Raw genomic sequence first — 63,388 nt, forward strand, 5'->3', positions numbered from 1 at the left:
AGGGAAATGGGAAGAGAAGACAAGTGTGCACAGAGTTGTGGTCAGTGAGTAATGTAAGCTACTGATAGAAACGGCAGGAACATGAAAAAATAAAATGTATAATGATTACAGTTTATTGGGTACTTGTCATGGTCCACGCACTAAGCAAAATACTTGATCTGTGCAACCTCATTTAATCCACACAACCGTTCTAAAAAAGCAGGGATGACTGTCCCCCAGCTTATAGGCTCAGAAAATTTTTTTCCAAGATCAAGCGCAACTAGAATGGAATCCAGGTCTAACAGCAAAGCCCAAAATGAACTTAATATTACCTTCTTTTCTTTGGTGATATATTGTGACCAAATATTTTTTAGGGGCGCCTGGGTGGCTTATTCAGTTGAGCGTCTGCCTTTGGCTCAGCTCATGATCCCGGGGTCCTGGGATCAAGGCTGACCCCCTCCCCCCGCCTGGGGTCAGGCTCCCTGCTCAGCGGGGAGTCTGCTTCTCCCTCTCCCTCCCCCCACTCCTGCTCACACACTCACACATTCTCTAATAAGATCTTTAAAAATAAATATTTTTTAATTGCAGTTAAATATAATTGAACTCTTGACTTAGTACACAGGGTACGCAGAACATTCTAGATCTGAAGGCTCCAGACCTCCCAGGCCTCAGGGCCAGCTTGGAGCAGCACACACACAGACAGCGCCCAGGCCCATCCGAAATGGTCTTTGTGTTGTTTTTAACAAACCTAAACCATCAGCTTCCTCTCTCATGATTTAGCTCTCTTCCTGCTCAGAGGCATGGTGAAGCTCAAAGGGCTAATTCCCTTAATCCGGTCATTTTCTAAAAACCACTAACAGACTAGTCATTTACTTTTTAAACGAGCCAAGGGTATTAATAGGTGGCTCACAGAAGAGGAAATATAAATGGCCCAAATCATTTTTTATGCATATTCACTCATTGGAGAAATGCAAATTAAAGCTAGGGAGACCTGTCTCACCGGTAAAAATCGGAAAGCCCCGCAACACATGGAAAGCTCTCCCGTGCTGGTGTCTGTGGCCGCCGAGCCACCCCCTCCCACCCCCCGCCCCCAGTGGACAGCCGTTCAGCAAGGCCCATCGTGAGAGCACATACTCTTTGACTGTGGAGCTCCACTCCTGGGAACACAGCCTTCAGACTGACTTGCAAGTGAAAAATAGTCCACATGCGCCATTTATTGCAAGAATGGTTGTAATTGTAAAGGACTGGAAACAACCCAAAGACCCTCCAATCAAAAGGGGCCTGGTTAAATAGAACCAGGAACCCCAAACAAGAATGGCTAGGAACTCTTCAAAATACTGTAAGCAAAAAAAAAGACTGATGCTGAAGGCAGCCTCTGGGCAGCTGCCCCCTCCCCTGCCCAGAGACTTCACAATACACGCCTCGATACCTTCTGAGTTTTGTACCACATGAAATATTCAGAAAAACAAAATTATACATTGAAGCTTTCCTTGTTACAGAAGTTTCTGGCTTAGCTCCAGCTCTCTCCTGCAGCACACCCTGCCTCCTGGGAACTCGAGAGCAAGAACATGGGCACTGTGAGTCCGAGACTCAGCCCCTCTACCAGCCCTGAAGGGCGGGGGGAGCCCTGAGGGTCACCCCGGCCGCACTTCCGCCCTCTGCCCACAGGTGGCGCCCCAAGGCCTGCTGCCTGGACAGATGGTGGCCTGGGAAGCCCTGGGGCCTCGGGCTGCTGACCAAGAGGCAAAGAAACAGGCAGGCACAAGTAAGTAACATAAAATAGAAACGAGCTTTATTTCTCTGGAAGAAGCAGGGAGCCACAGCTGGGGCAGCAACTTTGGCGGCAGGGGCTGGCAGGAAAACACGGAACAGCACAGGGGAGGGGCTGGGTCAGAGAGGAAGCTCTGGTGTCCCTCCAGGGCAGCTGCCCCCCTTGGTCTCCTGCCAACCCTGGGGCCTTGGGCCCTGGTCCCTGCCACAGAACAATCTGGCACCCTTGCTCTGCTTCCTGAGCCACTTAGGGCTATTTCCAGGCACAAGATCCTAAGACCAGCCAAGTCCCAGAACGAACGTATCCACAGCGAGGTCACAAATCACATTCTCTCCGACACCCCAACGGCCCACCAGGGGATCCCTGGAGAAGGGCCCTCCCCTGGGGAGGGCCTGCTGGGTGCTGGTCCACCTTTCTGTGCGGCCAACACAACCTCCCTGCACGGGTCAAGCCTGGCTTCCCTGCGGGCAAGAGCCTGGGGACACGCTCCGGCCACAGGCCCCACACCAGGGGCTGGAGCCCGAGGCAGGCCGGCTACAGGGCCTGCTGGGGCCACCACCAAGCCTGCCTTCACAGGGCTTCTTCCCGTCCCTTGGCTGAGGGCACCAAGGGCTGATCCAAAGCTGCAGGGACAGCACTGGGTGAGGGAGGGACGGCAAGGCGGGGCTCCCGGTCTCCTGCTGCCTTGGCCTTGCTCAGCCACTAGGCACAGCGAGTGGCAGCAGGTCCTCCAGGCCCAGGTGGGGTGTCTCCCCGCCCTTGTCAGATGGACAGGCTCAAGTGATTCCTTCAAGGCAGACCCTCTGGCTCTCCGGACATCTCAGCGCCTAAAGATGGGAAACAACCAGAGAGCCCCTCTATCAACAGAGTAGGGAGCGTCTAAGGTGGGTGGGCACAAGAGGGCCTCTTGATGCTAGGCTAATCAGTTGAAAAGTCAGCAATAATTTTGGAATTTATCCTGGGATGCCTTTTATCTTTAATAATAATAATAAAGAGAACAGTATTGCTTGTTAGACTATCAGAGGGTGACAGGCACGGTAAACAACCCCACCACTCATTAGTTCGTTTGAACCAAGGGGCTAAAAAGTCTGAATGCACTTAGGAGAAACAGTGTCCCCCCAGAGCTGTCTGCATCCCGGCACCGGGGCTGGGGAGCCCCATGTTCCCTGGCCGCGCATGGCCCGCGAGGTGCCGGGCTACCCCCTAGTGCAGTGTACTCCGGGACATGGCTCCTCAGGCACGGGGCTCACTCACTTGTGGTGGGCGGGGCCGCAGGAGCCCAGGAGGTGGCAGCCGGCTTGCTCCAGGTTCCAGTCACACATCTCCAGCACTTTGTGGCACTCACTTCGCGGCCGCAGACCCAACCCGAAGAGCTGCTCCACCTGAGGAGCAGAGGGGGGCGCCATGGGACACACTGGGGCCAAAGGGCACCGGCCGGGGGTGGGGGCAGAGGAGAGCCAGAGGCAGGCTGGCGGGGAGGGGCAAGGGGAGGTGAGAGCAGCGGAACCAGTCCTCAGGGCCCCTGAGAGCCAGAGCGGGCAGGAGGTGGCGGTACCTTCAGATACTGGGCAGCCCGCTGCACGCTCCAGCTGTGGCTCTGCAGGGCCGCCTGGCACTCCTCTGTGGTCACCCCATGCACCATGGCCTGCAGCTGGGCACACCCGCCCACCTACCCGTCAGCACCACTTGGGCCCGCTCCTCTGGGGCCCTGGGGGCCCTGCCCCTCCGTCCGGCAGCCAGGCCCGGTACTCACCATCTGGATCTTGTCTGCCGGCCGTCCAGCCTCTGGCCCGTCCCCAGGGCAGCCCCTCTGTGGCAGCCGCGCCGTGGCCCTCGGGGCTGGTGGCCGGGCCCCTGCGTTGCTGTTGTTGGCGGAGAAGTTGGCCTTGGGGTCTGGGGCGGCCTGGGGCATCGGTCGGACAGTGGCCGTGGGGGCGGCAGGGGCTGGGGTGCTGGGCGGGGGCAGCAGCAGGGGCACAGGCAGGGGGGCCGGCTCTTCAGGGCTCTGGGCCTCACGCAGGAAGCGCTGATAGCGGTCCAGGTAGGGCGGGCGCTCGGGCAGCAGGTAGTAGTGGGTGTTGCTGACCTTCTTGCCGTCGCGGACAATGGGTAGGATGCAGGGACCAGCCCGAGGGCCAGGTGCCTGGATCACTTGGGGCGTGGCGTACTTAGGGTCGGAGGCAAAGCTCTGGGTGGTGGGCATGGTCTTCCCCGGTGAGCTGGAGAGCCGGGGTGGCAGCGGGGAGCTTCCGGGTGGTACCAGGGGGCTAGGGGTCCTCGAGCCTTGAGGGGACAGGGGCTCTCGGGGAGGCACCCGGGGAGGAGAGGCAGGTCCAGGCCACCGCCCTACCTCCTCCTCGCCTGAGGGGGCCGGAGACAGCTCGCCACGTGGGCGAGTGGGCCTCGGGGGGATGGGCACGCGGGGGGGCACCTGGGGCTTGTCCTCACCCGCTGGGGCCGGGCCAGGAGAAGGGCCCAGGGAGCCCGCCGGGACCTGCAGCTGCCGCATGCACTCCTGCTGCAGCGCCTGGAAGATCTCTGCAGTCTGGGCCGAGCTGGGCGGCTTGCCCCCACCCTGGGGTGGGAGGAACAGATTGTCCTCCAGGGGAGGGAGCAGCTGCGCCTGCTCAGGCACAAAGGCGTAATTGGTTTCACCCTGGCTGGGCCCAGCACAGACCCCTGCACCCACCAGGGTGCTGTTGATGGAGCAGACCTCAAAGTCCTCCTCATCCTGGGCCACATCGTCGTAGGCAGGAGGCGGGGGCAGCGGGCGCGCGTCCCAGTCCACCACAGGCGTGGGGTGCAGGGGCCGGGGCAGGGCCCGCGTGGGGCTCTGCGGCGGGGTCTTGTCCAGTAAGGAGCAGGCGTCCATGGCCAGCTGCGCCAGCGAGGGTGCGCAGGGCCGTGGGGTGGGCACGACGGGCTCCTCGCCAAAGTCAATGAGCGTGACCTCGCCCCCGCCGCCACGACCCGCCTTGGTGCCCGGCACCCGAGCGGAGGGCTTCGCTAGCCACAGCCCACGGGTCAGGGCTGGTTTCCGGAGGCCCAGCCTCTTGAAGTCGCTGGACAAGGGGTCCTGGTCCTCACTCACGGGGTCGTAGGTTGGCTCTAGGATAGAAAGGAAGACCCCGACAGGAAGGCAGTGTCAGGCAGGGGGACAGGGGAAGAGGGGCAAGTATCTTCCACCAACTCCCCACTCCCACTGCCCCCAGAGGTTAGCCCCCGGCTGCCAAAATTCTCAATGCACACCAACCCTATTCAAACAGGAGGACAGAACCTGCTCCGGACACTGTCAGCTCTCCACGGGGGCTGATGAGCCCCTGCCTCCATCTCAGCTAGAGCAAGCAACACCCCACAGCTGCCCGACACCCCGACACACAAGACCCCAAAAAGCCCGGGCTCCTGGGTCCCGGTTAGTCATCGCTTCTCCCCACCCCATTAAAGCACACCATGAGCGCAGGCTGGGGGCCATGGGCAATCGCCCACCGTCCAGGGCAGCAGGCGCTGTCCTTGCAGAGCACAGAGCTCCTGACCAAGCACCACGAAGGCCCAGCCACAGCCTCTGCGGGTCCCAAAGGGAGTGGGGCAGGGCCAGGTGATGGCGGAGAGGTGGACGCCTGGACCACACCCTTGGTCCAGAAGCCCAGGCTTTTGGGGGCCAGGGGGAGAGGCAGGCATGCTGGGCCAGGTCAGCGGCAAAAGCTCACAGCAACACACCCCACGTCCCCTCCCACCCAGCCAGCCCACCAGGGCTCTGTACCTTCCAGAAGGAGAGGAGGAATGAGAGGAGAGAGGGGACGGGGGCAGGGGCCAAGGCATCGCGAGCAGCCCCACTTACTCTGAGCGAAGATGGCAGGCTGAGGTGGGCGAGGTGGAGGCTCCCCTGCAAGAAAGGCCATGCGGAGAGTAGAAGGGGCAGAGCGGGAGAGACAGAGAACAGGGGAGGGAAGACAGCCAGACGAGAGGGCAGAGTGTGGAGAGAGACAGAGAGAGGGCAGTGAATAGGGGTGCGTGAACGTACAAACCCAACAGCAAGGGGAAGCAGTAGGGCGGCAGGATGGGGGGAACCGTGTTCCGGAACGACAGGCACAGGATCCGGGAGATGGATGATGCCCCTGGCCAGCGTGCAGCCCGTGGGGTGGTTTTGGCTCGGGAGAGGACAGCAGGATTAGGGGGAGTGAGGAAAGCCAGGATCTGAGCACGGCGGGGAGGAGGGAGGAGGGAAGCTGAGGTGGGCAGGCCAACACAGGACCGGCCGAGGATGCCCACCTCGGCGGATACAGCTGCCTCTCATCTTCCACCCCACAGCCAGCCGGAGCCAGGGCACAGCTGTCCCCCTGCGGCCCTGACCCAACTGTCCCTGAGCCAGAGCAGCCGGCTCGGCGCGCCCAGAGGGGACAGTGCCTCTTCCTGGGCAGCTGACAAACTCGGGGGGAGGTGGGCTCTTACTTTTCACCCTTCCTAGATGCTGGGTGGGTCGGGAGGTGCTCAGTTCCACGCTCAGCAGGTCAGGGGGGTCCATGGGGTTTCCCAGGTACAGTCTGTGGGGGAGACAACCGGGTCAGGGGGGGAGGCTGGGGGAAGGGTGTGCAGTGATGACAGCTGGGAAACCTCAGGAGGAGAGGCCCGGGGCCAGGCAGAGAATAAAAACCCGAGTGCGTGCAGGGAATCATCTTGTCCAAGCCCCGCACAGAGCTGGGTCGGGAGCATAGGCCTTCCAACTCCCCACAGCTCCCCGAAGACCATATGCAGGGGAGGTGTCATGGAGAGACGGCAGGGCAGAAGTCCTTACTGCAGGCTGAAAGGCCCGGGCCGAAGGGGCTCCAAGAATACCCCCCAGGAGCAGCGCTGGCCGTCTGCAACTGCCAGGGCGCCCGCCCCCCCGCACCTGCAGCACCTGCCGGCACTCTCCTCGGCCACACCGGGCCGCACTACCCTGTCACGGTGGGCAGGAGGCACGCTCTAGCCCCACTGCCAGGTGGGAAGGGGCTGGGCCACCTGGCCTGCTCCCAATTCACCCTCTCCAGCCCTGTGCTGATTGTCAGGCCCCGGGACTTAGTCACTGGGCTGATTAAAGCCTGGAGGAATGGGGCTGGGCTGGCCACAGCACGCCAGGAGCAGGGCAGAGGGCGCCGGGCCTCCTTCTGGAGGGCGTCTACACACCTCGCCCCAATTCCCTCAGGCCCGTGCCTGGCTCTTGGGAGGTGAGAGCCACCAGCTGCTCTCCCAAGGCTTTGCGTTCTGGTGTGTGAGGGCAAGGGGGAAGGCCTGCTTCACGGCGCCTCTCAGGGCAGAACCGAACGTCCGAAGTCAGAGGAGAAAGGGCTGCCTGCAAGCCCCCTGGGGCCAGCAGAAAGGGGAGCTGCCAGGTGGCTCGCCGGGGCAGGGCGCTCAGGAAGTGACTAATTCTTCGCCATGTCCTCCCCAGATGCCCCCCAGTGACCTCATCCTTTTGCTTAAAGGGGACTGAACCCCCCTGCCAGGTACAGAGTGAGCAGGCAGGTGGGCGTGCTGCCTAGCCTCCCTTCTGGAGTCTCCCCGCAGGGAGCTCTTTCTCTGCGCCCCCGGCTCTGAGAACACCAGCTCCCATGGCCGCTGGGCCAGCAGGCTCAGTCTCCAGGATTCCAGCAGCAGAGCGGAGAAGCTACTACACAAACACCAGGGAGCATGACCGCTCTCCTGCTGAACTCCTTCCAGAAGCTGTTCCCAAGTCCGTTTTCCTAAGGCTGCTGCGCCAGGGGGGGCATTCCACCAAACAGAAGTGCGTCTCCATCCTCCGAAGCTCCTAACCCCGGTTCTGCCTGCAGGGAGCTTCTGGGCAGTAAAAGACCCTCTGCCCCACTGTTGTGACAAGGACGTTGGAAGCCAGCGAGAGCCTGTGTGCCCAGGGAGGGGCTGCTGACTCTGGAGCCACAGGTGACCGTCTCACCCCCAATCGCACTCACTCGTCAATCTTGTCGGGGAAACCCCAGCAGTGGCGGGGGTCACTGTCGCCATGTCCCGTGTGGATGAAGCTATTCTGCAGGGGTTGACTGATGTCCTGGGCCGACAGGCCAGCCACGGAGGTCACCACATTGCGCGGGAAAGGCCCCACACACAGCGTCCGCGTGTTCTGCCCACGCCACCAGTAATTCTCGGCCCTGCTCAAGAGAGATGACATGGTGAATGCTAGGGCATGGTGGGGGAGCCCCAGGGAGCAGGACCCTTTCCATACCAAGCTCTCTAGCCACGATATCTGACCACCTTGGCAGAAGGGGGCCCAAGGGCTACGGCCCTGAGACCAAGGGGGTGTGCCATGAGCCCTCCTGTCCCGTGACCGGTCACTCCCCGGGTACAGGACCCAGCTGTTTGCACACACCTTACCCCAAGATACCTAGGTGGGTCAGACAGCTTTTCCTGCAGTTTACAAATAAGGAAACAGGTTCAAACAAGTGACAGGACTTGCCTACAGTTCCCAGACAGATCATAGCAGACCCAGGATTTAAACTCAGTTGTTACTCTGCAAGCCAGCACCCTTCCTATAAAGCTGCCTCACCTCCTTCCTCCTGGCAAGGCCTGGACCCCCACCCTCTGGCCACCGGACCTTGCTCTTCAGCCCAGTCTCCTGGCATCCTGAGCTGCAGGGTCCAAAGGAGCACCACGGCCTGAGCACTGGACTTGGAGCCAAGCCCTCCAACCACACTGCATCTCCTGCACGCAGCCCCTCGTGCATCTGGAAGCACTCAAAGCAATCCACGCCATCCCATCACCCCTTCTCTATCTCCAGTGCCTTCCACAACCTCTAGGCAGGTCTGTGGGACCACCAGCCCCTCACTCTGATCTCAGACAAGAAACCTCTGCTGGTGCAGCCTAAGCCCGAGCCTGGGCTGGGGGTCAGGGCAGGAGGGGACCCTCCTGGACACTTCGAATGGCAAGCTGCGGCTTCTGCATCTGCCACTGGGGTCACTCACACCTGACAATGTGGGCAGAATCTGAGCCAAGGCAGACGGAATGACAGCCTCATGCCGCTGTGGCAGACATGCGTGCGTACCCAGTCAACCCCCATCTGTGCAGCCAGGAGCGTAAAGGTCTCCTCCAAACTGGAGTCAGACCACAGGGGCCAAGGCGGGATGGAGGCTGAGCTCCTGGACCCTCCTCCGAAAGGTGACGTGGCCCACTGGGAGCAGCATGACCTCAAACCGCCTGCTCTGGAGATCACAAGTCGAACCCCACGAGTACAGCAGCGCTTGGGAAGCCGAGAGGTGGGGCAGGGAAGGGCTGGGAGCCCAGCCTCCCTATAAACAGGGCCGCTGACCAGCCCACCACCAGACACAGCAACCCTGTGATTACACCCTGCCCTGGGGTGGGAAGGGCAGGAGAGGAAGGAAGAAGAGAGGACAACACCCAAGAAAGGACAAAGCCCATCGGAAAACAGCAGGGCCATTCCGAGGAGAGAAACGCCCCCCAGCACCGCATGCCCTGGGGGCTGGTTGCGGTGGATGTCCTCCCATGAAGCAGGGGACCTCGCTGCTGCTCTCCCCCTCCCCCCTGTACCCACTGGCTCCCTGGGGTCCGCGTGCCTCTCCACGGACTTTCTCAGACACCCACCCCAGGCTGGACGTTGGACTCTGCTCTCCACCCATGTTCAGAGGCGCTCATTAACCTGGGTGAGAGAGGCGGCCAAGGTAGAGAGCTAGTTCAGCGGAGAACGGACTCATGTCCAAGGCCAGGTCCGCCCTGTGACCATGTCCTCCCTGTGGACCCTGAGCAAGGCCAGACTGCCAGGAGGTCACTCCCTCCCTCCACCCCTTTCCTTTTGCCAGCACAGCCCAAGTCCTCACATAGTGGCTCCCTTGGACTGGCTTCGGAGAGCGAGAGACGCCAATCCCCCCTCCCTTTATTACAGGGACGCCGAGGCAAGAGCCCCCATGCCTGCTGGGAGTCCTGACATCATTTCCCACAAACACTGTGCTCCTGGGGGAGGTGAGCTGGGAATGCAGGGCACGTGTAAGAGAGAGAGACACCCTCGGGAGTCACATCCCAAGCACACTCAGAAGCAGCATCCTCCCGACGAGGCTCAAATGTAACTCCTGAGATGGCCGATGCCCTACTGCGCTGCCCGCCTATCCCCTCTGAGGTTTGGTGGGACCTAGGTGTCAACGGCTCAGAAAGGGAGGCCACCCTTCTCCCCCGGCCTGCCCTGGCCACACCCGCTCCCCCCACAAACAGACCAGAGTCCACAGCAACGGGAGGCTCAGGCCCACCATGGGCAGACACTGCGGCGCAGGCAGAAGTCCCTGCGGGAAGAGAAAAGGGCCAAGCACCTCCAGCGTGAACTTCCTATTTCCTGCTGCCTGTCAGCATCCTGGGACAGGCAAGGAGTGGAGTGGCACCTGGGAAACCAAGGCCTGAGCTGAGAACTGCCTAAGGCTGCCCCTGCTCTATTTGGGACCAGCTTCTGGAAATCGCAGCCCCCCTGTCCCAGTCCTGGCCCAAGGTAGTCCAGTCCAGAAACGGCTGATAAATGTTGCTTAAACATTCTGCTCAAAACATGGCCCCACTCACTTCTCTCTGAGCGACCCAGGCAGCCCTGGTTTCGAGGGACAACCCGGGCCCCTGCTTCCCCCTCCCCTACCTGCCACTGGAAGCAGAGGCTCCGGGGACCAGGCCAGGCCAAGGCCCCAAGATGGATTTCAAAACCTGTCTCCCTTCTCTGGTTCTATAAAATCGGAACATGAAAGTGCTGCCGGCCATCCCAGCTTCCAAGCAAGGCCCCCCCAGAAAAGACCCATTCGTCATTTGTCCCTCCATCTCGACAGCACCTCACAAGCTCAACAGAACATCTGGGTGTCCTCTCTGCCCAATGCCTGGCGCCCCGAGAAGCACGGAGCTAGGGATGAGGGGATCCCAGACTCCACCTGGAAACGAACACCAGCACCGCTTCCACAAGGGGAATCCACGGTTGACGGAGGAGCAGACATAGAGCAGAGAGCCAGGCTAAGAGATGGGGAAGCAGAGACCCACACGTACAAGCCCAGAACCCAGAAGACACAGGTGAACAGAGAGCCCCTCCACCCGGAGACATGGAGACAGTCAGCCAAACAAACACAGAGACATTTGGGCACCAAGAAAACCAAGGGGGCAGAGCGAAAGCACACAGGCCCACCCCCAAAGCCTCACCAGCCGTTGTGGCCTCCTGTCCCTCACCTCCCACCTCCTGAGCAGCTCCAGGAACCACCAGCAGGCACCGTGGTCCAAGTCAGCCGTGGCCCTGGAGGAGGAGCCCAGCGAGCCCACACTGGCAGGCAGCAGCGGGGCCTGGGACACAAGGGTGGGGCAGGGCACAGCCACGGTGCCTCCCAAGAGGAGTGGCTCCCCCAGGGCCCCACCTGCTGCCCGCCTAGCTCTGGTGGTAACCCAGGGCACCAGCTCCAGAGACACACAGCCCAGAACACAAGGAGCAACTGAGTCACCCCCTGGGGAACACTGGGCCCCCACTGACAGCAAGGGATGGGGGGAAATAAAGACCCGAGGGCTATGGTGCACAAGAAGGGTCAGGTCCAAGGTCCTCGGGCTCCTGGAGGTGGGAATAGGTATAGGTCCAGACTTTTGACTTAAAGCCCTGCCATGCCCCCCCAGATAGGCCCTCACCCTAATCTTCCTATTTCCAAGAATGTTCCCCAGAGAGCCATGCCTATAGTCCCGTCTGGCCCCCAGCCCCAAACTCAGACTATCTTCCTTCCTGACCCCTGTGCCTCTCTCCTCCTAGAAGCTTTCTGCTTTTCTGCACTAACTCCCCAAACCTCCACCCCCACAACTCATTGCTATGTCCTTTGTATTCCCAGATACTGGGCCCAAAGGCTAGGGGAGCCCTGGTCTGGGGAAGAGGTGCTGGGGCCACAATGAGGGCAGGTCATGTTCCTCCAGAACCACCCTGGGCTCCAAGGCCTACTCCATCACTCTGACTCAACCTAGAGCTCTCCTCTCTTACCAACCCCCATGAGGCACAGGATTTAACTAAAAGCCCCAGACCCCCAAACCTGAGGCCCGGGTAGAAAGGGCTCTGTGGGAAGCGACCCCTGCCCCTATCCCTGCCTGGCTCTGAGTCACAGAAGCTGGGCGCACAGGGGATTTCCTCTGCCTTGCTCCTCTTCCTGGTCCTCCATGCTCACCCCCTACCCCAAAGGCACCTCAAGCCTGCCCTGCCCCAACCAGTTTCTCAGCCACCCTGGGGATCAGATAACAGAGGGTGGGGTGAGTGGTGGGTAGGGCCTCCTGGGCAGAAGGACTTCAACAGGGGCTGCAGGAAGGAGACATGACTCAGGGCCTGGAGGCAGAGACAAGCATCCGAGGTGTCTGGCAGGGGGAGGGGTCAGGAACAGAGGGCCCTGGGAGGGGGACTGGGGGCGAAGGAGCCCAGGTGGGCAGCCCAGCAGAGAACAGAGGGGAGCCCCCGAGGGGGCAGTGGGGCTCAGTGGGAGGACAGAGGCTGCCAGGAAGATGGTGGGTTGCTTTGGGGTACTGATAGGCACCCAGGTGGGTAGTCAAGAGTCCCTGGAGGAGGAGGCAGGAAGGGAAGGGGGAGAAGATGAGAGGAATGTTCAGGAGCTCCAGAGTCCCTAGTCGTGGCCCTGAGGCCAAGCTGAGCCACTTCCTATGCCTCACCATATGGCAGCTTGGCTCTGACCCACACAGCCAGGGCCGGAGCCGAGTGGGAAAAGGGTAAAGGAGGTGGTGCTGGGCAGGGAAATTCCCTTGGAGCAGCGGCATCTGGTACTTAACCCCAGGCGCTCCAGAGTGAAGCCAGGCCCGTCCTCCCCTTACTGCATGGCCTGCGACGTCATGGGAACCCTGGAGGCAGAAGAGCGCTCAGCCAGCAGGCCCCTCCATCCCCACCCTGCACCCTTCAAGGCAGTGCAGGCGTGGCCCCGCGCTCCCTACCTTCCCTCGATGACGGTGATGACGTCGTTCATCTGGATGTGCAGCTTGTCTGGTTCCTCAAAGTCCTGAAGGGCCCGCATGTCCGTGGGCTGGGCCTGGGGGCAGAGACAGGTCACTGCCCAGCCTGGGACTGACCCCTGCCGAGATACCCCAGCCCCGGGGCGCAGATGGGCCCTCACCTCCAGCAGGAAGTCCCGCAGGGCCACAAAGGTGGGCCTGTCCTCTGGCTTGTGGGCCCAGCACTGCACCATGACGTTGTAGACATCCTGGGGGCAGTCCTCCGGCCTCGGCAGACGCTCTCCCTCCTTGTCAATCTTATGCAGAATCTGGCGGTGGGGTGGTGCAGTTTGAGCACGAGCAGAGCACCCAGCTCTTCACTTCCCACCTTCCCTCCAGCCCATGGAACCACTGGAGCTGTGGGCCACCATGCCTGCACCCCAAAGAAAAGGTCTGTCTCCAGGAGCCTATCCCCGGGCCTCTGACCCTTACCCCCTGGTTGGGGCCTCCGGGTAGGTGGCCATGGCAAGGAAAAGAATGAGAGCAAGCCCCAATCTGTCCCTCTCCTCACCACTGGGGGCCCCTCTCTCTGCTCAGCTATCTGAGAGGTCATGTGCGGACACAGGGCAAGGGGGATGGGGATCCTAGCAAGTAAGAGCCAGTCCTGACAGGGGCAGGTTGGGAGCCAGGAATCCAATCAACCCCCACCCATCCTGTAGGGAGCGCATCTCCAGCCCCTCACCTGACTGCCATTGAGGCCAATCCAGGGCTCCTGGCCATAGGTGAACATCTCCCACAGTGTGACCCCAAACATCCAGGTGTCACTGGCATGGGAGAAGGTGCGTGTCTTCAGGCTCTCAGGAGCACACCTGGCAGAGGCAGGGGTCAAACGGAAGGCCTCTCAGAGCATGCCCACCCACATCAGCCCAACGGACAGAAAACACTCACTCAACAACATATTGTGAGCCTGTGGGCCAGGCTCAACAGTAGGCCTTGGTGGCACGTGTGAAGTGAACAGGGACAGGACTTACTGTGCGATGCACAGACTTGGAGAAAATCATCTATGCTCATGTCTTTATTCCCATGGAGGCTGGGTGGGACGAGGGTGAAGTCTGGTAGGTCAGGGAAGCAGTGGGGGCAGAGGTCAGAGGCTCCAGGATTTGGTGAGGGAGAGGACAGGGGATAAAATCTCGGGCTGTTTTCTAATCGTGGTGGGAGGATGACAATTTCCGGGTTTGGGGCAGGATCCTGGGACTTGGGTCATTTCAGCAGGAAGGCGTGGGTGGGAAATTTGGATAGGGCCTGGGGAAGAACCGAAATAGCTGGAAACAGTTATACCGGCTTCACCCAAATACCCCACACTCCCTCTGGGACTCCCTTTTGGGTGAGACAGAGAACTGCCACTGCAGTGAAGCCAGCAGAGGGGTATTCCTGGGGGTCTAAGGTGTGGAGTGACGGGGAAGCCGACCAAACGGAGAACCAGAGACTCTCTCCTGGGACTGGAAACCTGGCCCTGCCACTCAAAGGGGATGGGACCCAGGGACAGTCACTCAAGATCCCTAAGCCTCATGTTCTCATCTGTGAAACTCGAGTAACAATAATCTGCTCATCACACAGTGCTGTTGTAAGGGAACTTTATCATTTACCACCCAAACCAGGATGCTTGGGTATGAAGGGGGTGCTATTAATTGCTCCAGAATAACAGGCATAATCCGGAATGTGTGGTCACCCGACATATAAAATCAGTTATTAACTGGGGGGGGGGGGGGTGCATCCTGGGTTAGAAGGATTCTCTGGCAAGAACTAGACCTATTCCTCGCACCCCAAAGCAAGGGACCACGCTCCTTCCGGTACGTCCAGAACCAATGGACCACAATGGTCTCAGCACAGGAGAAACTCACACGGGCCAGGGTGGGGCCAGGTACCCCCTTAGCACTCAGGTGAATGTCCCTGGTCAGCCTGCCAGGCCCGGCACGGTCCGGCCCTGCCTGTGGCTAGCTCTACACGGAACACACTTGCCAACCAGCCTGCCTGGCTAACTGCTGACATTTCAGGAGCTTCCCACGGAGTCCTCTAGGAAGCCTTTCCAAGCCCCCACAGCACGCAGCCCTGTGCACTGCAGTATCCGGCACGTGGGCCCCGAGAATTCCTAGATGGATGAGTGCATGAACTGCACACAGGGCACCCCAGGCCCAGAAAAGACAAAGGCTATGTGGTGAGACTCTGAGGCCTGGGGCGTGCAGGGACTGGGATGGGGCAGGATGGGGTCCAGGCCCCGTGAGGCGGCAGCACCTGTCCCTCACCAGGCAAAGGGCACCTTGCGATGCTCTTGCATGACGTAGTGGTCGTCATTCTGGGGCAGCGCACGCATCAACCCGAAGTCCCCAATCTTGACCAGGTCGCGGGTGGCCAGCAGCAGATTTCGGGCAGCCAGGTCACGGTGAATAAAGCGCTTGGACTCCAGGTAGCCCATGCCCTCAGCCACCTGCACAGCGTAGCGGCTCAGAGTACCCAGGAGGAAGTGGCCCTGGTGCTTTCGCAGCCGGTCCAACAGCGATCCAAGCGGTGCCAGCTCTGTCACCTGAGGCCACGGGGGAGGCAGGAGGAGTACATGTGGCTGAGCCCTGCCCCTCCCTCAGGACCCCATGCTGGGCTCCCAGTCCCTCTCCTGAAGGCCTGAGCCATGCTCCATGCTCCTTCCTGGCCTGTACTCTGGGGACCTCTAGGACTTCTCCAGCTCCCTCAAGCCTCTCCCTCCAGGTAATATGGTAACTGAGGCCCAGAAAGAAGCAACCCACAGAGGCTCAGATTAGAAATTCTAAAAATGAAACTTCAAGGCCAGCCCCTCCTATGAGTACAACTCTCTGCCAATGAGCACAAACAAAATCCAAAGATGGACCTGGGCTCCAGCGGACATGGTACCAGGCTAGGCCCCTAGGAGCCACTCTGCCATATCAGTGAGGGACCAAAGCGTCCTTCATCAGAATGGAGGGACGAAGCACAGCATAGGCAGGGGGATGGGCAGATCTGGGGCCCCGGAGACTCTGCCTGAGCACCCGTCCGCCACCCAGAGCACTCACCATCTTCATGGGTGGTGTGAGCACCACACCATAGAGGCGAATGAGGTTACGATGGTCAAGCGAGTGCATGGCGTTAACCTCCCGGATGAAGTCGTCCATGGCCTCAGGCTGGCTCAGCACGTCAGGCTTCAGGCACTTCACAGCCACACTCACCTGCCCAGAGTGGGGATGGAAAGGAGTCAGGACAGGCCCCAGGCCCCAACACTTGGAGCCCACCCGCTCCTCCCTCCAACTCAGTCCAAACAGCCCTGTCTCGGGTCTGCTCATCTGGATGGGTGAGCACGTCACAGGGGCCTGTGGCCCGGCTGGAGCAGGGCAGCTTACTGACCTACCCTGGGCCTCCCCTTCCCGGGACAACGCCCAGGTTAAATAGCAAACCTACAATAAGAGATGATCAGTGTGATGGGAGAATATTAAAATGTTGTCATAAAATGCAATACTAGAAATGTTTTTGGTGTGGAAGGAAAATGTTGTAAATATAATGCCAAAAGGGGCACCTGGGTAGCTGGCTCAGATGGTTAAGCATCTGCCTTCGGCCCAGGTCATGATCTCCAGGTCCTGGGATCGAGCCCCACATCTGCTTTTCCCTCTCGCTCTGCCTCTCCACCCCCCACCCCCGCTTGTGCTCTCTCTCAAATGAATAAAGTCTTAAAAAAAAAATACATATATGTGTATATATATATACATATACACACACTACATACATATATATAGCCAAAAAAAGAACCTATGGTGAGAGAAATCAGAAGAGTGCTTCCCTTGGAGGAAGAGATACTCAGTGGAAGGGGCAAGAGGGAGCCTTCTGGGGTGCTGGGACTGTTCTCTATCATGACTGCGGCAGTGGTTACATAGGTCCATGCATACGTAAAAATTCACTAGGCTGAAATAACTCTGCTTCCTCTGAGCAGGGGGGTTACAAACAATTGTTTTCTTATTTTTAAAAAATTTCCAGTTTTATGATAAGTAAATTTTTGTAATTGAAAAAAAAAACAGACATGTCAAGTTAAAGCTGAGCGTGGAATCCGGAGCAAGCCCCTTTCGACCTGTGCCCAGCCCCATTCACATCCCAGTAGAGGGGAAAGATCTGCCTCAGAGGCAGAGCGATGGGGACTCTGCCAGAGTCTCTTCGAGGCCTGTCCCTCCACCACACCCCACAGGACCCAGAAGCTCACCGTCTTCCCCGAGGGGGCGTCCCACTCGCCCCTGCGCACCACGCCAAAGGAGCCATCTCCTAGCTTCTCGAATAGATGCAGGTCCTTCTCCCCAATGAGGCAGGTGAGGCTCTGCAGGGGCCCCTCCCCTGCCGGGCCCCCTGGGGTGGGTGAGGTCTTCCGGAAGGTGCTCTGAGAGTGATGAGGGGGGAACTCAGCCTCCAATCGCTTTCCACTGAACACCTGTTTGAAAGCAGCCAGGGGCCAGATGGAAGCCTCAGGCGCCGGAGCCGGTCACTCAGTCCTGCCCCATAGGATCCTCAGCTAGGCCTCCAGAGGTCCTGGCTTTGCCAAAGTGCCAGGGGGCAGCCTGGCTGGAGGCCCTCCCCTCCTCCAGACCACACCCTCAAATGGAAATCCACAGTCTCAGTGTGGCCTCGGGGTATGTGCCAGAAATGGACTGACAGGCATGTGGCTTGTGACTGCTGTGGCCCCACACCCAGCTGTGGGGTCAGGGAGAGCCCAAAGCCACTCCAGACCCATCTTCTGCACCACTTGTCCCTCCCTGTCCCCCTACCCAACACAGACTCCGGCCCCTAACCCGAGCAGATGGGCAGGAGCCTGAGGGGCCCTCCACAAACACCTCCCTTTCCATTTTTAGCCCTGGCCCCCTCTCTGGGTTGCCCATTTGGCGCTGTTTGTCTCCACCCTCCCTGGGGAGCTGACTGCCCTTCATCCTGCCAGGGGGAGAGGATAATTTGAGCCTGAGGTTGGACCGTGAATGTGTGTGTGTGGCGGGGGGGGGGGGTAGTGCAGCTGAAGCAAGGCCTTGCTGGGGAAGGGCCTGGGAAGACAGCTGGGCTTCTGGAGGGGTGCCTAGAGCTGAGAGCTGAGAAAGGAAGGCTGGAGGGGACTCTGCAGCCTGGGCTGTGGAGGGAAGGGGCCAAAGGTCAGGCCCTGAGTAGCAGAGTTGGCCCCGTCGATCTGACTTGGCCACCACCACTGTGGCATCCAAAGCCTTGGCCTCAGGCCACAGACTCTGTCCATTTGAGCCCCTGCCCCCCCAAGGTTGGCAGGGTCCTATCTGCATGGGGTAGGGGGTGTCTCCACTCTGAGGGCCTCTTCTAGCCACTGCTTTCCTCCCAGTAACTAAACTCCCTTATGTTTGCAAGCAGCGCTCAGCTAACAAGGCCCTTCACAGCCTTTATCTCAAGGGACCTTCTCCACCACCCGGTGAGGTGAGCTGGACAAGTGCCACCAGCACTCTTGCTGAAGACAGGCCTCAGGTCTGGAGAGGTTCACCGACCGACCTGAAGACCTCCTATGTGGTGGGTCCACGACCCCTGAATCCTGGCGCGCTGCACAGCTCTTCCCTCCTGCCTTCATCCGCCCAACAAACCCATCCTTCCCTAAAACCTGGGCAAGGGACCAGGACAGTGTCCCCAGAAAAGGCCACAGGCTCCCAAGAGACAGCCCCTTGGCCAGACCAGAGCCAGGAAATCTCTGCTGCCCAATCCTGGTCCAGCTGTTCTGCCCTGCCCACCCCCCTCACCCCCCGCCCAGCCCTGAGGCCAGAAGCAGGGAGGGAAGGCCCTGGCTGGTTCACTTCCTCTCGCATTGTCTTCCAGACAATGGGCAAAGTTCCACTGAGTCAGAACAGGGACTCACCACTCACAGGCCTAAATTAGGGCAAAGGGAGAAGGGGGGCAGGCTGTGGGGAAGGAAGCTGTGAGCAGGGCCAGATGACCAGAGAAACCCCCTGCAGACTAGGGAGGGTGGGGGAGGAGGGGAGCGAGGCAAAGATGTCCCGGGTCCAGACAGTCCCCACCACTCTGCCCTGGACACTGGCCCCAACAGTCAGAGCAAGGGCTCAGGTTACGGCGCACCTGTCAGCGAGCGCCTGTTCCACGCCCAGCACGACTGCACAGCGGGAGGGGATGGGAAGCCACCGCGGTGCACAGGCTACTCACGTGCCATCTCTGGTGGGGATGAGACACTTAGCCAGGCAGTTCTACAAGCACCCTGCCCAGGAAGACCCTGGAGGAGGGAGGTCTGGACCAGGTACAGATTACACCTGCCTGGGAATGGGGGAGTTTCCCAGGACTGACATCACAGGGAGGCCTGCGAGGCTGCCCACCCCATCTTGCACCTCGTCCACGCACCTTGCTCATCCAAGACTTGCGTTTGCACATGGCCTTTCTCCTCTTCACCGCCTCCCATAACCGCCGCTGGCCTGTGGGGAAGGGAGGGGTTCAAATGTTAAGGTAGCTCACATCCCCCAGAGAAGCTGCCCGCCTGCATGCTTCCTTGGTCACCCTGGGGTGGGTCCACTGCGAGGTACTGCCCAGCACAATGACACCAAGGAAACAGACCATTCCAACCAACCAGGGGCCACAGTTAACCAGACGGCACTCCACGTCTAGGCAGTGGTTCTTGAACTAGATGGAGGTGTTTAACCACCAAAATTGAACAGCAGTGGTCTTTTTCCAACTCTCAAGAAAAAAAAAAAAAATCAAGGTAATGGGTAGAATTTGCCCAATTTTGAGTTTTTTCCTCCCATAAAATTTTTTTATGTTCCTGACATCAGATACCAACTATCCAAGCCAAAACTAGCATATGTCAATGTCTAATTTAGCATGTTATTATTTAGCTATTTTAAGTTGAATGTACTAGTAAGTTCCTAATGCTCTACAAGGAATACCATGGCTTCTAGATGTTACAATCAGTACTTTTAGGATAAATACATAGAAAAAAAATGAGTTCAGCTGATACAGCAGATCTTGGTGCACGGGAAAGAGACAGAAGGAGCTCAGTTTACAGCAGATCTTTGTGAGACAGAGACAGATTAAGAGAAAATTAGCAAACCCTCTGCGGGTTTTTATCTTCTCGTGTTCATAAGGGGCTCTCTGGACACTGACCCTGGCATTCAGAATGGTGAACCGGGCCGACTCAATGCCACAATTACAGCAGAGGAGGAGATGGAGGAAATGCATCCTCCAAATGTCTGAACAAGCCAAAAGGGGTGTGTGTTTAATCCTGAGTATCCAGAGCTAGAAGACTTCATTCTCCTCCAACTCCAGGTCACCTTTCCGACTGCCAACTGTCCTCCTGCGCTCACGGCGTGCGGCATCTACTGATGCCCCCTACCCCACCCTGGGGGCTCCTGGGCAGGCCGCGTCCTCCCACCCGATGGAATAAGGGGGAGGGCTCTTCCATGCAGTTGGCAGTCCTGATGACAGAGGAGGTATATGGTCAGTGGGGAAGCAACCGGCAAGGCCAATGGCCCCACCTACCGGGCCGGCCCATGCCAATCTTCTCCAGGTCCTCATTCTTGACATACTCAAAGTGGGACAGGCGGGTCACGTTGAGGTCATCGCGGAGCCGCAGGAAGTACTGTTGCAGCTGCACCTCGGACAGCAGCTCCAGCAGCCAGCCCGTGCCCTCCTCCGGCTGCATGCTGCTGCCCCCCAGCCTCTGTGGGGAGGGAAGAACGGCTCAGGGACCGAGGCGTGCAGGGAGGTAGCAGGCGAGCCCGCCCTGAGTGCCCTGGGCTCACCTACATCCTACTACGCTGCTTCAACGAAGGGCTCGAATCACCTTGTTGCTCCCCAAAACTGTACAGAATGCCCTGTACCCACTGTGCCCCTCTTCCCAGCAGCAACAAGGATGGAACTGGGACAGTTGCAATACAGCCCAAGCCCTGGCGTCGGGGTCTTAAGCCCAAACTTTGTAGTGACCGGAGATCAACCTCTCTGTTCTCAGAGCCACAAACCCTTTGAGAACCACGGAAACTACCGACTGTGTCTCCAGGAAAACAGACACATTCTTACTCATAAAGTTTTCATTAAAAAATTGGGGAGGAGTAGCAGGCTGGCTCAGTCCGTAGAACATGTGACTCTTGATCAGGGTTGTGAGTTGGAGCCCCACACTGGGTGTAAATATTACTTAAAAATAAAACATTTTTAGGGGCACCGGGGTGGCTCAGTTGGTTAAGTGTCCAATTCTTGATCTCAGCTCAGGTCTTGACCTTAGGGTTGTGCGTTCGAGCCCCACACTGGGCTCCATGCCGGTGTGGCACCTACTTAAAACAGATATATATTTTTAGTTGGGGGGTGGTGGTGCAGGGTCCCTTGAGACCCATCCATAGGTTCCCCAGACCTGATGGACTCCAGAGAAAGCACTGTGGACCAGATGAGCTCGAAGTTCCACCCAATACCTGACATCACCAGAGCCTCTCCCCCCAGATCCAAAGACCATCCCACAGGAGACCGCTCGAGTGCTGTCAGGACCACACGAGTGGAAGACAAAAGGGGCGCAGAGGCTGGGGTGGGCTTTTATTTTTTTTTAAAGACTTTATTTATTTATTTGACTGAGAGAGCACACACAAGCAGGGGGAGCAGCAGGCAGAGGGAGAGGGAGAAGCAGGCTTCCCGCCAAGCAGGGAGCCCGATGCGGGGCTCGATCCCATGACCTGAGCCCAAGACAGACGCTTAACGACTGAGCCAGCCAGGCGCCCCTGGGGTGGGCTTTTAGATGCTGGCTCAAAGAGGCAGCCTTGCTTAGCTCCCTCAACCAGCTGTCACCGCAGACCGCTGCCCAGTGTTGTTAAAGCTTTCAATTTTTTCAAGAAATACTGGAAATCTGAATCTAGATGTGAAATCTCGCCATTAAAATTCTTTTCGAAAAGGTAATATATGCACATGATAAAATATTCAAAAGGCACACAGGAGCCATGAAGTCTCATTCCCTGCCCTATTGCAGAGCCCCCTAGCCCCCCATCCCCAGAGCCAGCTGCCATAAAGGACTTCTACATAGCCTTCCAGACTGTTTTTCCCCCACACAAACATTCACCCATCAAGCACACCATTCTGTTCCTTGTTTTCACTTAACATTCTCCTGACTTTTTTAATTATGTCAACCAATTCAAGTTTGAAATACACACACACACACACACACACACACACACACACACACGTTCTGTGCTGGCCAAGCAAAACACAAGTGCAGGCTATCATCAGCCAATGGGCCACCAGTGAGCGACCTCTGACCTACACTCTCTGTGGCCCAGAGAAAGAGGACACAGGGGCACCCCTGAAACGAAGCAGCCTGACCCGCTGGACCCGAACCCATCCTTGTCCAAGTCAGACACCTCAGAGCTGAGGGCTGACACGCATTCAGTCCCCCACCAAAGAAGACCCACAAGAGGGAAGAGGCCTGCGACCCCTCAACGCCCCCCCAACAAGTCAGAGGCGGTCTCGGCCCCCAGCTCTCATCACAGTGCGCACTCAGAGAAGCAGACTCTCGCAGCTCAGGCCTAGCATGCGCCTCCTGCCCCGACAGCTCCCGGCGGCCAGTGCCAGGACTTCAGACCTTCCCAGGCAGCTCAGGACAGTACAAAGAGTGACACACGGGAGTGGGAGGCCCTCAGTTCAAACCCTGGCTCCTCCACCAAGGCAGCTGGGCTACAGGGGGGGTTTCCAAATTTCAAGCTGTGACCCTTTACCCAGACGGTTCTCACGAGGGCTGTACGGCCCCCTAGGGGACATTCTTGGTTGTCATCATGTTGGGGGACCTCGAGTGGCATTTAGTGAGTGGCTGGGAGACAAGAACACAAGTTATCCTGTAATGTACAGAGCAATCTCACCCACTGTCCCAAATCCCACACAACTTAGTTCATGCAGGTGAAAAATTGGTTTACAACCACCTGACCCTAGAACTGAATTCCATCTTACATATGAACAAAAAAGTATTTTGCAGTCTAGATACACACTGAACCCTCCTAGAATGGAACTAATACGTACACTGAGGGAAAACTGGCCTTTGTTTTGTTCAGAACTTCCCAAAAGCTGTTTGCTAGTCCGAAAAACGTCACGGAAGGCAACCCACCTTTATGATTTCCAAACTCCCCTGTCAGTCAGCACGTGCAGGCACTGCCCCCACGGTGGTTCTGCTGGAGGGCTCCACACTGACTACTTCATGTCAGAACGTCCTGACATATCAGAGTACCTGAAATGTCATCCTCACTTTCCTTTCACTTCCCCTTCATACTACAGGTGACATCATGTGGACTGACTATACACACACACGGTAAAAAGGACGTATTTCTATTAATTTTATTTAAGAAGAACAATAAAAATAACTCTAACACTTGATACTTACTATATGCCAGGCATGGTTCTAAGCATCTGGCTGTATTAACTCACTTATCCTCAACAAAACTATCTGCTCCGCACAAGGCAGTGTGGACATAAGAGGGCAGGACACTGCTGCTTTCCAGAAGGCGGCCCCAAGGGCGCACTGTGAAAATCACCGGCCCAGGCCGGAGCTCTCGGCAGCCTGGCCATGCAGGGCCGGCCAGGACTTCCATCATCACGGCCCTGTCCCTGGGGCAAAGAGACCGCACCCCCTGCATGCCCTAAGATGTGCCTGCCAGCGGGGCAAAAGCAGTCCACAGACCCCCTCCTCTTCTTGACCAGTCTCCAAGTCTCAGGGCTCCAGGCTCCCCACTCCCACCCAGCTCTGGAGGCAGCGGCTCCTCAGAGCAGCTCAAAGCCATGCACCGGGTGCTCAGGACTCGGGGAGACACAGAGCCCTTCCCCTGAAGCTGCTCAGAAAGCACAGTCTGGCCTGTTTCTTTTCCCCAAGACAACAGCGAACAGATCTCCCTGCTCAGCTGGACACTCCCCTCCCCGCTCTCCAGCCCCAGGAACAGGCTTGCTCTGCGGAGGGGTGTGCAGGGAACTGGAAGAACACCGGGATCCCAGTGAGAAGCAAGCAATCAGGGTCTCAGGCTTGTCTCTACCGCCTGGCCCCGGGTGAGCCAGGACAAGCCCCCTCCCCTCCGCTAACTGCCCCTTCCACAGCAAGTTTCTTTGTCTGTGGAGCACAGGGAGGGCACTGGCCCGGCTTCTCCCCCACCCCGCTCACACTCTCCAGTTGTGGGTGTGCCTGGCCCCCAGCACACCCGCAGTCCCACACCTGTGTCTGACGCCTGGCGTGGGGCTCTCCTGGCGCGCACGCTTCCTGCGTACATTCTCCTAACACACTCACCAACCAGAATGCAGCAGCCGAGGGGAGAGGCCCCGAGCCCAGAACCCCTATCAAGCGCTCAGCCATTGCCAGTCCTGTACTCTGCCCCTCAGTGAACTGCTGGCTCTGGGGGCCTGGGGGGGGGTGCTGACCCAGTCCCCGGTCAGTCCTACCCACACCCCCAGCCCTCACTCACTGTGTAGAGGCGTCGCCGTAGTCTGGCCAGGAGAGGGAAGGAGAGCTCTAGGCCAGGGAAGCGACGAGCCGCCGGCATCTCCACGGAGCTGCACCCCCTGACCAGGTCACTGGGGCTCTGGCCCAATAAGTAGGGGGAGCAGGGGCTTTAGCTCCTGAATTCAAGGTTCTGCCCAGGATGGAAGCTGACCACAGGTCTGGCCCAGGAGTCCCCCAAATCCCACACCAGGGGTGGGAAATGGGGCAGAAAGAACAGGGTGGGCCCCCTTTCTCGGCTGCACAGCTGTTTCCACAGCTGGCTAGTCTGGCAGGAGCGGGTTAGCTCTTTTCCCGGCTGCAGCCCAGGTCCTCTGTCCTGTTTCTCTGACTTCTCTTCAGTGCAGTGGTCACAGCTCAGCCCTACTCCCGGGCTCCCCCGCCTGACCGCCCTCCCTCCCTCCTCCCTCCCTCCCCAGCTGAGCAGCTCTGACACTGGCTGAAAAAGGACCTTTCTGAATCACTGCCAAGAGGGTGGCGGGAATGGGGGGACTCTTCCTCCCAGCCACCCGCGCTGGCCCCCCTGCCTCCCCATACACAAGGCCCCCTGTCTCTGGCTTCCACCCCAGCCCCCATAGTTGCAGACAACTCCTGGGATTTTAGGGTGGGGGCTATGTGAATCAAGCAGTAATGCACAAAGAGGGGCTACAGGCTCCCACATGGGCTTGTCTGGGGCTGTGGGGGCTAGAACACCGCCTGAGTTGGGGGCTTGGGCCCCGGACAGTCATTCCTGGGCCCTGTAGGCAGACCCTTCAGAGACCCTCCCCCATCACCAAGTCCAAGCCTTGGCTGGGCGTCTCCTGGCTCAGGCCCTAATGTGGCCCTGTTACCCTGGTGCCCGACGGAAATAGGAGGCCGGCAGCCTGCCAGAGTGGGGCAGTCCAGCCAAGAGCGAGGGGGGGCTGTGGGGGTGAGGAATCTCCACCCCCTCCCCTGGGGTTGCCTTGCACTGCCCACAACATCCAGGGTGCCTCCTCCCCCAGACCAGCTGGCTAAGATCCAAAACCCCCTCAAAATAAACAAATATGTCCCTAGACCCTGCTGGGATGCCCCCACCCCAGAGCAAGGATTCCAGACTATAGGACGTTTCTTGTATAGCACCCCCACGCACAGACAACAGCCTCAGCTAAAAGGAACTGGAGACACTCCATCAAGCCCCCATAGGCCCCCCATGTTCCTGCAGCTGACAAATGATCCCTCTACCCCCCCTCAAGAGTGCCAGCTGCCCTTACACCCCCCCTCACTACAGCCCCCAGACACACCTGACAGCTGCAGGAAGTCCTCGCAGTCTCCCTCAGCAACCCCCCCACCCCTCCAGCAGCCATGCCCAGGGAGCCCACTTCTTGTACACTGCTCTCTTGTCCCTATCCAGCTGGCTACTGGCTCTGGGAACCCCAGCCGGCTGATGGGGCAGGCAGCTGGGTGACAGTTTTGGGGAGTTAGCATCTTAGGCTCTCTTTCCAGGACCTCTCTTAGTACTAGACCTTCCTCGCAGGAAGGTTACCTGAAAGGTCAGCCATTTCCTGCTCTGACCCCATGGCGGAGGGGGATGGGGGGACAAGAAGGTAGGTAGGGGGTGTGGGTATTGGTGGACACTCCCAGCACTCAGTCCCTCTTACCCAGCGCTGTGTCACCCACCACCCAAAGCTTGTGGAGCCAGCCAGGTACAGCCTCCCCTTGGTCCAGTGAATCACCAGTCTGAGGCTGGGGTCAGAGCTAATGGACAAGATGAAGTCAGGATGAGGTCACACTGGAAATGACTTTTCTCAAAACCTGGCAGACAATGCCCATGGCTCAGAGAAGCCTACTGCCTACTTCCCACCAGGCACCACTCTGAAGGAGTCCCGGGGACCTGACTTTAGGGAACAATTTAAGCAAAATTACTCCCTCTACTGTAAGATAGGGGCTGCTGGATCAGAATGGCCAAAGTAAAAATTCTAGCTACCCCCAAAAGATGTGCCCCAAATCTATCAGAACCCCATGCCTAACTCTTCCCTTAGATGTCGGGTAAGAACAAGCCTCAGCAGCTTGTTCAGCAATCCAGCTGGAAAAGGCTGTGCGGAAAAGCAAAGCATGGTCAGAGGTCAGAGCTCAGGCCAGTTCTTGGACCCCTTCTCCTAGCCCTGGAAAACACCCTCCACCTATTCTGTCCCCCTTTGTCCTGTCAGCTACCGCCCTCTGCCGACCAAGAGAGAAAGTGCTTGATCTCCAAGAAGGGAAGCGGCCCCATGAATACAGTGATCATCTTTTCTAAAGCAAACAAGGACATTTAGCTTGATATGCATATTCGGAAAGTAAGCAGTAATGTCCAGGGAACAAGGACTCAGTGCCCATAAAAGACTACACCCAAATCCTGGCAGGCACTGCTCCTGGGGGCTCCCATGGAGAGTTGAAGAAAAGCCCAAAAGGCCATTTAATTGGGTCCCAGAGAACCCAGAGACACTGAGGCAGGTGGCAGCATCAGTAATTCACCACCACTGACTTGCCCCTCACCCATCGCATACACACACAAATACCTCTTCACCCAGCCTCTCAGCCCCCCCAGGATCTGTCCTGGGGCCCAGAAGCACAGACACCCCTCACTCCTGAGAGGCTGCTGCGGAGCAGGGCTGGGCCCTCAGCTCATTGGCAGATGATGGGGTCTAGGACCCGGGTACCTGGCTAACCCCCAGGCTTCTCCCATTACCTGCTGTCCCTCCTCACCCCCAGCCAGGCGCTGATATGCAGATCTCTCCCCCATGGCACCCAAACTCCCGGCGTTTGTGCCAGGGAGGGGAGCAGAGCCCTCCCGCAGCCCCCGCCCCTCCGGCGGTACCGGCAGCGGCAGCGTCACTGCCCTGCGTCCTGAGGGGCCGGGCCTCCAGCATCCTCCAGAAGGAGGGGCGCCTCAGCGGGGGAGGCCGGTCCATGGCCCCCCCGCACACCCGCCCACAGCCTCTCATCCGCCACTGGCTGGCCGGCCAGAGCCCCAGCCCAGCCCGGATGGTCGCGGTCTCCTGCGGTCTCCTGCGCCGGGCCCGCGGCCGGCCCCTCCCCCAACCCGGTCCCCAGCCTCCATTCCAAGGAGCCGCCGCCTCGCCGCCGCCTCTCCGCAGCAGCACCACCACCACCGGCTGACCCCCGGAGAGAGCCAGGTGCCGCAGCGCGGCCCCACCTCCAATGACCGCAGGGCCACAGCTCCCCTCAGCCCCTGGGCCACCTCCAGGACCCCAGAGCTCCACCGCCACCAATTAGGTCCTGGGGATTCATAAAGGAGCCCCCTATTCCATAAGGAGGTCCATCCAAGAAGCTCACATAAGAGGAGCCCCATCCTGACTTGACCTGAGACCCCTCCCCTCCTTGGGGCCTGATGCCTATCCCTCCACCTGCCCGGCTTCCACACCACCAGGCTCCAAGCATGCGCCCACCTGCCGGGCTCCCTGCCGCTCCACTCCGCACTCCACTCCCTCAGCGCCCGCGAACCTGCCCAGCCGTGGAAGCCACGCCTCCAGCACCCGGAGCGAGACCACAGCCCGCCCCAGCCCCACGCCTCCTCCCAGCCCGGCCTTGACATCTCCCTGCCTGCCCCCCCACCCCCGCCCCCGCAGGACTGCACAGGCTGTGTGCCTGGGAGCTCAGGGCAGGGCACAGGGCTGGGGCTGACCTCTGGCCTCAGAAGGGTGCCTCGAGTGCCCACACTCCCCGTGGGAGAAGGTGCTCCAACACGTGCCCACACAGGGCTCTGCCACCCAGCACTGGGGTGAGGTCAGTGCTAGCAGAGGAAGTCCCACTGCAGAGGCTCCTCCTCTCCCGCCAGCCCTGAGGGCCCCAAGGTGCCCCACGCACACCCTCTCATTCTGCCGGCATCTGAAGCATCCACTGACTCCTTAGTACCAGGTATTTAGGGCTGAGCTCAGGGAACCCTCCCCTTCCGGGGTTGGGGCAGAGGAGGAGGGAGATGCTGAGATACCTGCCCCCCCCTTCCGCCCACCCTCAACAAACTCAACCTCAAAACTGAGGAAAGAGACCCCAGGAGGATACTAGATGAGTTCCTACAAGGCTCACTCTCCTCACAAGCTCCTTCTCTGCCTTGAAGCATGCTGGGGTGGGGGATGACCCTGCCAGGCAGGGGATCTATTCCAGGCAGAAGTTCCTGGGCATCTTACCACAGCTCTAACAGAAACTAGGTTTGTGGGAGGCTGTAAGAACCCAAAGTCAGGAGGCTGTACTGACCCAAAGTTAGAGAAAAAAAGGCTGAAAATGCCAGGCCCATCGCTGGATGAAGGATCTGATCCAAATCATTCCTCCTTCCTGCTTTCTCCTTACCTCCTCCATCCATAACTCCCCTGCTTCCTAATGGCATTCTGCTATAAGATATCCGCATGATCCAAACTGCCTCTAGGATTTGGGGAATCCACCCTACATGTATACCCCTCCGGTCTATAACCTGCCCTCTTATCTCTAAAGGGAGCTGGGAGTGGCCAGGAACCAGCTCGCCTCTGCTGTCCACTCCCTTCCCCCAGCCTCTCCAGCAGCATCAGTGAAGTGACAAATCCACACTGAGGAGCAGACATGACATGTAATTTCCGGCCAAGAGATTTTTCCAAAACAATCTACCGTATTCTTGGGAATATATGCCAACCTCACCTCCAAGCCAGCCCTCTCCCACCCCTGCCCTCCTTCTTAAGACCTGGAGGGAAAACAATATATTGGGGAAGAGGAGGGGGACTTATAGTTCCTCTCCCAGTCAGAGGATTATCTTGCTTCCACATGCCAGCCCCACCAAGCCTAGTCAGCCTCAACTCACCCCTCTGTACGTAGGCCCCAAGCTTCTGGACCAAAGCCAGGCTGGCTCCCCTTGGGACCTCATCCCAGAGGGAACTGCACCAGGCAACCCCACACCTTCAGGTCAGCCCAGGTCTGACATCACACTGGTCTGGGGAGGAGGCTGGCCTGGGGCCAACGGAGAGAGGGGGTGATTCAGACACACACCATGGCTGTCCACACCCTCTCCATCTCCAGGACGCGGGGGCCCAGCCCCTCCCAGGAGAGCTTGGCAAGCTGCAGTTCTGAGGAGAGGCAAAGCCAAGGCATACTGGCTTAGTGGTGCTGGGCCCCCAGGCCCCAAGTCCAGCCCTGGAGCCTCTTCACCCTTCTCCTTAACTGCTGACATTTCCCAAAGGCTTCTGAACTAGCCCTTCCTTCTCCTCTCAGTGCATGCTCTGCTCTCTGGGTGTCACTTCCTCTCCTCCCCCGGGGCTGCAATTACCACGTGCTCTGTCTCCATTTCTAACCCCCTGAAGCTCTAGGCCCACGTTTCCAGACAGTTCCAGGGCAGTTCCACCAGGAGGATGCATAGGTACCACAAATTCTGTATATCCAAACTCAGCTCATGAGCACCCCCTTAAAGCTAGCTAACACATGCCCCTATATCCTGACTGAAAATATGACAAGCCAACACTGGCCACCCAGGCTAGAAACCTCACCCCCACCCCAACCGTAACTGCCTACCTTCCCCACTAGGCAGGCCACAAAATCTTGTTTCTGCCTCCTTTTTATTCCTCTGATCAATACCAATGGGATCAAGAATCAGACAGACCTGAGCTGAAATCTTGGCTCTGTCACTTTCTAGTTGGGCAACTTTTGGGCAAATGACTTAACCTCTAAGACTCAATTTCCTCATCTGTAAAATGGGAGTAAACAGCACCTCCTTCGTAGAGTGCAGATTCAATGAGATAATGAATAGGACACTTAGCACAGCACCTGGCACATAGCTGCCTATTGCTATTATTGTCATCTGAAGTCCCTCCCCTGTTTATATCCTTCTGTAACTCCTCAGTAAGCCAAATACAAGGCCCTTCCGGATCTACTCCTTGCCTCTTTGTCCACCTCCATACCTTATCATTTTCTTCAAATGTCTCCATGTTCCAACCAAATCAGATATATGCCCTTCCCGATATAAAATCCATGCACAGAAATGAGTTGCATTTCTATACACTAATTATGAGACAGAAGAAAGAGAAATTAAAGAGTCAATCCCACTTACAACTGCACCCAAAAGTATAAGATACCTAGGAATAAACCTAACCAGGTTTAGGCAAAGGATCTGTACTCAGAAAACTATAGAACACTCATGAAGGAAATTGAGGAAGACACAAAGAACTGGAAAAACGTTCCATGCTCATGGATTGGAAGAACAAATATTGTTAAAATGTCTATGCTACCTAGAGCAATCTTAACATTCAATGCAATCCTTATCAAAATACCATCAACTTTTTTCACAGAGCTAGAACAAAAAATTCTAAGATTTGTATGGAATCAAAAAAGAGCCCAAATAGCTAAAGGAATGTTAAAAAAGAAAACCAAAGCTGGTGGCATCACAATTCCGGCTTCCAGCTCTATTACAAAGCTGTCATCATCAAGACAGTATGGTCCTGGCACAAAAACAGACACATAGATCAATGGAACAGAATAGAGAGCCCAGAAATGGACCCTCAACTCTATGGTCAACTAATCTTCGACAAAGCAGGAAAGAATGTCCAATGGAAAAAAGACAGTCTCTTCAACAAATGGTGTTGGGAAAATTGGACAGCCACATGCAGAAGAATGAAACTGGACCATTTCCTTACACCACACACAAAAATAGACTCCAAATGGTTGAAAGACCTCAATGTGAGACAGGAGTCCATCCAAATCCTAAAGGAGAACACAGGCAGCAACCTCTTCGACCTCAGCCGCAGCAACTTCTTCCTAGAAACATCGCCAAAGGCAAGGGAAGCAAGGGCAAAAATGAACTATTGGGACTTCATCAAGATAAAAAGCTTTTGCAAAGCAAAGGAAACAGTCAACAAAACCAAAAGACAACTGACAGAATGGGAGAAGATATTTGCAAATGACATATCAGATAAAGGGCTAGTATCCAAAATCTATAAAGAACTCATCAAACTCAACACCAAAAGAACAAAGAATCCAATCAAGAAATGGGCAGAAGACATGAACAGACATTTCTCCAAAGAAGACATCCAAATGGCCAACAGACACATGAAAAAGTGTTCAATATCGCTCGGCATCAGGGAAATCCAAATCAAAACCTCAATGAGATACCACCTCACACCAGTCAGAATGGCTAAAATTAACAAGTCAGGAAATGACAGATGTTGGCGGGGATGCGGAGAAAGGGGAACCCTCCTACACTGTTGGTGGGAATGCAAGCTGGTGCAGCCACTCTGGAAAACAGTATGGAGGTTCCTCAAAAAGTTGAAAATAGAGCTACCATATGATCCAGCAATTGCACTACTGGGTATTTACCCCAAAGATACAAAAGTAGGGACCCGAAAGGCTACGTGCACCCCGATGTTTATAGCAGCAATGTCCACAATAGCCAAACTGTGGAAAGAGCCAAGATGTCCATCAACAGATGAATGGATAAAGAAGATGTGGTATATATATACAATGGAATATTATGCAGCCATCAAAAGGAATGAGATCTTGCCATTTGCAACGACGTGGATGGAACTGGAGGGTATTATGCTGAGCGAAATAAGTCAAACAGAGAAAGACGTGTATCATATGACCTCACTGATATGAGGAATTCTTAATCTCAGGAAACAAACTGAGGGTTGCTGGAGTGGGGGGTGGGGTGGGAGGGATGGGGTGACGGGGTGATGGACACTGGGGAGGGTATGTGCTCTGGTAAGCGCTGTGAATTGTGCAGGACTGTTGAATCTCAGATCTGTACCTCTGAAACAAATAATGCAATATATGTTAAGAAAGAAAAAAAGAAGAAGAATGTAGCAGGAGGGGAAGAATGTAGGGGGGGAATTGGAGGGGGAGAAGAACCATGAGAGATGATGGACTCTGAAAAACAAACTGAGGGTTCTAGAGGGGAGGGGGTTGGGAGGATGGGTTAGCCTGGTGATGGGTATTGAGGAGGGCACGTTCTGCATGGAGCACTGGGTGTTATGCACAAACAATGAATCATGGAACACTATATCTAAAACTAATGATGTAATGTATGGGGATTAACATAACAATAAAAAAATTAAAAAAAAAAAAAAGAATAGAGAGCCCAGAAATGGAGCCTCAACTCTATGGTCAACTAATCTTTGACAAAGCAGGAAAGAATATCCAATGGAAAAAAGACAGTCTCTTCAACAAATGGTGTTGGGAAAATTGGACAGCCACATGCAGAAGAATTAAACTGGAACATTTCCTTATACCACACATAAAAATAGACTTAAAATGCACGAAAGACCTAAATGTGAGACAGGAATCCATCAAAATCCTAGAGGAGAACACAGGCAGCAACCTTTGTGACCTCGGCCGCAGCAACTTCTTCCTAGACACATCGCCAAAGGCAAGGGAAACAAAGGCAAAAATGAACTATTGAGACTTCATCAGGATAAAAAGTTTTTGCACAGCAAAGGAAACAGTCAACAAAACCAAGAGACAACCTACTGAATGGGGGGAAGATATTTGCAAATGACATATCAGATGAAGGGCTAGTATCCAAAATTTATAAAGAACCTACCAAACTTAAAGCCCAAAGAACAAATAATCCAATCAAGAAATGGGCAGAAGACATGAACAGACATTTCTCCAAAGAAGACATACAAATGTCCAACAGACACATGAAAAAATGCTCAACATCACTCGGCATCAGGGAAATACAAATCAAAACCACAATGAGATACCACCTCACACCAGTCAGAATGGCTAAAATTAACAAGTCAGGAAATGAGAGATGTTGGCAGGGATGCGGAGAAAGGGGAACCCTCCTACACTGTTGGTGGGAATGCAAGCTGGTGCAACCACTCTGGAAAACAGTACGGAGGTTCCTCAAAAACTTGAAAACAGAGCTATGACCCAGCAACTGCACTACTAGGTATCTACACTAAAGATACAAATGTAGTGATCCGAAGGGGCATCTGCACCCCAGTGTTTATAGCAGCAATGTCCACAATAGCCAAACTATGGAAAGAGCCCACATGTTCATCGACAGATGAATGGATAAGGAAGATGCGGTATGTATATATATATATATATATATATATATATATACACACACACACACATATACACACACACATATATATATAATATGTATATATTATATATACAATGGAATATTACTCAGCCATCAAAAAAATGTAATCTTGCCATTCACAACGATGTGGATAGAACTAAAGGGTATTATGCTAAGCAAAGTAAGTCAATCCGAAAAAGACAATTATCCTATGATCTCACTGATTTGTGGAATTTAAGAAAGAAAACAGAGGATCATAGGGGAAGAGAGGAAAAAATAAAACAAGATGAAATCAGAGAGGGAGACAAACCATAAGAGACTTTTTAAAAATTATTTTAAAGATTTTATTTATTTATTTGACAGAGAGAGAGATAGCGAGAGCAGGAACACAGGCAGGGGGAGTGGGAGAGGGAGAAGCAGGATTCCCGCCAAGCAGGGAGCCTGATGTGGGACTTGGTCCCAGAACCTGGGATCATGACCTGAGCCGAAGGCAGACGTTTAACGACTGAACCACCCAGGCACCCCAAGAGACTGTTAATCATGGGAAACAAACAGGGTTGCTGGAGGGGAGGGAGGTGGAGGGATGGGGTAACTGGGTGATGGACATTAAGGACGGCACATGATATAATGAGCACTAGGTGTTATGTAAGACTGATGAATCACTGACCTCTACCTCTGAAACTAATAATGCACTATAAGTTAATTAATTGAATTTAAATTAAAAAAAAGATACTTGCCCTTCCCTAGACACACTCCCTTCTTTATTTTTTTTTAAAGATTTTTATTTATTTATATGAGAGAGAGAGAGAGAGAGCACAAGAGAGAGGGGAGGGTCAGAGGGAGAAGCAGACTCCCCGCCAAGCAGGGAGCCCGATGCGGGACTCGATCCCGGGACTCCAGGATCATGACCTGAGCTGAAGGCAGTCACTTAACCAACTGAGCCACCCAGGCGCCCCGACTCCCTTCTTTAAATGTCTCTGAGCTATTCTCTTTGTGATGGTCCTTCTCTTTGTCTACATGATGAACTCCTACACATCCCTCAAGACCCATGTCATCTCCTCTGTAAACTATTTCCTACCCCCAAATGGTTACTTTTACCATTCCTTCCATGTTATTGTTAAAATAATATTTGAAAACAGGAATGGTATAAACACATAATATAGTTAACCCTTGGACAACATGGGTTTGAATAAAATCCACTTATACGTGGATTTTTTTCGATAAATACAGTACGATACTGGAAATGTTATTTTCTCTTCCTTATGATTTTTAATAACATTTTCTTTTCTCCAGCTTACTTTGTTGTAAGAATACAGTATATAATACACATAACATATAAAATATGTGCTAACTGACTGCTGATGTTATTGGTTAAGTTTTCCAGTCAATAGTAGGCTATCAGTAGTTAAGTTTTTGGGGAGTCAAAAGTTATGTGCAGATTTTCAACTGTGCGAGAGGGGTCAGCAGCCCTAACCCCAACGTTGTGCAAGAGTCAGCTATAGTATGGTACATGTGGAAAATAGCCAAATGAATTTAAAAATTTTTAATATCCATCGTGCTCTGATCCTTAACGGGTCACTATTCCTATAACAATCTGCAATCTGTATCAATACATAATTCTACTGAGGGAGTTCTATACACAAACCTCTACTGTGGTTTCTACCTTGTAAAGTAACCATCTGTCTTTATCTATCACCTTGAATGCAGAAGCTGGCAAGGTACCTGGTCAAGAGAGTTTGCCGAAAGGGACTTCAAACCCGTAAGATGGACCCTGCAGAAAGGAGGGCTGCCTTACTTCCAGCAGATACCAGGACTAAGCCTCACTGCCTCCCCCGCCTCCGCCCGCCCTGGCTTTGCTCCCTCCCAGTATTTCTAATCCAGAAAAGCAAGCACCTTTGTGGAGAGAGGGGCTGCCAATCTCAGTACAGCCACTCCTGTCCCAGACCCATAAGCTGCTTTGCTCCCACAAAGCCGGTTCAGCACCGGGGACGACAGGGCCAGTCTCTCAGGCAGAGAGAGAGCCCGCAACCGGCCTGCTGCAGAAGGCTGCATTCTCACTAGACTCTGCAGGGAGAGCTGGAGTACACGACATGGAAGCGTTGATGGGAAGGAAGTCCACTGTGTCAGGCATCCCAGCCTCACCAAGGTGGGGGGGGGGCGGCACGAGGGAGTGACAGGCTGGGAAGGCAGGGCACAGAAGCAGGGACCCAGATCAGATACAGGGACCTGCTATGCCTCATCTTGGACTGCAGCAGAGAAGGAGGTGTGACTTTCAGAGAAGAAAGGAAAGAATGTGACTAAACCCCACTGCACAGACCACACTGAACTCAACTCCTCCCCACACGTACCAACTTGGTGTTGAAGTATTCTGCAGCTGTTTCGTGCTCCAGCAGCTCAAGACTGGCCCGCCAACCTTGACACCCAGAGACAGGACCCCGAGAGCCCTACACACTCCTGGAGCTTTCCTCCCACCAACAGACCACCACTCGTGTGCGGCAGAGGATAAATTCCAGCAGCTGTCCAGGCTTTGTGCACATGCACACCAGGCACGTCCTGGTGCCAGGGCTGGGATGCAGGGTTCTGCAGAGAGCTGCCTCTTGCCAATCCTCTGGCCCAGGCATCATCATCACAGCACCCACTGATGCAGTGACTCCCGGGAAGGGAAGAAGGAGGCAGTCCAGCTGCCGGCAGCCAGCCACTCCCAGAGCTCTTCCAGGGCTGGGCAGGGGCTGCCGGGCTGGTGCTCTGCCTGCTGGCTCAGGCCCCGCCCCACCCCCACCCCTTCAGCAAGAGCCTAGAGCTGAAGGGGCCTATTGTTGAGCCCTGGAGGTGGGGTGAGGAAAGAAGCCAGAGCTGTGACTGGTAGAGTCACATTCACTCTGCAAGAGGGACTGCTCATCCCCTCTGGACCACGTCCAGAACCAGAACCCCAGGAGCTAGCAACATCCAGTGCAGGACAGGCTACAGGGCCCAGGAGAGGAAGGGTCTGAACCTGGGACTACTTCCCACCCACTATATCCTGCCTCTCCATTTTAGCAATAAGGAAACCCAGACCTTGAAAGGGGAAGGGACTTGCCTGGTCCAACGCACTTACAGACTATCATCTGGACTTGGGCGAGATCAACAGTTCAGAGCGGTGGTGATTCTTTTCTAGCCACAAACGGGCAGACACACCAAGGTCAGGGACGAGTAGAGTAAAGGTAAGGGGCCAGGAGAGGAGACCCTGCCTTATCAAGAGACACAGCAATTAGGAGACAGGCAGAGACAGGAAGGACCCGGTGTTCTCACATCCAGCTGAGGCCCTTGGCTCCACGTCTCCCAGGACGCACCGCTGCTGAAGGAAGAGACCAGGCCAAAACTCTCACGCCAATCCTCTCCTCAGTCACTCACTATGTACCTACAATGTGCTCACCCTGTGCTAGGCTTTCCGGGAAACAGGAAGGAGAAGTTACGGTCTGGGTCTTCAAGAAGACACTATGTACAGGTTCTTTTTTTGTTTTTTTAATGGAAAGCAATGGGGTTTTTAATTAATTAATTTGTCTGTCTGTTTATTTTTAGTAATCTCTATGCCCAATATGGGGCTCAAACTCAAGACCCTGAGATCAAGAGTCAACAGGCTCGACCGACTGAGCCAGCCAGGTGCCCCTATGTGCAGGTTCTTTAAAAGCTTTATCTAGGGGCGCCTGGGTGGCTCAGTGGGTTAAGCACCTGACTCTTGATCTCAGCTCAGGTCTTGATCTAATTATTAATTAGATCTAATGATCTTGATCTAATTATTAATTAATTTAAAAACAAAAAAAGCTTTATCCTTTTTTTTTTTTTTTTGGTGGGCAGGAAAGCAGTTTATTGAGAGACAGTAAAGTTTACTGAGTGATAGAATACAAAGCTCCCAAAGAGGGAGGGGACCCGAGAGGGTCGCCCAAGCTTTATCTTCATTGACTCATTACAAACCTCCCCTTACTACCCTGCATTATCCCTGTTTTACAGATGAGAAAACGGAGGTTTGAAGAGGTGAGCAGGGTAACGCAGAGAGTAAGAGAGGAAGCCAGGACTCAGCCCATATACAACTGCACACTGAATTTCTTGGCTCAGAGATGCGGGCCCACAGAGGGCAGAGCTGGAGTCCTATCATTAAATATATACTGAATGAATTCAGGGATTCTGTGAGGAAGTTTAAAGAGAGGATAGAGGTTCCAGGAAAAGACAGCAGACTGCACACAGACATAATTCCACTCCTTCCTGAAACCTGACCAAAACTACAATTTTAAAAAGAGAAAAAAAAATTTAAGAGAAATTTTTTGAATGGCAGAAGTCCCTAAGGATGGGAAGAACAGCAGAGGAAATGATCACAGCAAAACTGTGGAAGCTGGAAAGCAGCTGGGCCAGTGACAAGGGGTAGGAGAGCTGAGAAAAATCACAACCCCCAAGGTGAGAAGCACCTAACTGACCCCACGGAATCCTCAAACAGCCTGGGAAATGGAAGCTCCAAAAACCTCTACGAGAAGAAGAGGTGGCAGAGGGAAATGCTAAAAATATAGAGTATTACTTAAAAGCTATTTAAGAAGCAGAAAGACCACCTATACCCCTCCCCCCATACAAAGCCACTGGGTGACTGTCCCTCTACCAACCTGCAAAGGGCAGAGATTTCCCTATAGGGGTAATGGAACGTCTGGACCGGCACAGTGGGCCTGGTGGAGAATGAGGGGCAGCGGCGGGAGGGAGGGGTATGTGTGTGCTACATCCCAAACAAGGAAAGTACGCATAGATGGTGAGATCCTGGTCCCCTTCTCCACTTGCTCCTGGAACATGGAGCCAGGCTTCCACCTCTCGGCAGGAGACAAGAGTGTCTCTTCTGGTGACTCTGACCAGGCCGAGGAAGACAGAAAGATACAAACACCAGGAGTTCCCAACAAATGGTCCATCCAGGTCACCACACAAAGAAGCTCCACCAACAAGACCATCCAGTGCTGTAGCTTCCCACCCTTAGCTGAGAGCAGACAACACAAAATTACCAGACACCAAGGCAAGCCTCTAACATGGAAGAGAGAGAGCAAAATACACAAGAAAAAGTGACCAAGAGGAAACAGACTACGCAGGAGAAGAAAATTTCAGACTTCAAACTTTAATGCAGATTCAGATTCCATGGATATGGGGTGGGACCTAAGATTCTCCATTTCTAACAAGCTCCTAAGTGACATATGTTTTGGTCCAGTAGACCACACTCTGGGAAGCAAGGGTCTTCTGGAGTTATTATTTGCACTGGCTAGGCATTAAAATCACTTGGAGCTAGCAGAGCGTCCATGTGGAAGCCCCACCCACGGAGCTTCTAATCAACTTGGCCTAGGTGAGACTGAGGCATCATATCTTAAAGCCTCTTCAGATGAATCCAGACGGGGAGTTGAGAGCCACTGCTCCGGAGAAAGCCTGTAATTGTGCCAATCATTTGACTTAGCCAGAACAGTCCTGTTCTCACATATTCTCTCCCATCGTTGACACTGACCACTCTTTCTGAAGGCCCTTTTCACCATGGCCATGAGCATCAGTTTATAGGACGACTTATTATACCGATGATGCTTCTCAATTCTGTGTAAGTCCCGTTAATGTCAGTGGATGGAGAAATCATTCTACTGAATTCCCAAGAAATTCATTCTGAGAATGTTCTCCTGATTAGATTCTTACACTTCTCCTAACCTTCCTAATATCTTTCTTACTTTGGACCTTAAAACGTTCAGGTTAAGCCCTTTTAGGGAGGAGTTTTTCGTTTGTTTTAGTGAAATGTGGATATTTCCCTAATCAAAAATCCTAATCCATTCTCCCAATGTTCCTATTACTAAAGTTGAATTTAGTAGTTTTGTGTCTATCTCATGCATGCCACACATGGGATAAAATATCAATAGACATTTACTGCTATCAAAATAGCTAAAATTACAATAGAAGGGATGGAGGATAAAGTTCAGGTCTTCCACAATAAAGAGCAAAAGACATAAAGATGGCAAACAGGAGAGAAAGAAATAAAACCAGATGATCAGTATAAGAAGGTCCAACATCTAAACAAAAGTAGTACAGGGGAGAGCAGGGAAGGAGGGAAATGACCAAAATAAAACAAGAAAACTTCCCAGACCTGAAGTACAAGTTTCCAAATTAAAAGGGTTCACTGGACATACAGTGCAAGATGAAAACAGACCCACAATGAGCTACATAATTAGGAAATCATTAGGAAACAGAATACTGGAGATAAAGAGTATCTCCAGTATCCAGTATCCAGTATCCAGATCCATATCCATATGGATCCAGTATCCATATCTCCAATATCCAGTATCCAGAATACTGGAGATAAGAGAAGATCCTACACACTCCTGGGCAAGGGAGAGGGTACCACACAGGTCCCACACAGGATGTAGAGTGACTTTAGACTTCAGTGTTAACTCTAGAACCTAAATGCAATATCCTCAAGATGCCAAAGGAAGGCAATTTCCAACCTAGATCTTTATATTCAGTTGATTGAGTATCAGGCTGGCAAGGTCTCCAAATAATCTCCTGCCCATATACCCTCCTCTCAGGAAGGTACTAAAGGACAGGCTCTACCAAAACCAGACAGTAAACCAACAAAGAGGAAGACATGGACACAGATGATCCAACACAGAAAAGCAGTGAAGGAGATGCCCAGGATGCTGAAAGGAGGTCCCAGGAGGATAGCTAAGCATCTGTGATAGACAGCAACCAGACCATGCTGCTGCAGGGCACCAGGCTCTGACGGAGACTTCTTCAAAAAGATCCATTCAATAGAACACCTAATGGAATTGACATCTTGAGGAATTTAGACAGCTACTGGAATTTGGCTAATTGAAAGGTGCATAGAAGCCTAAGCAAACAAACAAAAGCAACTCCAGGGAGAACAAAAAGGTGTGCAGGAAAGGAAAAGTCATCACAATTTACTACACCGTAACAATGTGAACACAGACAGGAGACTGAAGGAAAAATGAGATACTTCAAGAGTGGACAGACTGAAAAATGGGGAGGGTGGAAGGGTGGCAGTGAGGGAAATAAACTCAAATTCTCATCTTTGGCCAAGATGGAATAACAAGGCTCAGATTCACCCTCCTGTCTGCAAGAAAAAAATGGACAAAATATACAAAATGGTTTTGAAGACACCAGATATCAGGAAACAAAAGAAAGTGATACCTATAACAAAAGAGGTCAGCCCTGTGGTTGAGTTTTCAGGCTACAGCACAGAGAAGGGAACGAGTCAGATCCCAAAAGACTCCATGAGTTGAGGAGATGGAGCTGAGAGTCTGGGGAGTCTCAAGGGGCCAGAGTTCACAGAGCAGAGCATCAGAGACAAGAGAGTAGCACAGAAGGCTGTAAAGGGACCCCCTTAAGTATTTAGCTAAATACTAATCATCACATGAATGTGCAGAAATTACCCAAGGCTGGGGAAAATAACTACCCGAAACAACTAGAAGTAACAATGCCTGGTACTCACTAGGCTGGGAAAAGTGCCTGTTTCCACCAGCCAAACTGGAAAAGCTAGGCATTGGGTAGAATTCACAGATGGGTCTTGCCTCAGCAGGAGAATCAGTAGCCCGAGATTGAGCGTAGCTCTGGTCCTACCTAACAAGTCTTAAAAACAAGATGTAAGATAATGAAACTGTTTCCAAGTCACTGCTCCTAGAATAAAGCTCAAGAATAATTACAGGAATACAAAAGTACCCAGCAACAAATCAGGTAAAATTTATATTGTCTGGCATCCAACAAAAAATTATTAGGCAGGCAAAAAAGCCAGGAACTATGATCCATAATGAGGAGATAAAGCAATTAAACAAAACCAACCCAGAACTGACACAAATGTTAGAATTAGCAGACAAGGAAATTAAAGTAATTAAACATTTAGAAATTATTACTATAAAACTATACTACTATTAAAATATTTATTTATTTAATTTTTTTTTTTTCTTAAGTAGGCTCCACACCCAGCATGGAGCCCAACACAGGGCTTGAACTCATGACCTTCACATCAAGACCTGAGTTAAGATCAAGAATCCAATGCTTAACTGACCGAGCTACCCAGGCACTCCTAAAAATATATTTCTAAAGAGAGTATAATTGAACTTCTAGAATAAAAACTACTACATTGCATGAGGGGCGCCCGGGTGGCTCAACTGGTTAAGCGTCTGCCTTTGGCTCAGGTCATGATCCCAGGGTCCTGGGACTGAGCCCCACGTCAGGCTCTCTACTCAGCAGGGAGTCTGCTTCTCCCTCTTATTCTCCCTCTGTGCTCTCCCTCTCTCTCTCAAATAAATAAATAAATAACTACATTGCATGAGACGAAAAAATAAACTGAATGGAATTAAAGGCAGATTGGACACTGCAGACAAAAAACCTGGTGAATGTGAAGACACGGTAATAGAAACTGTGGAGAGGAAAAATAAAATTCTTTTTTAAATAAACAAAGCATCAGTGAGCAGTGGGACAATTTCAAATGGCCTAACATTTGCATCATTGGAGTTCCCTGAGGAAAGGAGAAAGAGCTGCGAATAGAAACATATTTGAAGAATTAATAGCCAAAATATTTCCACATTTGACAAAGACTATAAGCCCGCAGAGTCAAAAAGTTCAATGAACTCCAAGCACAAGACACATGAGGAAAACTATACCAACACACCTCATAATCAAATTGTTCAAAATCAGTTATAAAGAGAAAATCTTAAAGTGTAGCTAGGGAGGGCAAAGGAGATAGGTTATAGACACAGGGCAAAGATAACAATGACAGCAGAGGGGGCGCCTGGCTGGCGCAGTTGGTGGAGCATGTGACTCTTGATATCTCAGGGTCGTGAGTTCAAGCCCCACATTGGGCATAGAGCTTACTTAAAAAAAAAAAAAAAAGATGACAGCAAATTTCATACAGAAATGGAAATGAGAAGACAGTGGCACAACATTATTTAAGTACTGAAAGAATAAACTAATGACCTAGAATTCTAGTCCAATGGAAATATCTTAAAAAAAAAAAAAAAGACTAGGGATGCCTGGATGGCTCAGCTGGTTAGGACTCTGCCTTTGGTTCAGGTCATGATCCCAGGGTCCTGGGATCAAGCCCCACATCAGGTTTTCTGCTCAGCAGGGAGTCTGCTTCTCTCTCTGCCCTTCCCCCTGCTCATGCTCGCTCGCTCGCTCTCTCTCTCAAATAAATAAAATCTTTTTTAAAAAGTAAAATAAGGACTAAATAAACTTTTTAAACATACAAAAGCTGAAAGAATTAACACCAGCAGACCTGCACTACCATAAAGTCCTTCAGACAGAAGGAAAATAATACCATATAGATATGGATCTATGCAAAGAAATGAAGCACTGGAGGGGCGCCTAGGTGGCTCAGTCGGTTGAGCATCCAACTCTTGGTTTCCGTTCAGGTCATGATCTCAGGGTTGTGAGATCAAGTCCCAGGTCAGGCTCCACACTCAACACAGAGTCTGCTTGAGATTCTTTCCCCCTCCCTCGCCCTGTCCCCCCCCCCAGCTCCTCCCCTTGCTCATGCTTTCTCTCTCTCTCTCTCTCTCTCTCTAAGTAAATATATAAAATCTTAAAAAAGAAAAGGGGGAACCTGGGTGACTCAGTTGGTTAAGCATCTCCTTTTGGCTCAGGTCATGATCTCAGGGTCCTGGGATCAAGCCCAGCGTCAGGCTCTGCACTCAGCGGGTAGTCTGTTTCTCCCTCTCCCTCTGCCCCTCCTCCCACTTATGCACGCTCTCTAATAAATAAAATCCTAAAAAAAAAAAAAAAAAAAAAGAGGGGTGCCTAGGTGGCTCAGTCAGTTAAGTGCCTGCCTTCAGCTCAGGTCATGATCTCAAGGTCTTGGGATTGAGCCCCACAACGGGCTCCCTGCTCAGCAGGGAGTCTGCTTCTCCCGCTCCCTCTGCTCCCTCCCCCACTCCTTCTCTCTCTCTCTCTCAAATAAATAATAAATAAATCTTTTGAAAAAAAAAGAAGTACTGGAAATAGCAACGACATGGGTAAATAGTTAAGATGTTTTTATTATTTAATTACTTTAAAAGATAAATTGACTGTTTAAACAAAAATAAGACCAGTATAGTGTGGATTTACAACGTGTATAAGAGTAATTTTTGACAGTAATAGCATAAACAGAGGAAATAAAAATATAGGTTTTTTATACTATTATCTATTTACACTATTACTAATAAAAATATAGATATTTATACTTGAAGACAGACTATAAGATAAAGAAGTATAATATGAATCCCATAGACAGTATAAGAAAACTGTCCTCATAAACATAAATATACTCTTAACTATAGGAAACAAACTGAGGGTTGCTGGAGGGGAGGTGGGAGGGGGATGGAGTAACTGGGTGATGGGCATTAAAGAGGGCACATGATGTAATGAGCACTGGGTATTATAGGCAACTGAAGAATTACTGAACTTTACATCTGAAACTAATGATACATTATATGTTAGCTAATTGAATTTAAATAAGATTTTTAAAAAGATGCAAAATTCTTAACAAATTCTTTAGCAAATAGAATCCAACAATACAGTTAAAGAATAATATACTATGACCAAGTGGAGTTTGTCCTCGGAATGCAAGGATGGTTTAACATTTGAAAACCAGTTTTAACAAATCAGTTAATTCAACATATTAACAAACTAAAAAAAAAATCCTACAGTCACAGGAAAAAAACATTTGACAAAAGCAAAATAGGAATAGAGGGAGCACAACCTGATAAAGACCATATATGAAAAACCTACAGCTAACATCATGCATAATGGTGAGAGACTGAATGTCTTCCCCTGAAAATCAGGAACAAGTAATCTCATCTTCTATTCAACCTTATACCAGAGGACATAGCCAGTGCAATCAGACAAGAAAAATAAATAATTATCAGGCATAAGGATCAGAAAGGAAGAAGTAAAACTGTCTTTATTACAAATGACATGGCAGTCTATGTATAAAATCCAATGGAAGCTAAAAAAAAGCTACTAGAATACATTTAACAGGTGGTAGGATTCAAGGTCAATATACAAAAATCAGTTGTGTTTATATATACACTAACAACAAGCAACAGGAAATTGAAATTTAAAAACAATACCATTTTATAGCAGCATTACTGACAACAGCCAAAAGGTGAAAGCAACCACCAGTGGATGAATAGAGAAACAAAATGTGGTATATTCTTACAATGGATTATTATTCAGCCTTAAAAGAGAAGGAAATGCTAACACATGGCACAACATGGATGAACCTTGAGTACATTGTGTATGCTAAGTGAAAAAAGCCAGTCACCAAAGGACAAATACTGTATGATTCTATTCCTATGAGGTATTTAGAATAGTCAAATTCATAAAGATAAAGTACAACGTGGCTTCAAGGGCTGGGGTGGAGGGGGAATGGAGAGCTATTGTTTAATAGGTACAGAGTTTCAATTTTGCAAGATGAAAAAGTTCTGGAGATAGATGGCAGTGATAGTTGCACAACAATGTGAATGTACCTGACACTACTGAACTATACCCTGAAAGATGCTTAAAATGGTGTATTTTACATTATATATATTTTACCACAATTAAGATAAATAAAAAAGCCAAACACCATGTAAAAATACCATTTACAATAGCATAAAAAATACATAATACTTAAGTATATCTGACAAAAAATGTGAAAGATCTGTATACCTAAACTACAAAACATTGGTGAAATTCTTAAAAATCTAGATAAATACAGACATAAACATTGTTTATGGGTCTGAAGGTCAGATATTGCTAAGATAATGGACATCTCCCCAAATTCATCTATAGATCCAATGTAATCCTAACCAAAATCCTGGTGAGCTTTCTTGTAGAAATTAACAAATTGATTCTAAAATGCATATGAAAATGCAAAGAATGTGGAGTAACTAAAAGAATTTTGAAAAGGAAGAACAAAGTTCAAGATCTTATTTCAAGATTTCCCATAATCTACGGTGATCAAGATAGTGTGGTACTAGGATAAAGACAGACAAACTGATCAATGGAACAAAAGAGAGTCCGGAATTACTTCTACACATATACAGACAACTGATTTTTGACAAAAGGTGCAAAGGCAATTCCATGGAAAGACAAGTCTTTTCAACAAATGGTGCTGGAGTAGTTGGATCTCCACATGCAAAAAACTGAACTTCAATTCATACCTTGCACCATATACAAGAATTAACCCCAAACGGCTCACAGACCTAAATGTAAAACCCATAACTATAAACCTTCTAGAAGTGGGCACCTGTGTGGCTCAGCCAGTAGAGCATGAGACTCTTGATCTTGGGACTGTGAGTTCAAGCCCCTACACGGGGTGTAGAGATTACTTAAAAACAAAATCTTAAAAAATAATAATAAATAAAACTTCTAGAAGAAAAATAGGAGAAAACCATTGGCTTTGGCTTAGGCAAAGATTTCTTGGACATGACACCAAAAGCACAAACCATAAAAGAACTAGTTGTTAAACTGGAGTTCATTAAAATTTAAAACTTCTGCTTGTCAAAAGACACTGTGAAAAGAATTAAAATGCAAGCCAAAGACTGGAAGGAAATATGTGCAATCAAACATATCCAATCCCAACATATTCGATAAAGGGTTTGTATGCAGAATATATAAAGAACTTGCAAAACTGAATATGAATAAAAACCCACAACTGAAAAATGGGTAAAGGATTTGTTTTTTCTTGTTTCATTTTGTTTTTAAAAGATTTTTATTTATTTATTTATTTGACACAGAGAGAGAGCGCACAAGCAGGGGAAGAGGCAGAGGGAGAGGGACAAGCAGGGAGCCTGAAGTGGGGCTCAAACCCAGGGTCCTGGGATCATGACCTGAGCCGATGGCAGATGCTTAATGACTGGGCCATCCAGGCGCCCCTGGGTAAACGATCTGAACAGACACAGCACCAGATATACAAATGGCAAATTAGCACATGAAAAGATGCTGAGTAATACTAGTCATTAGGGAAATGCAAATTAAAATCACAATGAGATAACCACTGCAGACCTATTAGAATGTCTAAAATTAAAGAGATTGATCACACCAAGTGTTGGCAAAAAAGTGGACAAACTAGAACTTTCATCCACAATTGGCAGGTATGTAAAATAGTACAACCACTTTGGAAAACAGTCTGGCAATTTCCTTAAAAGTTAAATGTATCCCTACTGTATGACTCACAATTCCAGTCCTAAGGATTTACCCAAGAGAAATAAAATAAGATGTCCACAGAAAAACTTACACATATGTTCACAGTTTTATTTGTAATAACCAAAAACTAAAAACAACCCATCAACAGGAGAATAGACAGACTGTGGTATATACATATAATGGAATGCTACTCAGCAATCAAAATGAATGAGTTACTGAAATACACAACATGAATGAATCTCAAAATAATTATGCTGAGTGAAAAAAGCCAGGCAAAAAAAGAGCACACTCTGTCTGATTCCACTGACATAAAATTCTAGATAATGTGGACTAACGTATAGTGACAGAAAGCAGACCAGTCTATTGCCTGGGCAAAAGGGATAGCAAAGGAGGGGCAGGATGAAGGAATTAGGTAGGAAGGGGCACAAAAAACTTTGGGAGGTTTGGGAATAATAGGAATGTTCATTATCTTGATTGTGGTGGTGGTTTCACGGATATACACATACATTAAAACTTACAGTTTTAAATATGTTCCATTCACTGTATATCATTATACCTCAATAAAGCTGTCATTAAAAACAAAAAGAATAAACACTTCATTTTCCAGAATAAAGCACAGGGCAGGGGATAATCTTGGATTTAGGGACCAGAGGACAAGATCTGGGAGCACAGACACCTGCTCCCTGACATCTGCCAGCCAGGGCTCCCGAGAAAGCGGGCACCAGACAGCCGAAGAGGGGTCTGAGCCCTTTACACTCAGGACAGAGTAGGGAAAACCACGGCCCACGGCACAGAAACCGAAGCCCAGAGACAGTATCTTGCCCCAGGAGGTTACACAGCTAGGAAGTGGTCTAAACCCGGATCTGTCCAAGTGCTTCTCCTCATCTACCACAAATTCAAACAAGTTGACCTGAACTAGGATAAAATTATATGCTTGTGTGTATGTGTCTAGAACAGACAATTCTCTCCATTGAAGCCAGAGAGCCAGAACCAGTTTGGCCATTCCAGAAGAGCCAGGTACCATGGACACAGCAGCCGAACTTCCGGTGCATGCGTGTTTGGGGTGGCAGTGTGACAGGCAGGCGTGGGACGAAGCTGACAGTCGGTCTGGGGTTTGCATCAGGAGCGGACTAACCGGCTCCTCCGGCACAGTCCCAGCAGCTGCCTGCCTAAGGCTCTGCCGGGCAGCCACCACCACCACTCCCCCTGCCCGGACGAGAGAGAACCATCTGCAACCACACAGGTTCAGACAAGGGTCTGGGGGCCATTTGACTCAGAGACCACGCCTTTAGTTGGGTCAAAGATGGGACCCAGCTGAGGCCCGCAGCAACCCTGCACCCACCCCAACCTGAGGGCTAGAGAAGCAGGAACGCACACGGTGCCAGGTAAGAGGTGAACAACCCTAGGAGGATGAGGCCCATAAACTGGCCAACCAAGCCCCTCTGGGCCAGGAATGAGTAGGCCTGGCATCCAGGCCATGGGGCAGTCCACAAGAAGCCAAATGTAGTCCCCACCCCTGCAAGCCCCACCTCTAGGCTGGGCGAGGAGCTGGCCCTGGCCAGTACAGAACCCATGATGCCACAGCTGCCCCTCTGTCCACCTCCACGGGTGGGGCTGAGCTCTGCGCCACAGAGGATACCCAGAGTCCAGCAGTACAGACCCCCCCTCCTCAACCACCCCTTTCAGGTTGGGGTCCTGAGAGCCCACACCGAGAAGGCCTCACCAGCAGTTCTCTGGCTTTCTGCCCCTATTCATCCTTGGCCCTGGGCCCTGGGTTATTAATCAGCTGTGACAAGAAGGTGTGATGGGAGCAGGTCAGGTTCTAGCTCAAGTCGCCAGCGGCCACACGCACATCTCAGATCACGTGGCAAACAGGGTTACTAGATAAGGTCCTGTTAATGCAATGCTGCCCCTTCCCTTTTATGGAATGTGTTCTGAGGACCTGAGAAAACCTGTGCTGATTGCACCATCCCAGCCCTGGCATGGAGGCACCCCATCAACAGGGGTAGACAGCTGGAGGGGTGGCTACCTCCTCTGCAACCTCAGCCTGGGGCTACCCCTCTCTTCCTTCTGCCCAGGCCTGGGAGCCGCCCAGATAGTCTCATCTCCAGTCTAGACGCTAAGGAAATGCCCCATCACTCCAGTTGGCATTTTTAGTAGTTGGGGGAGGGATCCTGTCTCGCTCTTGAAAACTGCACTGCTTCCTCCCTCCCCAGGTTTAAACACAGGAGGGTGAACACCAGCAGTTTGGAGACCACCCTCTCCTGAAACAGCTGCAGCCCCGTGCTTCAAAACACACCAACTCCCGCTGCGAAGATAATTCCGTTTCCTTACCTGGTGCCTTCTGCTGCCTCCCGGCAGACAGTTTCCACGAGGTCCAGGCTGAGGTGGCAGAAGAGGATCCAGCAGGACACACTGCCTGCTCTCGGGCAGTGGCTTCCAACGCTTCAATCCCCAAACCCCTACATCTTGCGCTCACCTCGGCCCTGGAGCGATCCTCGTGCCGGGCAGCCGGCCTGCAGGTTACCACCTCCTCCTCCGCCGGCGCCTCCGGATCCTGTGCCCCTCAGGGCGCCCCTCTCCCTCCCGGGTCGCCTTCTCGTCCAGGTATGTCTCCTGGACAGCCCGCACCACCTGTCCTTCCTGCACCCCAGGAAGCCAATTTGCTTCCTGCACCCCCAGGCGCCCCTCCCCCTCAGGCCCCTGGGGCCCCACAGGCCGGGCCCTCCCCGCTAGCTCGAGTCTCTCCCGGCGTGCTGGGGCCGCTCCCAGGACCACCGCCTCCCGCCTGAGGTGCCCACAGCTCTCCCAGTACTGCCCCCCCTGCTCCCCGGAACTTTCGAGCCCCTCCCCGCGCTCCCAGGAGCGGTCCCCGAACTCGGAGAGCGGCTCGGACTGCTGCAGCAACCTGCGTGGGCTCCCCTCCCCCTGCTCCTGCACCCCGGCGCGGGCCTCCCCACGCTCCTGCACTGCGGGGCTGCCTCCCCCCTTCTCCTGGTGCTGCTTGCGGGGCCCCAGCCCCTCCTCCTGCACCACAGGCCAGCGAGCCGAGCCCGTCCACGGCGGCGGGCGCCTCCAGTCCGCGCCGTCCGGCAGACCCCACACCACCCCCAGGCTGGGCTCGTGGCCACGGCCGCCCCGCTCCTGCACCCCCGGGCCCACCCCGCCCTCTTCCTGCACGGCCGGACCCACGCCCCCTTGCTCCTCCACGCCGAGCTTCAGCCCGCGAAGCTGCTGCGGGCCCCAGCTGAGAACCCCGACCCGCTGTGGCTGCTGCTCCGGCAGCGCCGGGCTGAGCCCACCGCGCTCCTCCTGCGCTTCCCGCCCGGGGCCCCCTACCCGCACTGCCCAGCGCACTCGCTTGCCCCCAAGAGGCCGCGCGGTCCCACCCCTCCAGATGGTGCTGCCCTCTGCGACCGCTCACACCGACCCCCGCCCGGCTCCTTCCGCCCGGTCCCCCTGGGAAGGGGGCTGCGGGCTGGCGTCCCCTCCGGTTCCGCGGCCACCCCCACGTCGCGGGCCCGCCTCCCCGCCCTAGCCTCCCGGCGTCAACGTCCGCCCGCCGGGCGCCGCGCCCAGCGCCGGCCCCCGCAGGTGCTGCGGCCCCGCGCGCCGGCCCGCAAGCCAGGAGCGCCCGCCCTCCCGCCTGAGTTCCTGGAGCCCGCCTGCGCGTGCGCCGCCCCGGGGGGCGGGGTCCGGCGGGGTTGGCCCTCCCTCTTAAGGGACCAGGTCTCGCTTGCTCCTCCCCTCTCCCCTTTCTTCAGTCCCCCCCACCAATCCCCCTTCTTCACCCGACCGGAATCTCCCCACCCTAGATCCACCTTGCGCCTTCTTATGTGCCTACGGGAGGAGAGCCTGAAGCCAAAGGTAGGGAGTTCACACTGAGATTGTGCAGTCAACCGGGCCCAAAGGAGGAGCACTGAAACAGGAGTCTCCAATTCTCAGTAGCAGCAGTTCAGCTCCTGCTGACTTACCTTGTGACAGTGTGAAAAGTCACTTCCATCTGGTCTCAGTTGCTTTGTTTCTAAAATGGGGAGGCTGGATTGGAAAGTTTCCAAGTCCACAATCCAGTGAGTATTTGCAGAGAGGGACTAATCTCTCAGCAAGAGCCATGAGGCCTGGGAACCTGAGACACCCCCATCCTTTCCCTGGGGCCAAAGGAGGACATTTCAACAAGGGAGAGGTGGTTTCAGGCCTGTGACACTTCCTTCTGGGAACACAGGCAGAAAAAGTCTCTGGCAAAGGGACCTTCCTCCCTCCTGCACTGCTCCCTCTTGGGTGCTCTCCTCCTGGCTCCCACAAAGGAGAAAATTCAGAGCTCTTCCTCCCAGTGATAGTACAGCCCTCAGATCCAGACCCTAGCTAGCTGAAGGCAGCCTTGAGCCATGGTGCCTAGAACCCAAAGGCTTAAGGCCACTTGGCCCTGTTACTGACTACCTCATCTATAAAATGGATACAATAATAAAACAAGTCCAGAGAGAACTGTCCCAAGGATCAGACATCAAAGAACCGTGTAATATGGCTCTTTCAGCACTCCTATGGTCCGGCATTGGGCCCAAGGGCCCTGGCCAGAGGGCAGTAGGGCAATGAAAAAGGAATGGGTTCCAGACACATATGGGGGGCTGGACTGGGTGGATTTGCGTCATGGTGTCTTGCCCTGTGAGGTAGGCAGGACAACTTTCCACTAAGTCATTTTTTTTTTAAAAGATTTATTTGTTTTTGAGAGAGAGAGCTGAACATGAGCAGGGGGAGGGGCTGAGGAAGAGGGAGAGAATCTCAAGCAGACTCCCACTGATCGCAGAGCCCAACGCAAGTCTTGATCCCATGCTGAGATCATGATCTGAGCCAAAATCAAGAGTCAAGAGTCAGACGCTTAACGAACTGAACTACCAGGTGTCCCTCCACTAAATCATTTGATAACATTGTTGTAGCAGCTTCCCTTAATCAGGAAGCCAAGCCACCAGGCAGAGGGGGAACGCACACTACCTGATCCAAGAGAGGGTCTAGAGCATGCAGGACTGACAACTTCTGGGTACGGCCAAATTCCCCCTGTTGCCTGATCTCAGAGGGGAAAGCCAGAGGGGAAGGAATCTGAGAGGAGTCCCCTCCCAAGCTCCTTCACACTACCTCAGTAATGACCATTGCTAAGGTTTATGGAACCTTCCTATGGGTAAGCCCTGCTTGGCATGTATTCTCATCTAACTGCCACCACAACCGAATAAGGTACACATTACCATCCTCATTTTAAAGATTGTTAAGTAACTTGCTCAGGGTCATACAGCTGGTAGTATTAAAGCCAGAATTCAGATCCAGTTTTTGACTCCAAAGTCCACTCGGAACCACGAACACACAAGAAAGCAATGCCGAACCCAGAAGCCTCACCTTGGGATGCGTTGGGGCTGACTAGATTTGGGGGGTCAAGAGATGCAAACAACTAATTTGGAGCAAGTTTTCTGCCTATAAATCAAGCTCCAAATCAAACAAAGCAAGAGGTCGAGGCATTTGTATCCTGCTAGGTGTTTTTCTTAAGGAGGCCAACTCCCCATTCTTCCACCTCCCCTCCAGTTGCCCATGAGCCAGATGCATGCCTCTTACATCCTTAGTGCAAGGTTATCTGGAGCTTTAGTTTCACAGAAAAGAGGTCTCCTGTTCCCTTCCCCCATCCTGCCTAGTCCCAACTCCTGGATGTCTCCACCACCACCACTGAGCACTGGGGGCTGTTCGGAGAGGTCTCTGAGGCTGTCAGTCTCCTTCTCTGCATTGTTCTGCGTGAGCCCAGGACTAGTAGCCTGGAGACACCTAGGGAGACTGCTCTGCCCCCAGGGAGCTGACAGCTTATGGGAGGAAATGAGACACAGTCTAGAAGCATAAAGCTCAGGAGCTTCAGGAGGTGGCTGTGGGGATAAACCCCAACCCTGTAACGTGCCTGTACCAGTCTCTTCCAGATCTGGAACTTGAGGAGAGTTGCCCACAGCAGAGTGACTGCAGGGAGAAGGGCTTGTCGGGTCTCGTTCTAAGTGGAGGCGGACCAAGCTGCCTGAGGGATGCTTGTGGGGGTGCCCTTAAGAATCTCCACCGTGAGGGGCGCCTGGGTGGCTCAGTCGTTAAGTGTCTGCCTTCGGCTCAGGTCATGATCCCGGGGTCCTGGGATCGAGCCCCACATCGGGCTCCCTGCTCGGCTTCTCCCTCTCCCACTCCCCCTGCTTGTGTTCCCTCTCTCGCTGTGTCTCTCTCTGTCAAATAAATAAATAAAATCTTTAAAAAAAAAAGAATCTCCACCGTGAGGACACCTGGGTGGCTCAGTTGGTTGGGCGACTGCCTTCGGCTCAGGTCGTGATCCCGGAGTCCTGGGATCGAGTCCCGCATCGGGCTTCCTGCTCAGCAGGGAGTCTGCTCCTCCCTCTGACCCTACCCCCTCTTGTGCTCTCTCTCTCACTCTCTCAAATAAATAAAAAATAAAAATAAATAATAATAATAATAATAAAGAATCTCCACTGTGAGATGGCTGCACTGGAGGGTATACAGAAGGGCAAGGAAGGCAACTGCGGGGTGGTGACGGGCAGCCTGGCTCATACCTGCAAACATGTGCTCAGCCAAGATGGTGGATGCTGCTGAGTGATTGGGCTGAAGATTTTTTTCTTTTTTTTTAAATAGAGCAATGTTGTTTTAAAGTACTATTGCAGCCTATGAATGGGAGGTGAACTGAATTCAATGGGTTCATTGGGTTTTGACTGGATTTTTTTTTTAGTGCAAGAGGACAATAATGCAATATAAAATACCAGAATAATTTTTTGAACTTTTTATTAAAGTATGACATACATCCAGAGAAGTGCAAAAACTTGCACATTTTACAAAGTGAATATACCCAGCACCCAGATCAAGAAACAGGACATATATAACGAGCATCCAGATGTACCTCCAAATTTAATTTTTAAAGTAAATGTTATTATATTAATCTAACATGCCCTCCGTACTCAGGATTTATTTTTAACTCTCTGACAACCCTCCTCCCTCCCCAAACGCACAATGACGGAGAGTTTTGTCTTCGAATAGACTGGCGCAGGCGCCCGGGATAATGCCTACCATGCAGTGGGTACCAACAATATTAGATGAATTGCATTTACAAGGTAGTAAAGGTTTTGTTTTTTTGTGACATTTTTGTTTCATTATATATACACATGTGCTCTACTTCTTGATATAAAATCTATTTCTGTAGGTCAAACACTTGTGCTCCAGCTTGAGAAGGTCGTGGTGGCTGTGATTCAGACCTGGTGAGAGCGTGGGGGAAGCAGAACAATGTACTAATTAGATCAGCGCTTCTCAAACTTCAGTGTCATTCAGCAACTGAATGACCTGGGGATCTTGTTGAAATGCATATTCCGATTCAGCAAGTAGGGAAAGGGATGCTGAGATCCTACATTTCTATCAAGCTTCTACACTTTGAATAGCAAGGCTTCGGACCCAGAGATTTTCAATAATGCTGCACATAAGAATCACATGAGAAGCTTTTAAAAAACACTGATGCCCACGGGCGCCTGGCTGGCTTGGTCGGTCGGTAGAGCACATGACTCTTGATTTCAGGGTCGTGAGTTCAAGCCCCACATTGGGTGTGGAGCCTACTTAAAATAAAAAGCGAAAATTAAACACGGATGCCCAGGCTCCACTCCAGAATAATTAAATTGGAATCTCTGGGGTGAGGCTCAGCATCCATAGTTTTTAAACACTCCCCAGGTGATTCCAGGATGCAAACAGAAATGGCAGCTCCTTGGTCCCCTGCGCAGCCCCAGTGCCTAGAATAAAGCTTGAGCTGAGGGGAGAGGGGAGTGAGGTGTGGGTAACGTCTGGTATCTGAGCCAACAATCCAATTTGATAAAGGGCAGAAGATTTCTTAGTCAGGAAGGGACCATCCGTCTCTTAGTGGAGGTGAGAGGAGGGATTTCTGAAGGAATTCTTAGGCATGGGGCTATCTGCCAACCCAGGCCATGTCCTCCCAGGACTAAGAACAGACCGTGCCTTTACCCTGTCAAGCAAGCCAGAGCTCCCCGGAACTGCTCAGATGGGCGGGGCTCACGTGCCCCCAAGCAATTCAGACAGTTTCAAAACCTTACTCGGGCACTGGGAGGGGGTGCTGCCGGTTGTTACCCCGCGCCTGCCCCTTCTGCCCAGCCACTGAAGAGGCCGAATGAGCCAACAGATTACAAACCCTCCATCAACGGTGGCTATTCACAACGGAGCACCACGGACCTGGGTTCTGACGCCCCCTGGTGGACACCTAGAATTGAAGTTTAGTAACCCACAAACGGACCCGTGGGGACAGGTACTCATGATTTATCATGTGTCCAGCCAGTGTCCGGCGCAGTCACGTAAGACATGGCCCAACGTGCACAATCCAGAAACTGCTACTGACTAAACATATGAAAGATGGGCTCCTCTTATGCTCTACCTACTCCTTTACGCCCCCGAAATCTGAACTCTGGCTTCCCCTGGAATTCACTGTACTAAGTTTAGAAATGAGGAGCTGTCAGGGCTTACCCTTAAATGGCGAGATATTTTATCACTTTTGTACCTCTCTCCTTCTTTGTTTAAATCTCCCCTTTGGTAGTGTAGACACAGCACAGCCCTTTGCTGCCTGTTCTCTCTCCTTCTGCTCCAAAGAGGACCCTCCCCCAGAAGCCCCTCCCAGCTGCTTTTTGAGACGCCGTCTCAGCTTGGTAAGCTCATGTCCACTAACACACACACATCTGAGTTAATGAGGCCTGCATGGATAGAGCCTCCCACATCTGTGGCTGCCTCTGGAGGGACGAGTGGCCATGTTCATTGACTCCCAGACACTTGGATTTGGTCACACCGATCTGAGGAAGCGGCAACGGAATCCAAACTCTCAAATCCAGCTCTGTCTCCCTTACTGCCCTAGCTCTCTCATTGGCCCAGAAACCAGACTCAGGTCTTTGGCAGCCTCTTTACCCATCTCCGTCAGCACTCTCTGCAGACCCCAAACATTGTAGGGTCCCACCCTCCCTCCTGCCTCCTCTCCTAGTTTCCTCTCAGCCACCACCTCAGCGCAGTTAGGGAGAACCTGGGCCCAGGGCCCAACTTCAGCACATCATTTGACCTCCACATCTACCTACACATTTATTTCCCTGTGAGGTGGGACAAATCCTTTCATCAGTGGGCCTCTGTTTCTCCATTCCCGGGGAGATTGTAAGGATTTGACAAGATGATACTGTGACACGTGTATCCCCTTGAATGGTGTTTTACCATAAATGTCCTTTCATGACCTTACGGACTTCAGTCTCTTTGCCTCCATGTTAATTCTCTATTAACTTTTCTAAAACACCTGTTAATCACATTGCTTCCTTACTCAAGAACTTTTGATCGCTCCCCAGTTCCCCCTAAGTAGTCTGCAACTCACAGCAGGTGATTCTTCCTGGTAACAGTGGGAAATTGGGTCCTGATGGGCCAACGGGCTAAAACTAGAGGTCAAGACAGGTCTGTGGGTTAGAACCCAAGAAAATTCTGTTTCCAGAAGACAAGGCAGTCAGTATGTTGGAAATCAGAGAAGCAGCTAGAACAGCAGATACAAGTCACCAATCAGCAAGGATACTAACCTATAACTCCTACAAGGGTGGGCTTGTCCATAGTAAAAGGGCAAGTTCCTAGAACGTTAGTTTCAGTTGTCCAAGACACCTCAATATCAACAGCCCCAAAGGAGGTGATGAGATAGTGAGACCAAGGAGAACCCCCAGGGCACCTGAACAAGTGCCTGACGACTGCCTACAAGATAAGTTCAGGTTAACACAGTCACATCAATAGCACAGCTGTACTCTTGGGTAGGGGAAGAAAGGATTATAATGGTACCCTTAAAGGAGAGAATTGAATCTGGGGTTGAAAGAGCAAACGCACATTCTCAGTGGGAGAGGGATTTTATGTGAGAGCTAGAAAGGCAATCAGGACCATCAGACCTCACCCCCTCATGTAGAAGGGAGAGAACTGAGGGGTATACCAGGTCACCCAAGGACACCCAACAGTTTAAAAGTGGTGACTGAACTTGGATTAGAATCTCCATGACCCAGGGGTGCCTGGGTGGCTCAGTCGGTTAAGCGGCTGCCTTCAGCTCAGGTCATGATCCTGGAGTCCCGGGATCGAGTCCCACATCGGGCTCCCTGCTCAGCGGGGAGTCTGCTTCTCCCTCTGACCCTCCCCTCTCTCATGCTCTCTGTCTCATTCTCTCTCTCAAATAAATAAATAAAATCTTTAAAAAAAAAAAAAAAAAAGAATCTCCATGACCCAGATACGAACTGTGCTAATTTTCTCTCACCTAACTCCCTAACCTCTCTTGGACATACATGTATGCCATGCCAAAGCTGAGCTGCAAAAACAAACCCAAGAGAGTGGAAATATTTTAGTGGAGGGGCACCTGGGTGGCTCGGTCGGTTAAGCATCCGACCCTTGGTCTCAGCTCAGGTCATGATCTCAGGGTCATGAGATCGAGCCCTGCATCAGACTCCACGCTTACGATTCTCTCCCTCTCCCTCTGCCCTCCCCAACCCCCCACTGGCTTGTGCGCACTCTCTCTCCCTCTCTCTCTCAAAAAATAAATAAAATAAATAAAAATATTTTAATGGAGCTGAGGACTTACATATAAGGATTATATATGGTGGCCCAATCTCTATACAATTGGTTGGGAGTGTTGAGAAAGCACCTCAAGGGATTTGTTGAGGGGACCAGCTGGATATCAAGAAAGGCTGGGACTGGATTCTAGCACAGGGAGAGGTTAGACCGTTAGGGCCTCCCTGTTACCCTCCAACTTGCACATACATGAACATACCCACATACGCTTTCTTCTTGAATACCGGTAGCCAACATAGATAAGAGTCACAATTTGAGCTGATGAGGTTCCTGGTCCTCAGTGTGGGCACTTATGTAGGACAAACTTCTCAGCAGCGAGAGGAACAGGAAACAGGGCAGCAAGTACAGAAGAAAGGAGGAGCCAGGGGAATGATGTTGCATCAAAAGGTATTACAGAGCCTCTTTAGGTATTAAGGAAGCCTTTTATGTGTGGAGAAAATACTTTTTATTAGTTTGTCAATTGACTTATGATTGGTTTGTGCTATTTCTTCGCCATGCAATCATGATTTGTATAAAATTGGTTTGGGGCGCCTGGGTGGCTCAGTCGGTTAAGTGGCTGCCTTCGGCTCAGGTCATGATCCCCAGGGTCCTGGGATCGAGCCCCATGTCGGGCTCCCTGCTCAGTGGGGAGCCTGTTTCTCCCTCTCCCCCTCCGCCTTCCCCTCCCCCTGCTTGTGCTCTCTCTCTCTGTGTCAAATAAATAAATAAATAAATAAAATCTTCAAAAAAAAAAAAATAAAATTGGTTTACCCATCTTTGCCCACATGGCACCTATTTTGTTTTTGTTTTTTATTTAAAGTCCATCTTGTCTGATAATAATATAGCTACCCAGCTTTCTTTTGGTTATATTTACATAGCATATTTTTTCCCATTCTTTTACTTTCAACTTTTTTGTGTCCTTAATCTAAAGTGAGTCTTTTGTAGATGGCATATAGATGGATCCTATTTTTTTATTCCAATCTGCCAATCCTGCCTTTTGATGAGAGTTTAATCCACTTACATTTCATGTGATTACTGAAAAAAGAGGATTTTCTTCTGCCATGTATCATGTATTTGGTTTCTATATGTCCTTTATGGTTTTTTGTTTCTCAATTCCCCTATTTCTGCCTTTTTTTGTATTTATTTTTTGTACTGTGACATTTCAATTCCCTTCTTTCATTTTCTGTATATTTTTAAATTATTTTTTTAAGATGTTATTTATTTATTTGAGAGAGAGAGTGCACACAAGTGGGGGTAGGGGCACAGGGAGGGGGACAAGCAGACTCCCCACTGAGCAGGGAGCCTGACATGAGATCCCAGGACCCTGAGTTCATGACTTGAGCCAAAGGCAGATGCTTAACCAACTGAGCCACCCAGGCACCCTTTAAATTATTTTCTTAATGGTTGTCTTGGGGATTACAATTAACATCTTAAATTTAGAACAACCTAGTTTAAACACCAATTTAGTTTCAATAGGATACAAACACTCTGCTCCTATACTTTTCCATCCTTCCATCTTTATGCGGTTATTGTCACGGATTACACCTTTATATATTGTATGCCCATTAACATAGATGTATAATTATTGTTTTATGCATTTGCATATTAAATCATATAGGAAGAAGAGAGCAGTTACATACCATTCCAGAAGCACAATAATACTGGCTTTTATGTTTACCTAGTTACCTTTACCAGTGTCCTTTATTTTTCCTCATGTCTCTCTGTTACTGTCTGGTGTTCTGTCATTTCAGCCTAAATGTCTCCCTTTAGCATTTCTTGTATATCAGGTCTATTGATAATGAAGTCCCTCAGTTTTTACCTGCAGTGTCTTTTTTTTTTTTTAAGATTTTATTTTTTATCAAAGAGAGAGAGATCATGAGCAAGGGGAAGGGGTAGAGGGAGAAGCAGACTCCCTGCTGAGCAGGGACCCCCCCCCCCCAATGCGGGGCTCGATCCCAGGACCCTGGGATCACGACCTGAGCCAAAGGCAGACACTTAACCAACTGAGCCACCCAGGTGCCTTACAGGCAATGTCTTAATTTCTCCTACATTCTTGAAAAAAAGTCTTGCCAGACATAGAATTCTTGGTTGATAGTTCTTTCACAACTTTAAATATGCCCTCCCATTACCTTCTGACCTTCATAGCTTCCAGAGGGTGATCAGCTGTTAATTTTATTGAGGTTTTCTTGTATGAGATGAGTTACTTCTCTTGCTGCTTTCAAACTTCTCCCTTTTTCTTCTGGTTGTGAAAATTTAAATATAATATGTCCTCTTTTTGAGTTTATCTTCTTTGGAGGTCACTGACCTTGAATATGTAGATTTATGTCTTTCCTCAGATTTGGGAAGGGTTTTTTTTGTTTTTTTTAAGATTTTTAAGTAACTTCTGCACCCGGCATGGGGTTCAAACTTACAACCCAGAGATCAAGAGTTGCATGCTCTACTAAGTCAGCCAGGCATCCCAGATTTGGGAAGTTTTAAACCATCATTTCTTCAAAAGTGTTTTCTGCCCCAAAAGTCTCTCTTCCCCTGAGACTCCTATAATGCCTGTGTTGGTACATTTGATGGTGTCCCATGGGTCCCTCAGGCTCTGTTCATTTTTCTTCATCTTTTTTTCTTTCTGCTCCTCATACTGGATAATTTCAATTGTCTTGTCTTTAAGTTCACAGATCCTTTCTTCTACCTGCTCAAATTTGCCATTGAATACCTCTCATGAGTTTTTCATTTCAGTTATTTCATGTCTCAGCTCCAGAATGTTTGGCTCCTTTTTATAATTTCTATCTCTTTACTGATATTCTCATTTGTTCTACAGTTTTCCTGATTTCCTTTAGTTCTTTGCCCATGGCATCTGCCTTCATCTCAGGTCATGATCCCAGGGTCCTGGGATCGAGTCCTGCATCAGGCTCCTTGCTCAGTGGGGAACCTGCTTCTCCCTCTGCCTGCCGTTCCCCCTGCTTGTGATTTCTCTCTCTGACAAATAAATAAAGTTAAAAAAAAAAAAGTGATCAAGAGCAGTGTCAATCAAAACACACAACTCTTGGTATTTAGAGGACAAAATCCTTACTGCCTACTCTGGCTCCAGGAAGCTGCACCAGGAATGTGGGCCACTGTCCTTCCTCCCAGCTGCCTGCTGAGGCTGGGAAGTGGGGGATGGTAGCCACTATGTGAAAGGCCAAAACTGACTAGAATTTACGGAAATTTACTAGCCTCTTCATCAAGCTCTACCCTGGACATTGCAAGTGTTCAACTAGACTTGAATTCCAAAATAGTTAGACAGTTCTTGCCAGCTCAATAGCTACTGAGGTGAAGGAATGGCTTCCTACTCTGCCATCTTCCACATTACTTCATTTCTTTCCTTTTTATTGCCAAATAATATTCCATTGTATGCTTATACCACATTTTGTTTATTCATTCATGAGGTAATGAACACTATTATGAATAATGCTACTATGATCTCTCACGTATAAATTTTTGTGTGGACATATGTTTTCATTTCAGTTATATGCATATATGTATATGTATATATGTATATATATAAATAGATTTTTTAGTATTAACCCTACATTCTTTGAATAAATCTTACTTGGTCATGATATATTGGAATGGAATAAATCTTATTTGGTCATAACATATATATATATTATCCTTTTATACATTGTTTTCAATTTGCTGGTATTGTTGAGGATTTTTGCATCTATATTTACTATAATATTGGTCTATAGTTTTTGTAATGTCTGTTAGGCTTTTGGTATGTTGTATTAGCCTCAACAGTTTCCTCTTCCTGTTTTCTGAAAAAGTTTCTGTAAGATTGGTGGTATTCCTTCCTTGAATGTTTGGTAGAATTCACCAGTGAAACTGAGTCTTGAGTTTCCTTTTGGAAAGTTTTGATACATTTTCTTTCTTTGATATAGGGCCATTCAGATTTCCTGATTTTTCTTGTGTTAGTTTTGGCTAAGCTGAATTATAAATATATTTGTTGACTTTGTGTGAGTAGTCTAATTTGTTGGCATAAAGTTGTTCATGGTATACCTTTTTTCTCCTTTAATGTCCATAGAACTTGTGGTGATAACCTCTTTTTCATTTCTGATAGTGGTGATTGTTTCATACATTTTTCTTGATCAGTCTAGCTAGGGGTTTTTTAGTTGTGCTTTTCATTCCAAAGAATCAGATTTTGGCTTTGTTATCTATTGTCTGATTTCTACTTTGATTTTTGCTATTATATTTCCTTTTTTTTTTTTTTTCTATTTCATTTGGGCTTACTTTGCTTTTCTTTCTCTACCTTGTTAAGGTGGAAACTGAGGTCATTGATTTTAGATGTTTTTTCTTTTCTAATATAAATATTTAAAACTCTTAGTTTCCCTCTAAGCCATGACTAATAGAACTTTTTACAGTGATGGAAATATCCTATTTTCTGCTGTCCAATTCAGTGGCCACTAGCCACATGTACCTACTAAGCACTTAAAATGTAACCAGTGTAAGGAATTGGAACTTTTAATTCTAATTAAATTTAATCACATGTGGCTAGTGGCTACTGTATTGAGCAATGTATCTCTAAGCACTGCTTTCCTGCATCCACAAATTTTATATCATTAAATTCAAATTTGTCTAATTCCTCTTGTGATCTCATCTTTGACCCATAAATTACTTACAAATATATGGTTTAATATCCTGATGTTTTGGGGTTTCCTGCATATCTTGTAACCGATTTCTCACTCCACTGTGGTCAGAGAATACACTGTGTATAATTTTAATACTACAGCCCCGAATATATTCTATCTTGAGGAATATGCCATGCATACCTGAAAAAAAGTATTTTGCTATTGTTGGAGGTAGTGTTCTGTAAGTGTCAAGTAGATTGAGGTGGCTGATAAAGTGGTTTAAGTCTTTTGTCCTGACTTGTCTAGTTGTTCTATGAACTGCTAAGTGGGTGTTAAAAATCTACTACAGCAGGGTGCTGGCTGGCTCAGTCAGTAGAGCATGTGACTCTTGATCTCAGGGTCACACATTGGGTGTGGAGCCTATTTTAAAAAAATTTTTAAATCTATGGCAAAATTGTCAGTTTCTTCCTTCAATTCTTTAAACTTTTTATTCATGTAATTTAAGGCTGTTAGGCACATACACATTTATACTTGTACTATCTTCCTGATGAATTGTCCCTTTTATCATTATGAAACATTCCTAATTTTTATCTATGGCAATAATTTTTGAAGTCTATTCTATCTGGGATTTATATAGCCACTCTAATCTCATGCTAATTTGCATGTTCTATTTTTTCCATCTTTTGACTTTAAACTCATCTTTTTTTTTTTTTTTTGAAGATTTTATTTATTTGATGAGAGAGACAGTGAGAGAGGGAACACAAGCAGGGGGAGTGGGAGAGGGAGAAGCAGGCTTCCTGCAGAGCAGGGAGCCCCATGTGGGGCTCGATCCCAGGACCCTGAGATCATGACCTGAGCCGAAGGCAGACGCTTAACGACTGAGCCACCCAGGCGCCCCCTCATCTGTGTCTTTAAAGTGTTTCTAATAGGTAGCATATGAGCTTTTCCCTAACCCACTATCAGTCTTTTAATTAGAATGTTAATAGGTCAATAATATATCATTATTGATATGGTTGGACTTTGGCATACCATTACTCAATTAGTTTTTTGTCTCCTCTTTGTGTTCTTGCCGAACACTTCAGGTTTTACGCCCCTCCAGTCTGTTTGCCTTTACTTTTTAAAGCCCTTGTGTGGTTTTCTTTCTTCCTTTTTTCTTTCTTTCTGTTTTAACCAATTTGTCATTTTAAGCGGTGGGAGGGTTGGGTTGGTAGGGCTGACATTGTGATAGTGGAACCAAACCCCCCACGTGTGCTTTTATGAAGGCTTCATAGACATTTTCACTTATGCATAGACTACTTTGGAAGTATACACAAGAAATTGGTGATTGAGGGGAAAAGAAATAAATTGGTGATTGTGGATATAGGAAGAAATTGTGAAAAAGAGGAAAAACTTTTCAATACAGAGCCCTCTGCACTTTGACCATTAGAATGTACGTATTTTCAAAAAAGGTATTAACTAGTCAAAAAAAAAAGGGGGGTATTAACTAGTCAAAGCAGTCCATGTGGGATGGATTAAACATTAGGCAGTTTAAAGGACAGATGTAGCAAATGGCAAAGGCTCTAACCTGATCACCTAAAAAAGTAAACCCATTGGTAGCCACAAGGAAGATATCAGTATCTGATATGTTATATTCCAAGTGAAAGTGTATCTTGCAGATAAACATGTCTTCAAATATTTGTTTAGGGCTGCCTTCCGGCCCACCATCTTTCACAGAGGCACAGCAGTTTAATTTTTGTCATGCTTCTCAAGAGTATGCACGCAGCTACGCCTTCTCACAGGAGCAAGCTTGGGCACAGGTGAAGCAATTAAAAAGCTTCCCTATTCTAGTGGGGGCAGTTCCTGCAATTCTACTGAAGAATCCCGGC

At 51.2% G+C, this 63,388-nt stretch overlaps 1 protein-coding gene across 19 annotated transcripts; it reads right to left on the minus strand.

Annotated features, from left to right (window-relative positions):
- Positions 1–1,749: 1,749 nt before the first annotated feature.
- Positions 1,750–48,987, minus strand: TNK2 (tyrosine kinase non receptor 2). 19 transcript variants are annotated; one of them, XM_036072063.2, is made up of 16 exons: positions 48,655–48,987; positions 20,192–20,372; positions 19,061–19,131; positions 16,920–17,141; positions 15,748–15,900; positions 14,971–15,248; positions 13,410–13,536; positions 12,850–12,996; positions 12,671–12,765; positions 7,696–7,890; positions 6,200–6,291; positions 5,511–5,633; positions 3,504–4,858; positions 3,306–3,401; positions 3,005–3,132; positions 1,750–2,577 (listed from the first exon to the last, which is right to left on the minus strand). In XM_036072063.2, exons 2-16 carry the CDS (start codon positions 20,352–20,354, stop codon positions 2,571–2,573), a joined length of 3,252 nt encoding a protein of 1,083 aa, XP_035927956.1. In that variant the 5' UTR covers positions 20,355–20,372; positions 48,655–48,987; the 3' UTR covers positions 1,750–2,570. The 19 variants fall into 19 exon arrangements, with proteins under 19 accessions (XP_035927956.1, XP_035927936.1, XP_035927966.1 ...); XM_036072043.2 differs by lacking the exon at positions 48,655–48,987 and adding an exon at positions 28,464–28,612; XM_036072073.2 differs by lacking the exon at positions 48,655–48,987 and adding an exon at positions 27,802–27,933.
- Between the last annotated feature and the right edge of the window lie 14,401 nt (positions 48,988–63,388).

The sequence above is a fragment of the Halichoerus grypus genome, chromosome 1 (assembly GCF_964656455.1).
Source record: "Halichoerus grypus chromosome 1, mHalGry1.hap1.1, whole genome shotgun sequence".
Lineage (NCBI taxonomy): Eukaryota > Metazoa > Chordata > Mammalia > Carnivora > Phocidae > Halichoerus > Halichoerus grypus.

Excerpts from the sequence above, each read along its gene's own strand:
- TNK2 (XM_036072006.2), bottom strand. The coding sequence starts at position 24,201 with ATGCCGGCGGCTCGTCGCTTCCCTGGCCTAGAGCTCTCCTTCCCTCTC. Across the intron at positions 20,373-24,123 it reads TACGGCGACGCCTCTACACA|AGGCTGGGGGGCAGCAGCAT; the intron begins GTGAGTGAGGGC and ends CCCTCCCCACAG. Across the intron at positions 12,997-13,409 it reads TTGGCCTCAATGGCAGTCAG|ATTCTGCATAAGATTGACAA; the intron begins GTGAGGGGCTGG and ends CCCCACCGCCAG.